This window comes from Hibiscus syriacus, unplaced genomic scaffold, assembly GCF_006381635.1.
Source record: "Hibiscus syriacus cultivar Baekdansim isolate YM2019G1 unplaced genomic scaffold, ASM638163v2 tig00111005_pilon, whole genome shotgun sequence".
NCBI lineage: Eukaryota > Viridiplantae > Streptophyta > Magnoliopsida > Malvales > Malvaceae > Hibiscus > Hibiscus syriacus.
This window is the reverse complement of record NW_024062949.1, coordinates 733281-801877: the sequence shown is the minus strand read 5'-3', so window position 1 is coordinate 801877 and position 68597 is coordinate 733281. Positions and strand designations below refer to the sequence as shown.

The 68597-nt window shown below is 37.2% G+C and overlaps 3 protein-coding genes across 6 annotated transcripts; 2 read left to right on the top strand and 1 right to left on the bottom strand.

Annotated features, from left to right (window-relative positions):
• The first annotated feature begins 19989 nt into the window (after nucleotides 1-19989).
• LOC120149469 (endoribonuclease Dicer homolog 2-like) lies at nucleotides 19990-30296 on the top strand. 2 transcript variants are annotated; one of them, XM_039162243.1, is made up of 23 exons: nucleotides 19990-20143; nucleotides 20644-20743; nucleotides 20905-21082; nucleotides 21387-21500; nucleotides 22296-22430; nucleotides 22882-22966; nucleotides 23054-23118; nucleotides 23965-24100; nucleotides 24840-24985; nucleotides 25063-25192; nucleotides 25283-25382; nucleotides 25710-25905; nucleotides 25987-26147; nucleotides 26372-26590; nucleotides 26702-26928; nucleotides 27054-27325; nucleotides 27452-27864; nucleotides 27959-28062; nucleotides 28355-28551; nucleotides 28634-28843; nucleotides 28962-29369; nucleotides 29512-29790; nucleotides 29892-30296. In XM_039162243.1, the coding sequence occupies exons 2-23, from the start codon at nucleotides 20658-20660 to the stop codon at nucleotides 30237-30239; spliced, it is 4209 nt and encodes a 1402-aa protein (XP_039018174.1). In that variant the 5' UTR covers nucleotides 19990-20143; nucleotides 20644-20657; the 3' UTR covers nucleotides 30240-30296. The 2 variants fall into 2 exon arrangements, with proteins under 2 accessions (XP_039018174.1, XP_039018173.1); XM_039162242.1 differs by lacking the exons at nucleotides 19990-20143; nucleotides 20644-20743; nucleotides 20905-21082; nucleotides 21387-21500; nucleotides 22296-22430 and having other exon boundaries at nucleotides 22894-22966; nucleotides 23965-24106; nucleotides 24857-24985.
• Nucleotides 30297-36353: 6057 nt separating this feature from the next.
• On the top strand, nucleotides 36354-41278 carry LOC120149470 (pyruvate dehydrogenase E1 component subunit alpha-1, mitochondrial). 2 transcript variants are annotated; one of them, XM_039162245.1, is made up of 8 exons: nucleotides 36354-37137; nucleotides 37226-37305; nucleotides 37874-37951; nucleotides 39760-39855; nucleotides 39959-40030; nucleotides 40128-40181; nucleotides 40325-40390; nucleotides 41048-41278. In XM_039162245.1, the coding sequence occupies exons 1-8, from the start codon at nucleotides 36444-36446 to the stop codon at nucleotides 41090-41092; spliced, it is 1185 nt and encodes a 394-aa protein (XP_039018176.1). In that variant the 5' UTR covers nucleotides 36354-36443; the 3' UTR covers nucleotides 41093-41278. The 2 variants fall into 2 exon arrangements, with proteins under 2 accessions (XP_039018176.1, XP_039018175.1); XM_039162244.1 differs by having other exon boundaries at nucleotides 40116-40181.
• Nucleotides 41279-50385: 9107 nt separating this feature from the next.
• LOC120149471 (two-component response regulator ARR5-like) lies at nucleotides 50386-51534 on the bottom strand. Of its 2 annotated transcripts, XM_039162247.1 has the most exons (4): nucleotides 51195-51534; nucleotides 51022-51098; nucleotides 50792-50940; nucleotides 50389-50701 (listed from the first exon to the last, which is right to left on the bottom strand). In XM_039162247.1, the coding sequence occupies exons 1-4, from the start codon at nucleotides 51313-51315 to the stop codon at nucleotides 50389-50391; spliced, it is 660 nt and encodes a 219-aa protein (XP_039018178.1). In that variant the 5' UTR covers nucleotides 51316-51534. The 2 variants fall into 2 exon arrangements, with proteins under 2 accessions (XP_039018177.1, XP_039018178.1); XM_039162246.1 differs by having other exon boundaries at nucleotides 50386-50701; nucleotides 50792-51098.
• Between the last annotated feature and the right edge of the window lie 17063 nt (nucleotides 51535-68597).

Genomic DNA, 68597 nt, shown 5'->3' with positions numbered 1-68597 from the left:
CACGAAAAGATTCGCGCGTATAAATCTCAGAAGCATGACTTTCAAATTCAACCAATTTTGTGATCTGGAAGAGCTTCATCTGGGAACTTAAGTAATCCGCTTTCAACTCGTTCAGACGCATTCTACTAATTCCATTTTCAATTGCACGAACAACATCTAAATATGTCTTCTTGTGTTTCGGTGCAATTGCGAGTGAATCATTCATAGACTCGCACCTTTGTGTTGAGCAAATATTAGCAAAGAAATGACCGGATAGATATGATTGTGCCCATAAGTGCCGAGTATTTCCCTTCTCAATCACCCATGGATGTTTTTCGACGTTGAACTCTGAAACAACTGAACGCCATTGAATATCAAATTCGTCGGTTGTCCACCAGGAAACCATGCATTATGAGAATGCTACTGTAAATTTTGGATCACTAATGTTAGCTTGTTCATTGCGAGAAAGATGCCAAGAACATAATATGTGCTTAGCATTATGGATAACATATATGATAGCCCTCTGCATTGCCCTATCCCCATCGGTGACAACTGAAATAGGCGATTTGTTCATCATGGCTTCTAAAAAATTCTATAGCACCCACTCGAAAGATTGGGACGTCTCATCAGCGATTATGATAGTAGAAAACACAATTGTGTTATGGTGATAATTGACACCAACAATAGGCATAATTGGTAGACCATATAAATTATCTTTGTACGTTGTGTCGAACGCAATTACATCACCGAAGCATATGTAATCTGATCTAGATGTAGAATTCAACCAAATTAGATTATGCAACGCCCCTGATTCGTCTACCAAGTATGTCACAAAAAACTCGGGATCATCATGTTTCTTATAATCAAAGTAAGCAATAAGCGCATTCACATCCCCATTGATGATTTCTTTTGCTTTGCCTCTTTGAAGTGCATTGTAGAGGTCTTTATATGTAAATCCAACATTATGATAGCCCCTTGCCTGCTGCGTTAAATAGTTCATTACTTGTGACATGTCAACACCGATCTCTTTCAATGTTGTTGCCTCATCGATATCAGCCTTACTTACAGCTCTATTAGAACGCATAAATGGTGTCATAGCAGGTGTGCACAATGCATGATTATATTTCTGATAAGACTTACTTATAACCCACTGATCGTTTGTATTTGTTGTTGTAACTACGATTCTAGCCTTGCATCCTGTTCTTGTGATTGGTGTATGAGCACGTTGACGATCAACGGTATTGACTTTTGATCCTCGAAACCTTTCTTTGGAACAACAAAATTCTTGTGTCTTCACATTCCCTTCCATGTCAAGCCGTGTTGTTCCCCGACATGCACTAAACCCATGTTCCCGTGTGAATTCCTTGTAAAAGTACCAAGCTTGATCACGTGAAGAGAAGAGCTTACCAACCAATATGTCAGATTCATCAACATTATGTACTTTATGACATTCCTCGGTTGGCTTAACATTGTTTGCATCAGTATGATCTATGGCAAAAATTTTGTTGTGCAATTTCAGTGGTCCCAACAGGAGTTGATGGAGATGTATGTAAGTAAAGGTTCATTGAACAACATGTTTCAGTGGTACTTTCAATAGGATGTGGTATTTGTAGTGGTGGTAGTTGAAGGGTGGGTACAACATTAAATTTGCAGGACATATTCAGGTATGTATAATAACCACAGAATTCAATAACTTTAAAGTAATAGGTAAAATTACAATGTATGTGGTAAAATTAGAATATTTTAATGACAAATAATTATAATGTAATAGGTAAATTGACAATGTAACCAGTATACATATATCGTTTAATTATAAAATAGGTTAACATAAAGTATCGACACTGTTAGATTTTGTGTCGATACATTTATAACAATTATCGATCCTAAAATCAAAGAGACCGATAATTATAATGTAATAGGTAAATTTCCAATGTAACCAGTAGAAATATACCGGGTTCATGAGAGAATAGGTCAACATAAAGTATCGACACTTTTTTAATTTGTGTCGATACTTTTTTCCAAAATAAAGTACAAACGAGTTGCACGCATAAAGTGTCGATACATTTAAAATTGTATCGATCCCGAAAACATCGAAACTGATATTTATAATGTAATAGGTCAATTTATAATGTAATCGGTTTAAATTTACCGGTTTTATGAGAAAATAGGTTAATATAAGTGATACCTATTACATTATATAAGCACTACCTAATTTGTTATTGTACTTGCTAATATTTCCGGTTAAATGCCTATTTTATTATATAAGCGCTACCTATTATATTATTGTCCGTTGTTTGTGAGTACTAAAATATGATGCGGATATGTGTGCAAGTATACACAATCGAACAAGTAATAAAGTGATAAGTAGAGTATCGTCTCCACAGGGAATTGGGGAAATCAAATAGGTTTGTCAAGGCACTTTACTTTGTCACCTAAGTAAAGTTAGTTATGGTATATACATATGAGAATGCAATGGCAAAATGGAATGGACGTAGTGGAAATGGAGTGGTGATAGTGTGGTAGCAGATGGATATGTCGTGGCAAATTAAATTGTGATACGTGAAAACAAATGGAAATGTCAAGGCAAAATAAAAATACAAATACTAGACTTAATATATGTAGGACTTTAGCTTTCTCACAAGACAAGCATCAATGGAAATGAGTGATGGGAGACACAAGGAAAACTTAAGTTTATTTCTCTGAATGGTGCTTCTTCTATGCTTACCTTGCCCGACAGAGTCTACTGATGTGCCCTATGCTATCTCTAGTAAGGGACTCGACAGACTAAAGATGCCCTGGCAAAACCGATTGGCGTAAGCCCAAGCAGTGATCCTATTGACTCAGCTAATAGAATATGTCTCGGCAATACCTTTTTGCGGCAGCATTAACATCTAACCTATCGTTTATACACAACTCCTTTTAGTCGAATGAAATCTTATTCTTATCTCTAAGGTGGATTAGGCCTAGTTACTATCTAGAACCCATTGTTTATGTAGTTCCTCCCTAGCTTCTCTCGAAGACTAAAGATAAATTGCCAAGGCATTCTCTCGAACCTCATGAACCCTCCTAAGGAAAGGCTACTCTCGTAGCTCCTACAACCTCAAGGCTTTAAGCATCATAAACAAAACATAATAGAGCATGAAACAACAACCATTCATTAAAATAACAACTTAAATAACCATGCGAACTCCCACCAAATAGGATTAGTTCATGGTGGGGTTCGAAATCAACAAGCACAAAGCAAGATTCATTCGTTCCTTACAACCCAACAACAAAATATAAAAGCAAGTACTAAGGGGAGGAGAAAAAGCCTTCAACGTGCACTGCCAAATGCCTTCCTCGGCTACCAAGTACTGCTCCCAGCGGACTAGCTCCTCTCGGATGCTCAGAACGTCACTCCCTTCTGCTAGTCAAGGAGAAATGCCACGACAACTGGGATTGACGGAGAAAGATGAGACTTTCTCTCTCTAACTTTTTAAGATCAAATGTGGCTGGAACTAAAGTCCTCTTCAATATGGCTTCCTCCTCTATTTATAGGGGAAAAGAAATCCTAAGGTTTGGTGTTAACCATCCTAGGAAACCCCAAAACCATGGTTGAGTTACTTGGGAGTCGAGCAGACTAGGCAATGATACAGCCTAGGTAGCTGGCTAGAGACCGGCATAATCCCGCTACAGGTGCCCTAGGACCGACAGGATCTGCAGGGTCAGACTAGGCAACGTCATCAACAGAACCGGTGGTTGAAGCGCCAAAATGCTGCGGTGGGTATCTCGGGCAGAGCATGCGTAAAATCTGGGACAGCTGGCTATAAAATATCTTCTCTCTCCTTGTACGCTCCTGAAATTCCATTTGAACCTGGCATTTTTATTTAGCTCAGCAATATCCTTATGTCACGGCATTTTAAATCCTCTTTTCCTTGCTTTCAACACCTGTATATCATCAGACAAGTACCTTTCCCATAAAGCAGCACCGCTGTAAAAATAAAATGCCACGACAAACTGAAATCCACCACATGCAACTATATGCATCTAAATGGTCCTAAATGGGCTCTTAGACATTCAATAACTTAAGTGAAAAGGTCCCAAAATATGACCTTTTCAAGGAGTTATCACACCCCCAAACTTAAGCTATTGTTTGTCCTCAAGCAATGGATAGTGATAAGCAAAACAAAAATACCATGACAAGTTCAGAAGTAGAATAGTTATACGGGATAAAATTTCAACCCTCAGCTCATATGGCTTCAACATGCTAGACTAGTTTGAGAAATCAAGTACCGTCCCCTAGGGCAAGATTCTTTATGTGGGTGTGTGTGTGTTTGTATCCAGTCCATGCTTAACAAACCTAAAAATTTTCTACTCAAGCTTTCTCAATTTACCATGACATTTTCAAACTACTACTCCCCTTTGTTTTCTTTGATTACTTCTTCTACGAGGAGAGTCAGCCCATCACTCTACTATCCCACACTTTAGATGAAAGGGAGCATACTTTTCACCCCCGAGCTAGTCAGGTAGAGTCATCCTGTGACTACTTTCATTCACTCATATGCCAAGATATAGCGGAGTGTTCCTCTACAGATATGCCAAGGCATTTATTTATAATTTATATTTCTTTTTTTTTCTTTTTTTTATGCGGGGTTTTCATCATTCACAGTTTTATGCCACGACATTTAAGAATTCTCTTATAAAAAATTTCTAAGTTTCTCAAGCATGGAAAACATACACTCGTGTTCAAGGGTTTCAAAGAAGCAAGTCCTAGAGTTGGTTCTATCATCCTCAACCAGTCATATACATTCTATCCTAGCCATCAAGAATTCTTCATCATCGGGCATCCTCAATTAATTCCAGAAAACTAATTCTATATTTACTAATGTCATGGCATATTCATTTTACTAATACTATCATACAATGATGCGAGAACCCTACTTCCCCTAAACTTGAGAGAAGCATTGTCCCCAATGCTTACTAAATCTAAGAAAAATGAAAACTACATGCTATGAATGCAATGCAATACAAGGTACCTTGGCTTCATGGTGGTGGTGCAGCAGTCGCACGGCGAGTGCGCTTGCGGAGCTTAGCGGGGCTGGAATGTTTGGAGTCAGACGCGGGTTCGACTGGAGGAGTGCTAGGACCTTCTGGGGCGGCTGGGAGCGGGGTCTCCTTACGCTGAGATGCCTTCCTAAGGCGACGTCGGCTCCTTCGCAAAGGAACTTGTCGTGGCATCTCATATTGTTTCTCCTCCATTGACTCAGTGGGCTACATGGGATGGACCTTGCAAAGAAAAATAAGCACTTAAAAGAAAATAAACTAAAATGATAGCATAATAAAATATTATTTATGCACAAGAGTAAATCTGAAATGTCACGGCATCTTCAAGATGCTTGGCCGGTATCGACATCGTCCAATAAAAGTGCAGATTTGTCACGCTCGATCGGAGCACCAGTGTAGACCAAAATTCCCCACACATATAACAGTTCTGCCTTAAAAATAAATTGCCTTGGCATTTCGGGTCTTTCACATCTAAATTTTAGGACCTTTGCAGTAGTTCTCTCTCCTTCAAATTGCTCTATGCATGAAGTTGAATGGTAGTGGAATGGGATCTCTTTTCGCTCCTTTTTGCTGTGGCAACTTGAAATCACTTGGGCAGCAAATTCGTTGGAGAGGTCGAGGTCATCCCTATGCCAGTAGCCACCATCGTGTATGACCTTGTTCTTTCCTAGGCCAGTCAAGTAAGGAAGCAAAACAACAATAACGAGAAATTTGACAATGTCAGCATACCACGAAATTACCGCGGCAAATAATAATTTCTCATTAGTGAAATTTTTTTTAATCTCCATTTCATTCCTTAGTTCTTTCACAATTTCTAGCCTAAAAAAATGAGCAGCTAGTTGAGGTTTAGGATGAGTAAATTCAATAGGATTCAAAGGTTCAAATTTCATACCCGGTCTAGCTATGGGTGAGCTAGACTTACTCATCTCCTTTGGAATATCCTCGAGCTCCTATTCGTCTTCTTCATCAAGATTGAAGTGATTATCACTGCATAAAAATTTGTTGCGGCAAAATTCTGCAGCTTTCTTTTGGTCATCAACTCCTACTGATGGGGTTTTTTCTTTTGCCGTGGCAAAATTTTTCTTCTCTTCATTGGTTGTATTCTTCGAACCCTCATCCTTATTTTCCAGCGAATGTGAATCTTCTTGCACCTTCGGATCTTCGTGCATAATCTCATGATCGGGCTCTCCGAGTGTCTTCCCCCCAAACTTAGCATCTTTATAGATTTTGATGCCACTCCTTGAGCTGAATGTACCACAATGCTCCATGTCTTGATCCTTAGTGACTTCAGTATCACTAGGTAGACTGCCATGTGGGCAAAAATGTAATGCCGTGGCAATTTGGCCAACCTGACCCTCCAAAGCCCTCAACGACGAACTGTGGCTCTGAAGCAGAGCTTCTTGACTTTGTATAGAGGTCGCATGGTCTTGCAGCATGGACTTCATTGTTGCGATAAAATCTTGCATCGTGGCCTCCAAAGAGCTTGTGTTAGATGAATATGGTACTCCCTCGTTAGAATTATGCCATGGCATATTCGTTTGAAAACCCTGGGAGTCACTGAAGTTCTGCTGCCTAGCGAGCTGACTAGAGTTGCTGGTTCCTTGATTTCCCCACAAAATGTTTAGATGTTGACACCATCCAAGATCGTTAGAATAGGGGTTGTTGTTACCTCGATTGTAGTTCTCTACAAAGTTGATGGACTCTAGATTGGTCGGGCAGTCACTCTCATTGTGATTGTCGTGGCATAATAGAAATGCTGAGTTGGATGCCCGAACATGTTGCCTTGCATCCTCATGAGGAGCACCACCAAACTGTCCAATAAAGTCCAACATGTCGAACATAACCGGTTTGAGCTCAAAGTGGGCTGTCTGAATCATGGGTGCCAAAATTCCAGGATTTAGTTCATCCATGATAATATTTAAATGATCTCGAATACTACGAGGCCTAGCTGCATTCCCAGCATTCGGAATTGCCTCGGCATGTTGATATTCCTCTTGACATATTCCTTGATTTCCAATTTGATACATCTTTGCTGGAGCACTTTGAGTACGTAAAATAAAAACCTGGAAAAGACAAGGAAAATAACAAGTAAAACTATACAAAAAAATTGAACAAGTAAAATAAAAATGCTATGACAAAACTAATTAACTTCTAGTTGCCAATTCCCCGGCAAAGGCGCCAAAAACTTGTCCGCTGTTTGTGAGTACTAAAATATGATGCGGATATGTGTGCAAGTATACACAATCGAACAAGTAATAAAGTGATAAGTAGAGTATCGTCTCCACAGGGAATTGGGGAAATCAAATAGGTTTGTCAAGGCACTTTACTTTGTCACCTAAGTAAAGTTAGTTATGGTATATACATATGAGAATGCAGTGGCAAAATGGAATGGACGTAGTGGAAATGGAGTGGTGATAGTGTGGTAGTAGATGGATATGTCGTGGCAAATTAAATTGTGATACGTGAAAACAAATGGAAATGTCAAGGCAAAATAAAAATGCAAATACTAGATTTAATATATGTAGGACTTTAGCTTTCTCACAAGATAAGCAGCAATGGAAATGAGTGATGGGAGACACAAGGAAAACTTAAGTTTATTTCTCTGAATGGTGCTTCTTCTATGCTTACCCTGCCCGACAGAGTCTACTGATGTGCCCTATGCTATCTCTAGTAAGGGACTCGACAGACTAATGATTCCCTGGCAAAACCGATTGGCGTAAGCCCAAGCAGTGATCCTATTGACTCAGCTAATAGAATATATCTCGGCAATACCTTTTTGCGGCAGCATTAACATCTAACCTATCGTTTATACACAACTCCTTTTAGTCGAATGAAATCTTATTCTTATCTCTAAGGTGGATTAGGCCTAGTTACTATCTAGAACCCGTTGTTTATGTAGTTCCTCCCTAGCTTCTCTCGAAGACTAAAGATAAATTGCCAAGGCATTCTCTCGAACCTCATGAACCCTCCTAAGGAAAGGCTACTCTTGTAGCTCCTATAATCTCAAGGCTTTAAGCATCATAAACAAAACAGAATAGAGCATGAAACAACAACCATTCATTAAAATAACAACTTAAATAACCATGCGAACTCCCACCAAATAGGATTAGTTCATGGTGGGGTTCGAAATCAACAAGCACAAAGCAAGATTCATTCGTTCCTTACAACCCAACAACAAAATATAAAAGCAAGTACTAAGGGGAGGAGAAAAAGCCTTCAACGTGCACTGCCAAATGCCTTCCTCGGCCACCAAGGACTGCTCCCAGCGGACTAGCTCCTCTCGGATGCTCAGAACGCCACTCCCTTCTGCTAGTCAAGGAGAAATGCCACGGCAAGTGGGATTAACGGAGAAAGATGAGACTTTCTCTCTCTAACTTTTTAAGATTAAATGTGGCTGGAACTAAAGTCCTCTTCAATATGGCTTCCTCCTCTATTTATAGGGGAAAAGAAATCCTAAGGTTTGGTGTTAACCATCCTAGGAAACCCCAAAACCATGGTTGAGTTGCTTGGGAGTCGAGCAGACTAGGCAATGATACAACCTAGGTAGCTGGCTAGAGACTGGCATAATCCCGCTACAGGCGCCCTAGGACCGACAGGATCTGCAGGGTCAGACTAGGCAACGTCATCAACAGAACCGGTGGTTGAAGCGCCAAAATGCTGCGGTGGGTATCTCGGGCAGAGCATGCGTAAAATCCGGGACAGCTGGTTAGAAAATATCTTCTCTCTCCTTGTACGCTCCTGAAATGCCATTTGAACCTGGCATTTTTATTTAGCTCAGTAATATCCTTATGTCACGGCATTTTAAATCCTCTTTTCCTTGCTTTCAACACCTGCATATCATCAGACAAGTATATTTCCCATAAAGCAGCACCGTTGTAAAAATAAAATGCCACGGCAAACTGAAATCCACCACATGCAACTATATGCTCCTAAATGCATCTAAATGGGCTCTTAGACATTCAATAACTTAAATGAAAAGGTCTCAAAATATGACCTTTTCAAGGAGTTATCAATTATATAAGCGCTACCTAATATGTTATTGTGCTTAATAATATTTCCGGTTAAATGATATAACATAACCGGTCTAAATTTTAACCGACCACGCCGTTTTTTAGCCGTTTTTTAGGCGCCACATAACAGAACTTCCCATACCAATGGAAGAAATCTACATCAAAAGTTTAAAGACACCAATAGTTATGACGGCCTTTATTAGAAAAAGAGCAAGAAAAAATATTATTATAAATACTATTATTTAAATTTATAAAAAATTATTTTTTAAAATTATAACTTTTATAAACTATGTCATTTTAATAAAACTCCTAATCTTTTCGTACATTTTAATCTCAAAATTATATAAAAAAAAAGATTAAGAGTAAAATTATAACAAATTATTAATAATTTTATCAAAATAGTCCTCATACAATTTTATTATAATTTTCATCCTATTTCTTTAATTAATTATCCATAATTTTTTCCTGTATTTTTTTCAACATCAATATTTATTTCAAAATAAAGGTTATTTTCCCAATGCCTTCCTCTCTAAGTTTACTTTATGAAGCACTCAGGCAACTTTGTTTTCTCGTCTTTTTCACCTTACTACAAAAGCAAGATCACAAACAAATCCCTTCTATAGGCACTGACATTTCTCAACTCCTTCGTTAATAATCGGGCTAAATTATGTAGTTAGTCGCCGGGTGTTCATAATTCGGTTAAAATCAAATTAATTGATCGAATCGAAATTTCAATCGGTTGATAGTTAATGATTTATTTAAAATTTTAATTTTGGTTAATTTGGTTCGAGATCGGTTATTTAATTAAATTAACCAAAATTATTAAAATTTTAATATTATATATATATATATATTATTTAGTTTTAGGGACGTTTAAACTTCGGTTTTAACCGAATTAATGGATAGAATTAACCAAATAAACCAAAAAATATTAATATATATAATATATATTATTTCTATATTATTTTATGAATTTCAGTTAATTCGGTTAACCGGTCAATTAACCAGACTTAGTTCAGTTCAGTTAAATTTTTTGAAAAAAAATCAATTCGATTAACGGTTAAAGGGAAAATCGATTAATAAAATTTGGGTAATTTGGTTCGATCGATTAACTATATTACCCGTTTGAACACCCCTATCAATAGTCATTGTCATTTCTCAACTCTTTGCTAATAATCAGGCTAAATTATGTATTTAATCACTCATCTATTCCTACGATTTTATTTTGAGTATTCCATTGTATTTTAATGATTATATCTAACGTTATATCTTTATTTTGTTTTAGATCCTTTGTCTTTAAAAAATAATCAAAACCATTGAAGTAACAATCTTTTTATTTTTTTCAATGATGATATGTCATTACAAGGGACGGACCAAAGTGAATACTAGTGGGGTCATGGTCCCTTAAAATTTGAAAATTTATAATTTCTACTCTTAAATGTTTTAAAAAATTTAATTTGACCCCACAAAATTCTAGAAATTCAGATTAAGTTTTTAATTTTTTTTTAATGTTCTTAATTAAACCACTCTCATAATTTTTAAAAATCCTCATTAAACCTCTCAAAATTTCAAAAATTTTAGTTAGACTCCATTTTTTTTGAAAAAATGTAAATTGAATCATTAATATTTTTTGAAAAATTTAATTTTAACCTCAAAAGTTTTTAAAGTTTTAAGTTGCCCCTAAAATCTATCGCCATGTTCCCCCATTGGTCATTACCATATACTGACACGTCAATATCACCGTTAATTTTTTAATAACAGATGACTAAAATGTAACATCACCGGTAAAAATTAGGTGATCAAAGGATAAAAAAGCATACATGTATTAACATAAATATTTAATCATAAGAAAAAGTTAATATCCCATTAATTTAATAATACTTTTTTTAATCCCACGTTAGTTAAAATTTAGAAATATTTAAATATATTTTTAGCTTAAATTAATTGAATGAATAAAGGTAATATTACCACGTATATCCTTAATTTTTGCCTTTAACATATAATACATGCATTTTTATGCCTTCGACATGTATTACACGTGTTTCTTTTTTAATAAAATAAGTTTAATTTTATTTTTATTTTTTCATTTAATTTAGTTTATGTCTATTTTTATTTGTTCAGTTTAATTTCTATTAAAAAATTTGTTCAAGCACCCTAAAATTAAAGACTTTTTTTTTATTAATTTGGGATAAGTATAAGAGAATATATGTTTAAAGATAATTCTCAATTATTTGACATTGAACGCTCGCACCCTTAATATTCTAGTGCTCGAACTCGAGATCTCAAAGAATAACAATAATTCATTTCTCACTAAGATCGTTCGGTTCGTGCTCCAAAATTAAAGATTGATAGAGGGGATGAGGGAGACCACCCTAAATTTTTTAAATTTTCATATAATTTAATATTTACTTATAATTTTATTAATGACTGAATTTTATAATCTAAAATTCTATAATTCGTTTTATAAAATAAAAGTATACATCTATTTTAATTTAAAATTATTAAAAAAATTGTGTATGATTTTAAATTTTTAATTTTTTGAAAACTATATAAGATAATGATTTTATTAAAATTATTGAAATCTAAAAAAAGAATTTGATACCTACTATAAAAAACCATCTTAAATTCTTAAATAATTCCAATTAAACAACATTTTTCTATTTTTATCATAATATTTTCCTAAATTAACCATGAAGTACATAATTCCTCATTTAGCTACTTTCACAGTATCTCTTAATGAGAAACAAACAAAATTAATTTAGAGAAACAAACAAAATTAATTTAGAAAAACAATAGAAGACAAATTAAATAAGTTAATATATCATGAATAAATTATACATGCTAAAATCTCATGTACATAAATTTAAAAGCTATACACACATAAATTATGTTACATAACAAATTATATATAATTATATAATATTAAACCTAAAAAATTAAGATTATTCTTTTAATTTATTTTAAAGTGATTCTAAGTATAATCAACGTTGGTAAATATAAATATTTATTTTATTATATTCATTATTTTTTAATAAATTTTAAAATCGAGGAAAGGAAAAAGGATGTTTTTCCCGAAAAATCACCAGTGATCGGTATATTTATCGATCTAACACCGGTCAGACTATATTTCCCGATCTAACACCCTTAGCAGTAAAGTGCGCCCCTTGCACCGCACTATATGCTGATTTGGCGTCACATGGGGTAAGACGTGCCCCCTGAAGCACGCCTTATGCTGACATGGATACACGTGGATAAAGCGCAGGGTAGGTGTGTAATTACACCTAAGGCACGGGGCAGGCGCCGCGCCTTCCCTGTGAATCTGACACGCGTCAGGAAGGTGCGCCCCCTGCGGCGCGCCTTAGGTGTAATTACACAACTACCCCGACTTTAATACCCCGAAACCTCCTTATAAATACCTCCATCCTCAATCACTTTCATCACACAAAATTCTCTCAACTTCTCTCAAATACTCTTATAATCTTTTCTAAGGTATATTTTATTATATTTTTAATATTTTGTATTTAATTTATTTAAGTATTTAATTTATTTAAAATTTTACTTATTTAATTTTTTTACAGATATAAAATGGCAGACGATCTACTTCGCTTGGATGCAAATCATGTATCTCGACACTTTGTTGATACGGTAACATTTTAACGTTTTAATTTAATTTAAATTATTAGTAATAATTTGTTGATTTATTTAATGCATGATTATTAGATTAAGAATTAATTTTTGTAATTATTTAATTTTAGGAGAAGGACCGTGTATTAGATCTTTTTATTAGGAATCTTAAGTTAGTGAAACCTAGTTGTGTCTTGCCGTATTTAGTAGAGGTTGGATTCGGTTACATAGGTAGATATCAGGGTCACTGTAAGATAAAGTCAGACCTGATTTCTGCCTTAGTAGAGCGGTGGAGGCCGGAGACTCACACATTCCATCTTCCGTGCGGAGAGTGCATGATTACACTTGAGGATGTTTCTATGCACCTGGAGCTTTCGGTGGATGGAGATGTGATATCGGGGATCGCGCATGGTTCCTGGACTGCTTTGTGTCGGGATAATCTAGGACGTGTCAAAAAATTTTAACGGTGGTTGGATACCGTTAAATTGGTTAGATGCCAATTTTCGTGATTTGAGTGAGGACGCGTCTGAGGATGAAGTTAAAATGTATGCACGGGCATGCATACTGCAGCTGATAGGAGGGTTGTTGATGTCGGACAAATTGCGCAGCCAAGTTCACTGTATGTGGTTGCAACACCTTGGCGACTTTCATCTGGCCGGATCACTCAGTTGGGGCTCGGCAGTTTTGGCTTTCATGTACAAAGAGATGTGTCGAGCCACTGACTACAGGCGTAATGCTATCGGTAGATGTCTCCTGCTGCTGCAGTCTTGGGCATGGTATCGATTGCCCTTTTTATGTCCTGTTGTCAAGAACCAATTTGTATTTCCACTACTATTGAGGTAATTGTAAAACTGATTTCGTATATTAATCATTTTATACAACGTATAATAATTTTTTTCCTCGAATAGGTGGTTTACTGATAGGAAAAATCATCAGGAGCTACCTGATGATTTAGAAAAAATTAGGGTGCTCATCGATCAGCAGGCTGTCACACATGTATGAATTTTAATGTTTAAAAATCAATTTTAGATTATAGTTATATAATTAGATTATTATTTTGATAAAAATTATATATATTTGTTTTAGTTTGAATGGGTGCCATATTCTACTGATGATGTGAGGGCGGTGATCTCACCTGAGTTGAGGGGCTCATCAGATGTTTGGATGGCGATGGTCCCCTTGATCTGTTATGCGACCGTCGTCGAGTGGCCCTCCACTGATCGCGTGCTCCGGTAATTTGGTTGTTTTCAACCAATTCCGGAAGCACCTCGCAATATGAATGCGTTGCATAGCACAAATAGACGCGACAAGACAAATACAGATTGGTTGGTGAGGCATCATGCGTGGGTCGTGTTGTGGGAGGATCGACATCGGCGCCTTCCCCGTAGAGAGCCCATTTTTGATGACCTCTTGATGGTTGTTGAGGGTTATTACGAGTGGTTCAACAGTAACGGGAAATCGTTTCTATTTCCCTAGGATCCACGAGGGCAGACCTTTCCGCGACATTGACAGAGACGTTCACCGACATAGCACCATCGTCCCCCGACTCGTGGACGGAGAGCAGGTGTTTTCGGTTCATCCTCAGCTTCACCAGCATGACCTTCACAGCAACCACCACAACCATATATATGATGCCGCCACCGCCTTTTCATTACCAGATGTCGCCGCCACCATTCCCTTACCTGATGCCGCCGCCACCACCATCACCTGGTTTTATGACCCCGTCACCGCCACCGTCACAGATGACCCCTCCTGGAGGCTATTATGGGTCTATGTTTGCATATCCAACTTGGGGTTCATATACTAGATATTTGGCGGGTTCAGCCTCATCACCCATGCCCGCATCACAGACACCTCATGTACAGTTTTCACACTCAGTGATGTCTGGGTTTTATGAGTTTTCCCAGTTTTCGCAGGCCGGTGGGATAGTCAGTCATACACCTCCAGGGTCCTTATTCTATGGAGGTGCTTCATCGTCATCAGCTCCTCATGTACCTACTCAAGACGACGACGACGACGACGATGGTGATGATGATGACAGTGAGGAGTCACAACCAGTGATACGAAGAAATCCTCCTCGAGATCGACAACCATCGCCCTGCGGAACACATTCGCGTCTCAGGCATCGATAGATTTTGTTTTTTATTATATTTGTATTTAGTTTATTGGACTTTTTAATTGTAATTTTTTTATTATTTCTCATTTAATATTTACTTTATTTTGTTAAATTTGTTGGACTTTTTTAATGTATTTCAGTTAATTTTGTTTATTATCATTTAATATCAGTTATTGTAATTTGGTTATCATTTACCATTTAATACTTATTGTAAGTTTGTTGTATTTAAAATTATTTTGAAATACCAAATTGTTATCAGTTTGATAAAATTTAATGATTGTGTTCGATAACTTTCTTAAGTTTGTCACTTATTATCTCTTTTATTATAATCACATATAACGCAAATGTTCAATCTCGTATTATTGTATCATTTTTTTAATCTTCATCAGTCGAATGACATTAACTTGAAGTACATACAAATTGAAGTACAAGAATTATTATTTGATAAACAAATACATCATTTCCTCATCAATTGTTACTTGATGGCAACAGAAGTGGACATGTTTTTTTAGTGTGTCCTGGGTTTCTACAATGCCCAAATCTTCTGTCTTGTCTAGATCTTTCTCAAATATCCATATCGCAATGAATTCGATTGGATTTTGGATGACCACGCTCCCTCAATAAACTAGGATTTGGTACAATCGGAAGCCAATCTTGAACCTCATCAGGGTCTTTGTCAGTACCTATAGGGGGAAACTCAAATTCTTATACCTTAAAAACTTCAGATAGTAGGTATACATGATCCACAAAATGGTTATAGTCTTGACGTGTATGCGAGCAAGCTGCTATCACATGAGAGAATGGATACTTCAGAGCTTGAAAAAACTCGCAGTCACACGTTCTATCCCTTAGATTTACTCTTAACGACACAACTTCAATCCCTTGAAGAGGTCGCGGCAACTCTGTGACATGAAACATTTCATGCCTTCTAGAGAAGATTGTTACAGACATTCCATTTTATGCAGAAATTTTTTTTCTGTAAATCTGCAACTAATCTAGGATGATAGACATTACCGCCTTGCATCCAGGTTTGAGCTTGTCCCCCGAGCTTCGCAAAAAGCACCCCTAAACAAAAATATGTAGTCTTTACCAAAGCCGCTACTGGTAAGTGACGTGCACCCTTTAAGGTCGAATTGATTGCCTCTGTCAAGTTGGTCATCATGTGTCCATATCGATATCCACTATCATATGTGTTCATCCACATTTCTTTATCGATGAGGCTGATGTAATTGTATCCTTCCTCGTTCTTCGCCCGCAAATCTTGAAGCATTGATTCAAACGTTCGAGGAAGTAGTTCGTAACCTGATCAAAAAATGTATAACTTACTAACTTACTTTCTTTGCAAAATTATCGAAAAGAAAACATACTACATCAGTTTCACTTACCCATGCGCACAATTAATTGACGCTCATCATTCTTCTTGTACCTTCCATGGTAGTTCGCAGCAATGTGTCGGAGACAATACCTATGTTGGACAAAGGGTGGTTGCCACATTGGACCCAAAGACTCCATTGATGCTTTGATCCCAGCTCCACAATCTGAAATGACACAGATGTTTTCCCCTGTGATAACATGTGCACTTAAATTTCGGAGGAAAAAAACCCAAGAATCTGTATCTTCTCCTTTGACAAGAGTCAAAGCAATTGGAAGAATGTTGCGATTGCCATATTGGACAACTGCCAATAATAAAACTTGCTTGTATTTACCATACAAGAAAGTCCCGTCGATCTGGACCACAGGATTGTAATATTTGACAGCATTAACGCACTGTGGGTAAGTCCAAAAAACCCGGTAGAATTGGCATCGATCGCGGAGAACTTGATCATTATGGTATGCATAGGAGGTTTCGAAGTCCACAATTATCCTAGGATTCAACCTCCGCACCAGCCTAAACCAGCCTGGAAGTTCGTTGTAAGATGCATCCCATTCGCCATGAAGTTTGATAGTGGCATTTTGTTTTGCCAACCAAGCTTTTTTATAAGAGACAGTGTACCCATACTGCGATTGTATAGCTGAAATCAACACAACAACATCTATATGAGAGCTTGCTTTTACCATGGGCATGATGGCTTGGCATATCACTTCAGAGTCCAAGTTGGGATGATCTTGGTTGACCCCTCCAGCACAACATGTGTGAGGACCGTTGTATACTGTTAGTTCCCATATGTTGTTTTCCCTCTTCCTTTTCGATACGTGAACCATCAAATTGCATCCGTTTTCGCGTCGGGCACAGTAGCATACATATTTTTTGGTCGTGGATCGGTTAACTCTGGACTGAACATAATTACGCATATTGTAATTTTTTATAGTCATCACCGCTTCTTCTTTGCTTGAAAACTCCATGCCTAAAGATAACTCACCATTATTTATTGATGAGTAATATCCATAGTCACCGAGATGAGGCATATCCGCAAATTCTGGCTCGTACATTGCACCATAGTCAGCTTCATACATGTGTGCAGGAGGGTCAGTTTGTGCCATATTTCCTGGAACTTCATCATCATCGGAGTTGAATTGCGATGATTCTGGGTGAATGAATATTCCAGTCTCAGCACCATCCGCACCAGGCTCACGAAGCAGTTCTTCTGGTGGAGATGATGGTTCCTCCACGCGCTCCACATTTAGGTCGAAGAACCTATTAGTTGCACGTCTTCCCCTTGAACTAGAAGGCATATTGATATTGAGATAAAAAAAGCTCGCAGTCGAATGTCTCCCCCTAGAGTTTGAAGCAATCGTGTCAAATGGAAACTCCACAGATGGTTACGTCAATGGCATCTCCATATTAAGGTCAAACGAATTTGCATATGAATGTTTTCCCCTTGAACTGGACGCGATGTTGCCATACAGATTGTTCGTCGACCCACCTCGGTACATATCGTAAGGAGTTGCTGATGAATGTCTCCCCATTATGGCATTAAAATCATTACACATTACTGTCGTCGGACTGTCAACTTGTTCAGCTAACCCATAGTGGGAGCTTAATGATTGACCCCGAACGACATGCACTTTAATAAAATTTACATACATCTCATTATCGGCGTCTGAATAATTACTTTGAGCTTCAACCATCATTTCAACATCATCATTGTTCAAAACTTCGAACGCTATATAAGTTAATGACAACAATGATGTTGGAAATCTGTACTGCAACGACGACATTCTTATACTACTTCCAACATGAATCTTCCTCGAAATCTTCGTTATCAGCTCCTTAAGAGTTATGTTTCTCTTCAATGATATTTTAACACGCTCATTTGATGCGAAAACAATGTCGGTTTCATCTTCTCGAATTTCACCATCATAATAAACAATAACTGAAAGTCGCGTCATTCTTTGAGTTTAAAAGTGCGACAATATTATATCTGCAAAAAAACAACTGAAACAATGCTGATTAAATAAATAATATATGAACGAAAATATAACAGAATAATTTTTTTACACATAAACGTAAATAATTTAAATAATATAATTTTATATTATTACCTGTACCGCAAAACTATTTCGACGTATATTCCCGCTTTCTAATTTTACAAACACATAAATTAATTGACAATAATTAGTATAATATTTTTCAAATAATAATAATAAACAATAAATATAATAAAAAATTATCACAAAATTACCTTATAACGAAATATCGAACGAACTTCTGAATAAAATATGAGAAAATTGTCAGAATTATTGACTCGTTGACGGAATTGTTGTATTAATTTATAAGTTGAGAGGAGAAATGTGAGGAGATGTGAGGAACTTAATCGGGGAGAAGAATATTTATAGCTGGGAAAAGTTACAAGGCGCGGTACCTGCACCGCGCCTTATATAATTATATCAGTTAAAGGTATGGCGCGGCCCCTGCCCCGCGCTATATATAAATCAGAATTAAAGGTAAGGCGTAGTCCATGCCCCGCGCTATACCCCTACGTGGCGTAAGGCGCGCCCTAGGGGCCGCGCTTTACACAAGTGTATCTATGTCAGAATAAGGCACGCCTTACCTCACGTGGCACTAAATCAGCATATAGCGCGGCGCAGAGGTCACGTTTTACTGCTAAGGGTGTTAGATCGGAAAATATAGTCTTACCGATATTAGATCGGTAAATATACTAGTCACTGATGATTTTTCGAGAAAAACGCCAGAAAAAAGATAACTCTAAAAAAGAAAAGAGAGTATTTCTATTAGATATATAACTCATAACCTAAAAAAATATTAAAATATAATGATGAACAGTTTAACCGAACTATCAAATAAGCTTACTCTGTGCTAATTCATTTTTACATTATTATCATTCATCTTCACTATGTTATTATATATCTTCATTGTGTTACTTTAAATTAAATTTAAAATGTTTTTTTTAATATATTTGATTATAAAATTAGTAATTAATTCTTTATAAAGATCCAGGATAATTTAGACAAAAGCACCCTTTGCAAATATAATTTATCATATGGAATTAAAAAAATAATTCAAATAAATATTTATATATAAAAATAAAGGTTTAATCAAATAAATATTTATATATAAAAATAAAGGTTTAAGTATAAAATAAATATCTAAATTATACATTTTTTCACGAATATGTGTCTAAATAATTTTTTTACTTATCTCGATGTCAAACGTTGTAAGCATTATTGTTTTAGGTGTTCGAGCTGTCAACAATGTTAATTTACTATGTTAATTGATACAATGACATAATCTAGTAATTTTAAAATTTATTTATAAAAACTTTAAAATATTATATTTTCAAAAATGCCCCAATTTTTTTTCTAAAATATCAAAAAAATTAAAATCGTTTTTTTTAATCTCATTTACTCCAATCACTAATCATTTTCGACCATCCATATGTCGCCTACCACTCATATATCAACGACCATCAAATGATCGATCATAATCTTTAATATCGTCCCAAAACCCAAAATTCTTCAAATTCGTAAATTTCAATCATAATCCCAAAAGTCCCAAGTATTCAATCCATTAAATTCTTTTGATAGATCGTAATAACTGGCTGTTTAGCCGACTGTGGCAGCCGACCGTTTGGCCATGGAAATGCCATGTTAGCAGGGGTGGGACACGAGTAGGGAAAAAGTTTTTAAATAAACTCAAAACCTTCGTCTGCAAGTTTACGAAGGGGTAAAGGACGAATCCTTTCAAAAGTTTTTAAAAAAACTCAAAACCTTCGTCTGCAAGTTTACGAAGGGGTAAAGGACGAATCCTTTCTCAGGACGCAGTTGCTTTGATTGTTTATCGTGTTATTATTAATACAGGTGCTCTCTGCTGTCTCAGAAAGTACCATTCCAAAAGCATACAAAAAACAAAAAAGAGAGCGTCCGCCATTGATACCTTGAGTTTCTCATTGCCTTTTCAACTTCTTTAGGAGTATGTATCTTCTACATTGCTTCATTCTTTCTTTGTGTTGATTAATTTGTTCTCCTCTTTTTGGGTTTGTTCTTTGATTCTCTCTCTTTCTTTTTTGTCATGCCATTGGTGTTGTTTTAATGGGAGAGATATAAGTTGGGTTTTGTTTGTGATGTATGTATTTTCTGGGTTCTCGGGCCTCAGCGGTGAGTCTGGAGAACTAGCCAAATAAAGAGCCGGCGAGGTGTCTCAAGCATAGAACGGGAGTGAAAGTATTTCTTGTTCTGATATTTAAGTCCGTTCAAAATATTAAAAAACAGTATAAGAGAATGATAAAAGTGGTATAATATCGGTGATTGTATATGTCATATTTAATCGGTGGCTGTGAAAAATTCTTGGAATTCTCTCAAGTGAGATAATGGGCATAAGTTTGATTTCCTCTCGAATGTGATTTTGTTAGAGAAAAAAATGGGTTTTTATTGATTTCTGTGTTATGGTAATGTGTTCACTTTTACTGGCAGAAAATATTAAATTGATGAATTTGGCAGCCATGGAAGCAGTTGACATGAAGGTGGACATTTCCCAACAGCACTCTACCGATCCTCTTTCGTTTGCCAGAAGGTGATTCATTCTCATTTTTTCTTTTGATGGTTTAGTTGATGATGTGGGATAAAATTTCTTCTTTTTCTTTTTGTGTTCTGTACTATTGTTACCTTTTGTTTATGTCAAGAACTAATGTCGGAAGCTGTGATGTTTTCTGCATTTGTTTGTTGATGCAACAGCTACCAGATTGAAGCATTGGAGAAAGCTATCAAGCAAAACACGATAGCTTACTTGGAAACTGGCTCCGGCAAGACACTGATTGCCATCATGCTTCTCCGCAGCTATGCCTACCTCATTCGCAAGCCTTCGCCCTTTTTTGCTGTCTTCTTGGTTCCCAAAGTAGTCCTGGTTAAACAAGTATGTCAGATTACATACCCTCCTTTTTAATTCATACCGTTACTAGAAGATTAGGAAAACACTTCAGTTTTGTTGCTGAGACTTTTTGAATAGTATCTATCCCGTGTATATTTGTAGCATGCTGGAAAGCTGAGTTCAAAGAGACATTCATGGTCTAAATAGCATTTTTATATGTAATAAGTACAAAATACTGAAACAAGATTGAATTTGAGTATGATATAAAATCTTTGAGTTATTTATGTATTGATATTAGTGTTTTCTTCTTGGTTCCCAAAGTTCTCTTATTGTTTTACATGATGATTAGCAAGCTGATGCTGTGGAAATGCATACGGACTTGAAAGTGGGCAAGTATTGGGGAGATATGGAGGTCGACTTTTGGGACGATACGAAATGGAACCAAGAAATCGAGAAATATGAGGTGGATTTTTTTTCCTATATGTAACGTTTAGTTGATATGGAAGTGATGCAGAACAACTGCTTTCTTTTCCTCATCATGCCGATGATGTAGGTGCTATGTGATGTGCTGGCTTCTTCACTGACATTTTTTAACTATTATTTCAATTGTGAAATATTTCCAATTTTAAATTTATTATCTTTTTCCTTGATCTGCTTTTACATTTTAGTTTACATAATTTCAAGTTTCTGAAAACTTTTCTTTGAAGTGTTAGCTGATAAATTATACAATAAACTTTTGCTTCATGTTTATTAAGCAGTTAAAGTTGGTGTTGATCAACAGAATATTGTAGTATGTTTCTTAAGCTTAAGATACTGATTGGTCATTGGTCTGCACTCCTGAGTCCTGATACTTATAAAATGGAGCTTCTTGTGTTCCATGTATCTCTTCCTATTGATCATCGATACCAAGGTAGAGTGTGCAAAATAGTTTATTGCATACAGAGGTCTATCCTCCATGATTCAGGCCTCTAGTTTTTCACACTTCTTTGGCAGTTCAGTCATTTGCCCTTAATATATACATTGGAATAGTTTGGGTACTTGTACTTTTTCAATGAGAAATAGTGAGGCTTGTGGTTTAGAAGTATTCTACATGTCACTATTGGCTCATTGCAAAATCTGTGAATTGCAAACCATTATTGTCTTTATACCTACTCATTCACTGGCACAGGCTTCTTTTGTTGACTGGTATTGTGCATCTTTCTTTCTTTCTTACATATGGTGTATGCAGCTAGCAATAACACGTCTTTCTTACTGACAGGTGCTTGTGATGACACCTCAAATTTTACTCAATGGATTGAGGCATAGCTTCTTCAAAATAAGCATGATAAAGGTTCTGATAATGGATGAATGTCATCATACCAAAAGAAAGCACCCTTATGCATCCATTATGGCCGTGAGTTCTCTTTCTATTCATACTTATATATATATATATATTCTAATTTTGCTTACTGTATGCATTGTTGTGATGCTTATCAAATAGAAATGGCAATGAAATCAAATAGGGGGGATTTTCTTTTAATAATATAAATGTCTCCTGTAGTCAATCCTCTCAACCTGGCGTTGGGGGCAGCCTACTACCCTACCTCCCCCTTACCCCTTTGCATATGGGAATAGGGTTTTGTTGTTGTCTCCTGTAGTCAATCATACTTGTATGAGAAAAAATCATTGCATGATTTTTGTGTTGTAATAATGTCGTTTGCTAGGGAAATCAGAATTATGTTATTTTCGTAGTTCAGTTTAATTATAAATCATCAATCTACTGGAGTATTTCAGATGTAGCAATATATATATATGTGTGTGTGTGTATTAAAATCAGTTTTGCTTGAGGATTTGTTTCATTACAGGAATTCTATCATCGTCAATTGTCAGCTGGTGCGTCTAACCTTCCTAGGATTTTTGGGATGACTGCTTCCCCTATAAGCACAAAAGGTGATTCATTTAAGATTTTCATGTTTATTGGTTATTTGTTTATAGTATTTGTCTACTTGAACGTCTTACCCCTCTCTATTACCCTAGGGGCAAACTCGGTTGATGGCTATTGGCCGAAGATCCATGAGCTGGAGACCATTATGAATGCAAAGGTTAGATTTTTCATTTTTCTATGGGACTATTCTAATTCAATTCTCATTTTACATGTTCATCTTGGAGTGGAGTTATACAAGTTTACTAAGGGTCTGTTGAAATCAGTGTTTGTTAATTGGAAGGGGGAAAAGGAAGGAAAAGCATTGAGTCAAAGTATTGATTGAAGGGAAATTGAAAGGAAACTTGTCCAAAATGTATAAAAAAACTGATTTGCCTTGAGACCTTGAGCTTTTGCAAAAATGGTTACATTCCCGGTTCCCCGCCTCTGAGATGGGATTAAGCCTCAAATCCTTCTGAAACTATGGTTTATCCCCTATCATGAAATCCCTGAAACTTGTTATCATTCTTGCTGTTACATGTTTAGGTTTAGGGTTGTTTTCTACTGTATTATCTGTTGATCGTCATTTATACAACTTTCTTTTGCTTCCAAGCTTTGCTTGTTTGGAATCTCATCTACAGTTATGGGGAATGTTTAGATGGTTATTCTTCTCTCTAACAGGACTTGCACGTCAAGTCTTGACCTTTTCTTTTTGTACCTTCATGAAAATGAAATTATCTTCCTAGACAGACCTTATTAATTTTCTTTTTTATGCAATTATTCCTTTGTGTCTTAATTGTAAAATTTAAAATGAACTGCCTAGATGTGATAAGTGTTCTTCAATTCTTTCTCCTTTGCCTTTTGTCTTTTATACTGTTATGCACATGATATTTTGATGCATATAACTTTTTAAAAGATATTTTTTTCATTTCTTGCCTCTGCTTATGATTTGTTTCTTTGAGACATAATTGCGTTGTAAGGAAAATTTCATTTTAGTATTTACATGGTATATTTTCCTCCATTGAAGGTGTATACATGTGCTAGTGAATCAGTGCTTGCTCGGTTTGTTCCATTTTCGACTCCAAAATTCAAATTTTACCATCATACGGAAATACCAAATAACGTATATGCACACTTGGAAAAGGAATTGGATGTTTTTGAAAGTAAAGGTACATCTATTCTTTGTTGAAACTTTTTGATATGTTGCCCAGTTTATTGTGAGAAATTTCTTCTCTTTTGAGTCGTGTAGGAGTAAGACTTTTTTTCTAGTTAAATAAATTTGGATTTTCTTTTGACTGGTGTATCTATATTTAACTCAACTTGCACTAAGCACTACATATTTTCTTTTGGGGTGGATTTGTATCTAGAAAATATCAGGAAAAATAATTGTTTGTTATTCTTTTTCTTTATTTTTCTTTTGTTTTAATTGGGCCTGAGTCATTTGGGAGTTAGAATGTAAGGATGTTGGATGTGTGAAGACTGATTGGTGGAGTTGCTTGCAGCATCGTAATGTTAATGATTCGTTAGTGAAATTGGTTAGACCAGTGGCTACAATACAATCATCAGTATGAAAATTTTCTTTTAAAGACTATGTTTCTGACATGCTAATTTATCAAAAATATTTTTACACAGAATATGTGTGTATGTAGTATGGGAGATGCATCAGTATTTATGATGGTTCTGTTTAGCTAGTTTTAGGAATCCTAATTGCTAAGCACATTCTTGGGGTACTGTCTTGGGATGCAAACAAGCGGAATGAAAATTTTTATTCTCGTGGATTATCATTGTCTTTGGGTGTTTGTTGAAATTTAAAGGTGTGAATGGGATCCTCCTGTCCCTTGGGGCTTGGTTCATACTTTAATATGCATTCTGTACCTTTTCCCATTAGGACACTGACATTAGATGTACTGCTTTTTCAGCATGAGCATTCGTTGGACAATTTGGATCTTGAACCTTCTGCATCATTGTCTACAAGGAAAAAAATATCCAAGATACATTCAACTTTAATGTATTGTTTAGACAAGCTCGGTGTCTGGTTGGCTTTAAAGGTACCTCTTTAGACAGTAGATTTTTGCTGCTGCCAAAGTGCCATATATGTATCATTGAGTCTGTTCATTTGTAATAGGCTGCAGAATACTTATCGTGTAATGAAAATGAGTTTCTTTTGTGGGAGAAATTGGATGTGCGTGGAGAGAAAATTGTTAGGAGCTTCAGTTCGGATGCTTTCCATGCAATTCAAACATGCATAGCATCTGGTACTTTTATATTCCTCTTATTGTGAGTTAAGAATCAGTTGTTTCATCATTTTTCTTCTTATTTTTGTTGTTTTTTATTTCACCACATAGGTCCAGATTGGAGTATTGCTGATGATGTTAAAGCCAGTGTGGATGCTGGGTTTCTTACCACAAAAGTTTTATGCCTTATTGAATCTCTTTCTGAATACAGGTAACAAGGTTAACATACATTTTGATCCGTTTTTCTATTGGTTAACTAAGTGCTAAGAGAGTATTGCTGCCCTCAAGTGTTATCCTTTATGCTCTCCTATTATTTAAGATTTGTTTTTGGAGGAGTGTCAGCTGCAATAATATCTTTAATAATACAAAAGGGAAGGGCTTTTGTTTTCTTTTCACTGTTGTGCCCACTGTCGTCTCAAAAAAGGTCTAAAGGATTTTGTCAGATTTGAAAAACTTTATCTACAAACCCTCTTAATTCCATCTCCCTCATTTTTCTTCTGTTTTGCATTATTTCTTCTTGTTATGTTCTATAATGCAGGGTGTTGAAGGACATAAGGTGTATAATTTTTGTAGAGCGGGTTATGACAGCCATTGTACTTCAGTCACTATTCAGTGAATTGCTTCCAAAGAACAGTATTTGGAAGTCCAAATATGTTGCAGGAAATAGCTCTAAAATGCTGAACCAGACTAGGAATAAACAGAATGAAATTGTAGAAGAATTTCGCAGAGGGATGGTATGTTTTCATGTCATGTATAATAGGAAAATATGATTTTGTTAGCAGCTGCATTTGAATGATGGTATTCCATTCCTGCAGGTTAACATTATTGTTGCTACTTCTATTCTTGAAGAAGGATTGGATGTCCAATCATGCAACTTAATCATCAGATTTGATCCTTCATCAAACATTTGTAGTTTCATACAGTCTCGAGGACGTGCTAGAATGGAAAATTCAGACTATCTGTTAATGGTGAAGAGGTAATAATCTATATTTCTATTCCTTCCCATATATTATTTCTCAAATTTTAAAAATCTTTATTGCTAGTGCTACCATAGTTAACTTGTTAATACCTTTAAATTAATATGCAATCATATTTGGTAAAAAAAAACTGTTATTAATTTGCTTATTTTTGTATTTTTGAGTAAACTATATCACGGATCTTCTTATGTTCTTAACAAGTGCTTCTGGTTTAATTACTTAGTGGGGATTTTAAAACACAATCTCGACTGAAGGAGTATCTTACTAGTGGAGATGTAATGAGAAAGGAATCGTTATGCCATGCATCCGATCCTTGTTCTCCTCTTAGTAATGATTTATACAATGAAGAGTTCTACCAGGTTGCAAGTACAGAGGCATGTATGACTCTTAGTTCTAGTGTTGGTTTGGTATACTTCTATTGCTCACGTCTCCCTGCAGATGGGTTAGTAATTCTTAGTATTTACTTATAGTACATTCTAGTTATAGTGTTATTATCATTGTGCACATGGGTTAATGTTTTTGCTTCTTTCTCGTGTTTGTTTGTTCTCTTTACGTATTTTAAACCTAGTCCAAGGTGTATCAAAGACAAGCAATTGGGGATTTGCACCATCCATCTACCCAAGAGTTCCCCTATTCAATCTGTTTCTGTCCAGGGAAACATTAAAAACCTAAAGCAAAAGGCATGCTTTGAAGCATGCAAGCAGCTCCATCAAGTTGGTGCTTTAACGGATAATCTTGTGCCTGATATTGTAGTGGAGGAAAATGATGGAGAAGAAACTGGTAACAATAATGCATGCCTATGTTTTCTTTATCTTCAACAATCTTTTATGCGATTTCAATATACTTAAAGATGTTAGAAGTAGTATCTAACATTCCCCCATTTTATGTAATTATTTGATTTGTAGGAAAAGAACCCTATCACGACGTTCAACCGATTTTCATTCCACCTGAACTGGTTACTCGGGGTTTACAGGAGTCCCTGACAAAGTATTACTGCCACTTAATAGAGTTGAAGCAGAACTATGACTATGAGTTTCCAGTTCATAACATCATGCTTCTTTTGAGAAGTCAGCTTGAAATGGATAAAAAAAGTGTGGGTATCAAATTGGAAGTTGATAGGGGTACTTTAGCAGTTGATTTGAAATATGTTGGACCAATAAGTCTTGATTCTGACCAGGTACTATTTCTTGTTTTATTTAATTTTTTAAAATATTATTGTTCTAATGTGGTAAAAATAAAAAATATTTAGTAAGCCATTCGGATTTTAACATTTTCCCCTCTTTGCACCTGTCCGTTCTGATAGGTTAACTTGTGTAGAAGGTTTCAGATTTCCATTTTTCGAGTTCTTATGGATCGTAAAGTAGAAAAGTTGACAGAGATGTTATGTGACCTTACGTCAGGAAGTTCTGACATTGATTACCTTCTTCTGCCATCCAATTACGTTGGCCGAAATCCTGCAATTGATTGGTTATCAGTTTCTTCTGTCTTATTTTCTTATGAAAAGGTATGGAATTATCACAAGAATTGTAATGCTGGTATGATACAGACCAAAAGTGGTCCACTCTGTACTTGCATGATTCAGAATTCGTTGGTCTCTACCCCGCACAATGGCCATGCCTATATTATCACTGGTTTTCTAAATGATTTAAATGCGAATTCACTTTTGAGTCTGAGTGATGGAAGCAAAATGACCTATAAGCAGTATTATGAACAACGGTAAGCACCTGTTCAGTATTTTTATGAAGAATTAATGTGGAATACGTGATACTTATTTTATTGTTAGTAACCCAATTCTCATGTGACATTACAGCCATGGTGTCAATTTGCATTTTACTCGAGTCTCTTTCCTTTCTGGGCGACACATTTTCCCTTTACAAAATCACCTTACAAGGTGCAGAAGACAGAAAAAGAAAGGCATGTTTTCACTTATCATCTTGTTTTCTAGAGACTAGAAAGATAGCTGCATATGATTTTGGCGATTGAATTCAGCATTTTAGCATAAGTTTGATATCGAAGGTGTTCTGTAGAAATAACAAATCTTGTTCAGAATGTCCAGTACAAAATCGGTTGTCCTTTGAATTTTTCAATTGGTGAAAGAGAATGCACTTTTTCTCTTTTTCTCATCATTTAGAGTATTCATATCAATTCAGTATAGTTTGTTCAGATTTGTTTTGATCTTTTAAATTTTGTTTTATTTATTTTGCAGAATCAAGTAATGCATTCGTTGAATTGCCTCCTGAACTTTGTGACGTCATTATGTCTCGCATATCGATTAGCACGTTTTATACTTTCACATTTCTTCCATCCATAATGCATAGGATAGAGTCTTTGCTCCTTGCTACCAGCTTAAAAAAGATGCATCTCGATCACCCCGTGCAAAATGTTGCTATTCCAACCATGAAGGTAAGCATATCTTTGTCAGCTATGTATAATCTGAAAGTTAAGCATTGTAATGCAATTCACTTGGTTCAACTATGCTCTGTAGATTTTGGAGGCAATTACCACGAAGAAGTGCCTAGAATGTTTTCATTTGGAATCATTGGAGACTCTTGGTGACTCTTTTCTGAAGTACATCGTTTGCCAGGAGCTATTCAAAAGATATCGGAATCATCATGAGGGCCTTCTTAGTATCAAGAAGGAGAAAATCATTTCAAATAAATCTCTTTGCATGCTAGGATGTGACAAGAAGCTTCCGGTAAATTTTCCTCTAGATATTTGTTTAATTTATTCGATCATGTTATCATCGAGGTGTTTTTATCCCTTTTTGGATCAGTTCTCTCTTTAATATGCTCTTGAAACTCCCAAAACTGCAGGGATTTATCCGTGATGAACCTTTCGATCCCAAAAAATGGATGATTCCTGGTTGTCGTTCAGGAATCTATACTTTCAATGAGGAGACACTGTCTAATGAAAAAATATATGTTCGCGGGAGAAGAAAGATGAAAAGTAAAAGGGTTGCCGATGCTGTTGAGGCACTTATCGGTGCATACCTTAGCACTGGTGGCGAAGCTGCTGCCTTATTATTTATGGATTGGCTTGGTATTACTATCGATTTTACAAATAAACCGTATGAAAGGCAGTTTCAAGTACAAGCTGAGAAACATGTTAACGTCCAGTATATGGAGACGCTCCTTAATTATTCGTTCAAAGACTCTTCTTTGTTAGTGGAAGCACTAACCCATGGTTCTTATATGCTTCCTACAATTCCAGGATGTTATCAGGTTAGTTCAGGGATAGTCGGGCTATACGAATGACATTAAAATTGTGTCATTTCATTTGTATCTTGATGTTTTATGATTCCACGTCGTCAATTCCGTTTCTCTTCCGTTTAACTTGACCATAATTAAATTCTTTTCCGTGCAGCGGCTGGAATTTCTTGGGGATTCCGTTTTAGATTACCTTATTACGCTGCATTTTTATGATAAATATCCTGGGATCACGCCAGGATTGTTAACCGATTTGAGGTCGGCATCCGTTAACAACAATTGCTATGCATTATCAGCTGTCAAGTCCGAGTTGCATAAGCACATTCTCCACGGTTCACAGAAGCTACACAAGGACATAAAAGAAACTGTCCAAAGTTTCCGGGATTCGTCGTTGGAGTATACTTTTGGTTGGGAATCCGAAAAATCTTTCCCCAAGGTGTGTTATCAGATTACATTTACTGTTAACATAAATCATTGCTGTAAACTCTTTTGAATGTTTCTGTAATTTATCTAAATGTTATTCTTAAACTTTGGCAGGTATTTGGGGATGTGATGGAATCACTTGCCGGGGCCATATTTGTCGATTCAGGATACAACAAGGAAGCCGTGTTCCGGAGTATAAGGCCGCTGTTGGAGCCCATGATTACTCCCGAAACAATGACGGTTCACCCTGTGAAAGAGTTGCATGACCTCTGTCAAAAGGAACAATATGAGCTGAGAAAACCCGTTGTTTCGAGCGACAACGGCGTTTCTTCTATTACTGTCGAGGTCGAAGCGAATGGCAGGGTGTTCAAGCACACATCGACGGCATCAGATAAGAAGATGGCAAAGAAACTGGCTTCAAAAGAAGTTTTGAAGTCGCTCAAGGAGGCCAATTTTAGATAAAGCCTGCTTTAGACTTTGTGCGCTCTTCTTGAAAAATTCTCCAAAGCTTGTTATTTATTCATTCATTTATAATTATAATGGTATGAAATCCTTCATCATCATTTATGGTATGAAAATCCTCCGTTGCCTATTCTATTGATTTGAAACCATATTCTAAAATTGAAAAAAATGGTTAGGGTAAAATACACAAATGGTCCTTGACTATAGGGTATTTTTTATTAAATTTCTCAACTATTAAAAATTACAAAATGATTCTTCTACTATAGAATGTTGTTTTGTTAAGTCCATCAACCATAAAAAGTAACAATGGTTATTCAATTATTTATTATGTTTCAAATTCATCTTTTTCTATTAAAAAATTGGAGATTGTTTAAATGGACGATAACATTTTAAGTGAGATAAGATAGTCATTTGTGATTCTGAGATCAGATTTTTATCATATCACAGTCATTATGTTAACGTCTAGTTCAGAATACCATCAATCTTTTTAGCAAAAAAATGATAAGTTTTGAATATAATAAATAGTTGAGTGACTGTTTTGTAACTTTTAATAGTCGAATGACTCAACAAAGCAAAACTCTACAATCAAATGATTATTTTGTATATTTTAACAATTGAGGGATTTAATAAAGCAGTACTATCTTGTTTGTTACATGAACTCTAGCTCCGTATTATGTCACGTGTCTGATTCTCGGTAAAGACGCGCTTCATGATCTGCGCTTTACCATCGTGACACTAGCTCGGATAGAATCTTACGAAGACGCAGATTATGATCTATGCTTTTTCACTATTTTTCACTGTGACGCCAGTTCAAACAAAACCCTACGAAGGCACGCCTCATTCTAGCCCACGTTTCGATGCGAGAAGCTTTTTGTGGGTTTAAGTAAGTCGAGGTTCATCGGCGACACGATTCGTTCTTTAAATCGGAGTTTGTTAATTTGCATAAGAATCCCATAGCCAGTACTGATGAAGCCTCTTGTCTTTCTTATTACACAACAAGCGAGGGAAGCAGCAATAACATGTTATATCTCTGCGTTACTGTAGTTTTGCACTCTCCAGCATAGGCAATAGATTATTACTTCTTTCGTATGTTGCCCACAAAGCTAATTGTGTTTGTTATGTTAAATTAATTAGTTACTATTTGTCTATGTTCATGCTATTTTTTTTGATTAAATAGAGCTTTTTTATCATTCGGATTGACTATGATTGTTTTATTCATTAAAAAAAATTTAAAGAAAAAAAGGACTTTTGTTGTCGTTATCGATAGAAATCATTAATTTTATTCAAAATATGAAATATCTCAATTATAATCGTAAATTAAGCATTTAGTAAGGATAATTTTTTATTATCAATGAAATAAATTAACAAGTTAATATTACATAAGAACCATACAACGAAAAATTAAAATTCAACCAAGAAATTCGAACAAAGATATACACAAATAGATTTGATCACATCGATAAATGAAACACAAAAGAGATTGAAGCTACTGAAAGATCACTGACAAATTGTAAATCAAATTCAGTAAATCAAACTTGAGTGACGTGAAAAGATATTCACGAACGTATAACATGTATCCAAATCCAATCCAATAGTCTAAAGAAGGAAGATCAACAATATAAATGTCATCTTAATCAATCGTAATGGAAAAGGATTCAAAGTGATATAATACAAAAAAAGAACCGAGTTCTTTTTTTTAGTCTATCTAAAATAAAATAGAAGATCATATGAAAAATGTGACTGATTCTTTCGTTTCCTTGGGTCACTGGTCATCTGATGGGAGTTTCGGGTTAATATTGATATTTAGCAATAAATCTAATAAATCTGAGTTTAGCCCTTGGTGTATTGATCTTTTTTTGGAAAAGGAGTGTGTGCGAGTTGTTTATTTTAATAATAGGCTAGATTTACCCGGTTGTACTTTTTTTCATTATAACTAGGAAAACAAAAAGTGCATGACCCCGCGAATAACTTCTGAATAAATTTTTAAAATTATATTTAAGAACCGTAGCATTTTGTGATTCATTGGTACATCGACTTTAATTCTCTATTAATCAATAATCTATGACCATTAACATGGTTAAGGTCAAACCGTTTGAAGTTCTGATGTAACAGGGTACTCTTTTTACTATTTACTAAATATAGAAAGATTTTCAAAACAAAAATATTTTTTTGATAAAAAATACTCATGTCAAATCAATCTTTAAAAAATATAAGTGAGAACAACGCTCAAATGACTAAAAAGCGTGTCAAAAGATAGAAAAAATATGCTATAAATAAAAATGTATCATATAAATATATTTATTGAAAATGAAAAATTAAAAAAATAATAAATAATAAAGAATATCAACGGTTCACAACTAACAATAAAATTAATATCGGTGCGGATTAAATAAATTAAAAATTGAAGGATAAATACGTACTAACGAGGGAAAACTAGAAAACTATCAGAAAAAGATTAAGAGAAAAACTTGGGGGCACAGACATGGGCGATTTTCCCCAAAAATCACTGGTGATCGGTATATATATCGATCTAACACCGGTCATATTATATTTCCTGATCTAACACCCGTAGCAGTAAAGTTTGCCCCCTGAACCGCGCTATATGCTGATTTGGCGCCGCGTGGAGTATAGCTTGCTCCCTGTACCGCGCTATATGCTGATTGGGTTACACATGGGGTATAGCGCGCCCCCTGCTCCGCGCTGTACACCACATAGGGGTATAGCGCGGATCAGGGGCCGCGCTATACACCGTACCAAAATTATATTTAACACGGTCCCTGATCCGCGCCTTATATGTTTATAAATACCTCCGGTTCTCGCATCTCTCCTCACATCTCCTCGCATCTCTCATCTCTTATAAATTAATACAACAATTACATCAACGAATAATAATTCTGGCAATCTTCTTATATTTGATTTAGAAGTTCGTGCGATTTTTCGTTATAAGGTAATTTTGTTATAATTTTTTAATTATACTTATTGTTTATTATCATTATTTGAAAAAAATATTATACTAATTATTTTTAATTAATTTTTATGTTTGTAAAATTGAAAAGCAGGAGCATACGTCGAAATAGTTTTGCGGTGCAGGTAATAATATAAAATTATATTATTTAAATTATTTACGTTGATGTGTAAAAAAAATTTGTGTTATATTTTCGTTCATATATAATTTATTTAATCAGGTTTGTTTAAGTTATTTTTTTGCAGATATAATATTGTCGCACTTTTAAACTCAAAGAATGGCGCGACTTTCAGCTATTGTTTATTATAATGGTGAAATTCGAGAAGATGAAACCGTCGTTGTTTTCGTATCAAATGAGCATGTTAAAATATCATTCAAGAGAAACATAACTCTTGAGGAGTTGATAACGAAGATTTCGAGGAAGATTCATGTTGGAAGTAACAGAAGAATGTCGTTGCAGTACAGATTTCCAACATCATTGTTGCCATTAACTTATACAGCGTTCGAACTTTCGAACAATGATGATGTTCAAATGATGGTTGAAGCTCAAAGTAATTATTCAGACGTCGCTATTGAGATGTATGCACATTTTGTTCAAGTGTGTGTTGTTCGGGGTCAATCTTTAAGCTCACACTATGGGCTGGCTGAACAAGTTGATCAAGTTAACAGCCCGACTACAGTAATGTGTAATGATTTTAATGCCATAATGGGGAGACATTCATCCGCAACTCCTTATGATATGTATCGAGGTGGGTCCACGAACAATCCGTATGGCAACACCGCGTCCAGTTCAAGGGGAAGGCATTCATCTGCAAATTTCTTTGACCATATGGAGATGCCATCGACGCAACCATCTGTGCAGTTTCCATTTGACATGATGGCTTCAAGCTCCAGGGGGAGGCATTCGACTGCGAGCTTTTTCGATCTCAATGTCGATATGTCTTCTAGTTCAAGGGGAATGCATGCAAGTAGTAGGTTCTTCGACTTAAATGTGGAGAGCATGGAGGAACCATCATCTCCACCAGAAGAACCGCTTCGTGAGCCTGGTGCGGATGGTGCTGAGACTGGACTATTCATTCACCCAGAATCACCGCAATTCAACTCCGATGATGATGAAGTTCCAGGAAATGTGGCACAAACTGACCCTCCTGCACATATGTATGAAGCTGATTATGGTGCAATGTACGGGCCAGAATTTGCTGATATGCCTCATCTCGGTGACTATGGATATTACTCATCAATAAATAATGGTGAGTTATCTTTAGGCATGGAGTTTTCAAGCAAAGAAGAAGCGATGATGGCTATCAAAAATTACAATATCCGTAATTCTGTTCAGTCCAGAGTCAACCGATCGACGACCAAAAATTATGTATGCTACTGTGCCCGACGCAAAAATGGATGCAATTGGATGGTTCGCTTATCGAAAATGAAGAGGAAAAATAACATATGGGAACTAATAGTATACAATGGTCCTCACACATGTTGTACTGGAGGGGTCAACCAAGATCATCCCAACTTGGACTCTGAAGTGATATACCAAGCCATTATGCCCATGGTAAAAGCAAGCTCTCATATAGCTATTGCAGTGTTGATTTCAGCTATACAATCGCAGTATGGGTACACCGTCTCTTATAAAAAAGCTTGGTTGGCAAAACAAAATGCCATTGTCAAACTTCATGGCGAATGGGATGCATCTTACAACGAACTTCCAGGTTGGTTTAGGCTGGTGCGGACGTTGAATCCTGGGACAATTGTGAACTTCGAAACCTCCTATGCATACCATAATGATCGAGTTCTTCGCGATCGATGCCAATTCTACCGGGTTTTTTGGAGTTACCCACAGTGCGTTAATGCTGCTAAATGCTACAAGCCTGTGGTCCAGATCGACGGGACTTTCTTGTATGGAAAATACAAGCAAGTTTTATTATTGGCAGTTTTCCAAGATGGCAATCGCAACATTCTTCCAGTTGCTTTTGCTCTTGTCGAAGGAGAAGATACAGATTCTTGGGCTTTTTTCCTTCGAAATTTACGTGAACATGTTATCACGAGGGAAAAAATCTGTGTCATTTCAGATCGCGGAGCTGTGATCAAAGCAGCAATGGAGTCTTTGGGTCCAATGTGGCAACCACCCTTTGTCCAACATAGGTATTGTCTCCGACACATTGCTGCGAACTATCATGGAAGGTACAAGAAGAATGATGAATGTCAATTAATTGTGTGCATGGGTAAGTGAAAGCAAGTTAGTAAGTTATACATTTTTTGATCATTTTAATTTTGCAAAGAAAGCAAGTTAGTAAGTTATACATTTTTTGATCAGGCTACGAACTACTTCCTCGAACGTTTGAATCAATGCTTCAAGATTTGCGGGCGAAGAACGAGGAAGAATACGATTACATCAGCCTCATCAATAAAGAAATGTGGACGAACACATATGATGGTGGATATCGATATGGACACATGACGACCAACTTGGCTGAGGCAATCAATTCAACCTTAAAGGGTGCACGTCACTTACCTGTAGCGGCTTTGGTAAAAACTACATATTTTCGTTTGGGGGCGCTTTTTGTGAAGCTCGGGGGACAAGCTCAAACCTGGATACAAGACGGTCATGTCTATCACCCTAGCTTAGTTGCAGATCTACAGAAAAAAATTGTTGCATCAAATGGAATGTCTGTAACCGCGCTATACCCCACGTGTCAGATACCAGGTATAGCGCGGATCAGGGGGCGCGCTATATCCACGTGGCTCCATATCACCGTATATCGCAGGGCAGGGGGCGCTATACCCACATGGTGCCAAATCAGCGTATAGCGCGATTCAGGGGGGCGCTTTACTGCTACGGGTGTTAGATCAAGAAATATAATCTGACCGGTGTTAGATCGATAAATATACCGATCACCGGTGATTTATTGGGAAAATTGCCCACATACATGTCTTGATATTATGATTTTTTTTTAGAAAAATACTTTAACATGTGAGATCAACATTGATTAACAAGTAACAGTAGTGATGATAATAGAAATAAATCTAAAATTATAGTGACTAGAATGTATATTTTAAAAGATTTATGAATAAAGTAAAATATAGAAAACGTTTAGTGACTACCAGTGTAGTTTACCCTGTGTTATAAGCAGAAAAAAATTTCGCTGCTCTTTACTTTCCTTCGCTTTCATATCCTCTGCGCTCTCTTCCGCATCTTTGGATCGGAGCAGCATCCGTTTCGTAATCCGACAGTCGAGATGGCTCTATCGTACCTGCGCTCTTCTTCTTCCCGCTCCGCCAATTTACTAAAGCCACTTTCCTCCGGCTTATCCCTCCGCAGCCCTATCTCCACCGACACCACTCCCATAACCGTCGAGACCTCCGTCCCTTTCACCTCTCATCGGTGCGATGCTCCCTCACGCTCCGTCGAGACCAATCCTAAGGAACTCCTCACCTTCTTCCGAGACATGGCGTTGATGCGTCGGATGGAGATCGCCGCCGACTCACTCTACAAGGCCAAACTCATTCGCGGTTTCTGCCACCTGTACGACGGCCAAGAAGCATTCGCCGTCGGAATGGAAGCCGCCATAACCAAAAAGGATTGCATCATAACCGCCTATCGTGATCACTGCACATTCATGGGCCGCGGTGGTACCCTGCTGGAAGTTTTCGCTGAGCTAATGGGACGCCAGGCTGGATGTTCTAAGGGAAAAGGAGGTTCGATGCATTTTTACAAGAAGGATTCGAATTTTTACGGCGGTCACGGGATTGTTGGGGCTCAGGTTCCGCTGGGATGTGGCTTGGCGTTTGCGCAAAAGTATTCTAAAGATGAAACTGTGACATTTGCTATGTACGGTGATGGAGCAGCTAATCAAGGGCAGTTGTTCGAGGCCCTGAATATCTCTGCACTATGGGATCTGCCTGCAATTTTGGTCTGCGAGAATAATCACTGTGAGGAATATGAATTTGGAAGAATTTTATAGGTTTATAAATCAACGTATTTGTGGATTTTTTAAAATATTTATCTGATGCTATGCAGATGGTATGGGGACAGCTGAGTGGAGAGCCGCGAAGAGTCCAGCGTATTACAAACGTGGGGATTATGTTCCTGGTTTGAAGGTGAGAATTAATTCCTTTGGGAGCTTGACACAATAATTGTGGTATTGGAGTTATAGTTTTTCTTTTTTATAGAAATGTTATTGTGATTCTTGAAAGAAATTAAGGTTTTTGATGTTTAGTATTTGAATTAACTGACCAGCAGATGTCATGATACTGAATGCTAAAAAACTGCAATTGTTGGGATTTTCAGTTATGTTAAAGTGCTTCTTATGCTAATTCAAATTGGATATTTATGTTCTTGTTGTAATAATCCTTTTAAATTAGAACCTAAATGATTGAATGAAGTTCTACAAAAGCAGAATCCCAAGGGCTTTTTACTGCTTATACTGTTGGGTTATCGGTATTTAAGTTTGTTTTCTTCTAAGGTTTGAGAGTTTGATACAAAAGAATGTGTTCGTTTAGATCTATAAAGTGAAAACTTCTTATTCAGCCTTAGAGATGTAAGGATTGCTATCATGTCTAGGTTTGAGATATTGCATGTTAATTTCCCTTTTTTTCCAAAAGATAGACAACAGTGTGCTTGTTTACCATGAGTGGTTCTATTTTTCTTATACTTCACATCTTCTAGGTGGATGGCATGGATGCCCTCGCTGTGAAGCAAGCTTGCAAGTTTGCCAAAGAACATGCCTTGAAGAGTGGACCAATAGTAAGTTTATTCATCCAGCTCTTGAAATTTTTACTGTGTCCATTTTATTAGGCATACCATTTTTCTTATACTAGTTTTTACTTATTGAAGGTTTGAATCAACATATTCTGCTTGATAAGACTTTGATTTTCTTTGTTGTTCTTTGACTTCGTTATATCTTAATACTAGTTTCATTTGTATTATCTTAATTTTAGTTACTCCTTTAGACTGTGATGGGAAGAGTGTTAAAGTACAAGAGCACGTAGTAAGATAGACCAATGCAGGAAACTTGTTACCTTGGGATTGGTAGAGTGCCTTGCTAACTAGTGTCTAGATCTCTGAACCGCTGGTACTGTCCCATTTTGACAATATCATGTTTGGATAAAAGAAGAGTATAAAAGGGAAGTGAAGCAAAATTATATTTTTCTATTTATTTGTAGAGAATAAGAGAAATGGAAAAGTGATCCAATTAAATTTCTATTTGCCTTTAGTTACTTGGATATTGGGTGAAGTAATACGTGAAAAATCGAGATGAAATCAAAATTGAAGAAATATGTCGGGAGTATCCTCGTAGGGATTTAAAAAGTGGTTGGATGATAAGTTGGCACTGCTTGGAGGAATTTATCGTGCTACCTGAGATACAGCCTTGGAAGGTTAATCTTATCTACATAAATTGAATCATTTATCCTTGCAACAGGGTATGTTTTCTATTTAGACACTTTGTATAAATCACGTCCATATATAGGCTTACAGCAAATTTCTGAAGCGCCTTTAACTTATGAATCTCGATTTTGGCACTCAAATTCCAAGTCATCTGATTCATAACTGCATGTTGAGTTATCATATCTGGTTCAAAATGAATAGCACCATAAACTAGCTGAAACATAGTAGAGCATATTCCGAACAAACATTGGAAAAAATTCTTGAGAAGTCTTCACGGCTGTATCGATGCTTGAGAAGTCTTCATGGCTGTATCAATGCTCGTATCGATGCTTGAGAAGTCTTCATGACGTGAAAAGTTAGGTGTAAAATTTATTAAGGTCTAGTGTAAACATATCTTCCAAACATTATAGAAAAGAGGAGCATTTATGCTCTTTTACTCGTGTTTTATGAGATTCATGAATCTTCAATTTCAGATGCTTGTGATCAACCGCTTCTCTTAGGCTCCGAGGATGTTTTGTATGGCTATCATATAATTCCTTCTTTTTTGCTGATATCTGATCCTTCAGCTTCTCTAATTAAGCATTCCTTTTGAGTTTCCATTGCTGTTTATGACGCAAAACTAGCATACTGTTCTAAAATAAGTTGGGCCTTATAGGATGATCCCTGCAACTCCCAGGATGCTTTCCATGGGATTATGGGAAAGTATGTTTGGTGTTTGCTATGGGAAAGTATTCTAAAGCTCTCTAATGCATGATTGTGTGGTATCAATACCTTGTTATGTGTTGGTACTAGATTTTTTGTTTCAGATGCTTTGCCCCTGTAATTTTTTTTAATTAACTAAATAAATATGAGTATATTATAATTTCGAAGCCAGAAGATGCTATAAACTGAAGAATGAAGTAAAAGGATTTTGTCTTTAATCCTGTAACTTACATCAGTTTAAAGGTGTGAAAACTGTATTCTCTTTGATGCCTAAATATGTGTGATTCTGCATGTTGTGGGTCTTTAGATAATGATGCATTTTTATCAAAGGAATTATTGTACCTTTGCATTCTATCTGTTTATCTGAGGATACCTTTTTATTTGCTGCTACTTCCCTTTTGAAATCTCCTACTATTTTTATATCTTGTAGCACTATTGATTTTGATTCCTGTGCTTCTATGCAGATTCTTGAAATGGACACCTATAGGTATCATGGTCACTCCATGTCTGATCCTGGAAGTACCTATAGAACACGTGATGAGATTAGTGGTGTTAGACAGGTTGACAATTCGCACCACTAGGACTCGTTCATTAAATGTTGGATATTTCATGTATTTTAATCAAGTTACTAGAAAACTCACTTTCTAGATGTTATGTTTCTAGGAGCGTGATCCAATTGAAAGAATTAGGAAGCTGATATTATCCCATGACCTGGCTTCTGAGAAAGAGTTGAAGGTACTTAAGTTTTCATTTATGAAACTTCCTCATTGAAATGTTAATAGGGGCTTGTTTGTGGCAACACAATTCTCAAAATATTGGGGAAAAATTTCAGGACATTGAGAAGGAAGTGAGAAAAGAGGTGGACGATGCAATCACTCGAGCAAAGGTAATGTGCTTTTTTTTTGCTGCTCTCATTTTAATTGATTTGAATAAAGTTATTTGCATGTGATTTTATTTTAAAGTTTCTTCTAGTTTTCTGATACCAGATGGGTTTACACATCATTGATTCTTTCTCCTTCCTTTTCCCAGGAAAGTCCAATGCCTGAGCCTTCAAAACTCTTCACAAATGTGTATGCCAAAGGTTTGGGTGTTGAGGTATGAATCCTTTTTGGAGCTTTATATTTATTATTTGCTTGTCATTTATCTTTGGAATGTTCGTCCACTCAGGTAAATTTTGAAGTCTGCAGTGAATGATTGGCTTGCTTTTTATTTGCTCGAGTAACATTGCTCAAAGATTAAAGGTTACTGTGAGATGAGTAGTCCTTGAAATGTAGAGCTTTGCTGAAACTTCTCTTCCATCATGAATCTGTTTTGAAGAGTTAGTTAATAACACAAATTATATCTGTTAGTTTATTATTCCCAAGTTTTTCATGGAAAATGTTATGATGATCCTTTAGCTGGTGTATACAGTTAGGCATAGACTATCCAATTTAGGGCTTCCGTGATTATCTAGCATGATCCTTAGCCTGCTTGGATGGGTAGAGTTGAAGATCATTGGTCAGAAGGAACTGATTCAAAGTACTTCAGTTTCTTAACCAAAGCATTAATTTTTTTCTGGGGGATTTGTCTCTAGATTAGAAAAACTCGCCTGGTTTAATGACCCATGAGAAGCTCAATGCAATTCCTTGTGTGTGTTTGGGCACACCCATGATCCTTATCCTGTTTGTTCATGATACGGTTAAAAATACAACTATTGTACATTTTTCTCTGTTTATCGGATTTAATGATCTCTATTTTGGTTTTAAACTGCAGTCATTTGGAGCAGATAGGAAAGAAGTAAGAGCTACACTTCCATAAATCAAGTTTCGTTTAGAACATTTTAAGCTCTTAACTTGTTTTTGGACGAACAATAAAGTAGGCAAGGGAAAGGTGTTTGAATCCATCAATTTGATATTGCACTTGGTTCTATTTGTATAGAATACTTGATTTAATTATTTCCGGTTGAGCTGATGCCCCTACGGCCACGGTTTCAGATTCTTTGCCTATGAACCGATTAAATTTATGAATAGGTTGCTGTTGGCCTAGCAGTAATGTATGAATAACCCTCTAGTTTTGGTTTTGGTTAACGGCGGAGGTGCTGTTAAACTGGAATTGCTAATGGTATCCATGTATGAAAAATCAGCAAATGCAGGAGGTTTAATTGTAGCATACAAATAATCATAATAGACGGCCAAAATTTTCACGGTTAAACTGTGACACCCGCGGCAAGTTTAAGCAGAGCAAGAAACTCGCCGCTTTCACGGGCTGCCAATGTCATAATTCTAAAAGGAGGAGATCATGATTGTTAGAATTCCTAAGATTCAAGGACAGAATACTTACCTTAGTCCTAGGAGTTACCTTGTATAGTAGGATCTAATCTTAGTCTCTAATTCTTAGGAAGTTACTGATTTTTAGGGATTGTTTCTTTATTTGTACTTAGTTCTCCATATAAAGGCTGTAAATTAATTAATAAAAAAGAACAATCTTCTTTTTAAGTTTGTTCATGGCATCAAAGCTTTAAGAATTTTTTGATCATGTCATCTATAATCTCTCGTCCTAAATGTCCCTTCTATTTAATCTCTCTTGCCTCCTGTTTTATTCCTTCCCATGGGTGACATTGTCGAAACTTTATCTGAGACTGAAACCTCACAAATGATTCCAAATAGCAATCAATGAACCCCTCAAGGGGACCTTAATTCCTCTCTTGTAATCACTAACCATCGACTAGATGGGAAAAATTTTCTGCATTGGTCTGAATCGATCATGGTGATTTGTAGTCGTGGCAAATTAGGATATATCAATAGACATCCCACGACCAGCCACAATAAACCCAACTTATAGCACTTGAGAACTCAACAACTAGATTGTAATGGCTTGGTTAATTAATTCAATGGAATGTCATATTAGTCGCACCTACCTCTTCTTCAAAACTGCAAAAGATATATGGGATGCAATCAAAGAAAATTACTTAAATCTTAAATGCCTCCCAAGTATTTGAGATCAAACTGAAGTTGAAGGATATCCGACAAGGAACACTTAAAGTAACTTACTATTACAATAAGCTGAAGTAACTTACTACTACAATAATCTGAAAACTACTCGGATCTTAAAATGCCTCCCAAGTATTTGAGATCAACTGAAGTTGAAAGACATCCACTACTGCAGATGAAGCTCTCAATGTTCGCCTAACCAAAACTCGACTTGAGACCCTCCATAGGATACTTGGTACTTATATTTCTCATGGATACCTAGGTAAACCAATGTTCCTTTGGAAGAACTTACATGGAGCGATAGCTGATGACTTTAGGAGTAAGATTTTGTCTCATACAGGTTTTGGAATTAGAAACTCAAATAATGCAGATATGTTATGAAAAAATATGGCAAATTCCATCAGAGAGGTGGGCAAAAACACCCTTGGGTTGTCGACAGGGAGGGTCAAAGAACATAAAGAATCGTGGTGGTGGAAAGACGAAGTCCAAACTAAGGTGAAGACAAAGCAAACTTTCTTCAATGAGTTCCTACAATGCAATGACGATGAAGAAAGATTGAGAGCTAAACAAAGATACAAGGAGGCAAAGCGGGAAGCCAAGAAAACAGTGGCTAAAGCAAAGGATAAGGCATGCGAGGAAATGTAAAAGAGATTAGACACCAAGGAAGGACAAAACGGCATCTTCAGGCTTGCAAAATCCAAGGAGAATAGGAAAAAGGATCTAGGTAGCATTAGGTTTATTAAGGACAACAATGGTGTTCTTTTAGTGAAAGATCATGATATTCAAAGGGTTTGGGGTAGTTACTTCATTCGGATTATTTAATGATGGTGCTTCTCCCTGTAGAGATAATATCGTTGATGGATCAGCCGACTATCACCTATGACCAATGACTACCCTACTAGTAGGATTGGGATTGAGGAAGTCAAAATGGCTCTTAGAAAGATGGGGAGGGACAAAGCTGTCGATACAGATCAAATTCTTATCACTGTGTGGTTGGCCCTAGGAGACGATGGAGTTAAGTGGTTGACCAACATCTTTAATATTATTTTAGAGACTGCCAAGATGTCAGAGGAGTGGAGAGAGTCTACAGTGATACCAATCTATAAGAATAAAGGAGATCCCCAACGTTGTGGTAACTACGGAGGTATTAAACTACTCAGTCATACCATGAAGCTATGGGAAAGGGTGATAGAGACTAGGTTGAGACAGATTACTAGGGTTTCAGAAAACCAATTTGGCTTTATGCCAGACATGTCTACTACGGAGGCGATTCATCTACTTCGATGGTTTATGGAGAAATATAGGGGAAAATAGAGACCTTCACATGACGTTCATTGACCTTGAGAAGGAGTATGATAGTGTTCCCCGCGATACGATCTGGAAGACCTTGGAAACGAGACGGATCTCAACTGCTTATATCCGGGCGATTCGTGATATGTACTGTAGATCTACTACTTACGTTATGACTACAGTTGGTGACACCGAGGCTTTCCCGGTGAAAATCGGACTCCACCAAGGGTCGGCTCTTAGCCCTTACATCTTCTCCTTGATTATGGACGACATCTATTGTGCGACACCAGATGATGTTCCATGGTGTATGCTTTTCGCTGACGACATTGTCCTAGTTGTTGAAACAAAAAATTAGCTAAATAGTATACTGGCTACCTGGAAGACTGCTTTGGAAGAAAAATGTTTAAGGATCAATATTGAAAAGATATAGTATTTATGTTCAAACTTCAGTGGGAACCAAAATGATGAAGATGTAGAAGTATGCATCGAAGGACACGTTCTCCCCTCAAAGGATTGTTTCAAATACCTAGGGTCTATGATACATAAAGATGGGGGTATAGATGATGACGTTACACATCGTATAAAGGTGGGATGGCTAAAGTGGAGGGCTGCAACTGGAGTTTTGTGTGACAAGAAGGTGCCTCTAAAACTTAAGGGAAAATTTTATAGAATGGCAATAAGACTAGCGCTGCTGTATGGATCAGAATGTTGGGCAATCAAGAAAGATCACATAAGGAGGATGGAGGCCGCAGAAATGAGAATGCTTCGATGGACATGTGGTAAGACGCTGAAGGACTTGACACCAAACTCTGCAATTAGGAAGTCCTTGGGGGTGGTGCATGTATCCAAAAAATTGAGGGAGGGAAGACTACAGTGGTTTGGGCATGTCCTTAGGCGACAACCATCGGATGCAATCAGAATGGTAGAGTCGATTATAGTCGACGGTGCCAGAAGGAGAGGACGACCAAGGAGGAAGTGGGTTGACTGCTTGATATCTGATTTGAAGGAATTAGCTCTTACCGAGGACATGACCTCTGATAGAAAAGTATGGAGACTCAAGACCAGGGTACCCGAGTAGTATAGCATCTCTGTTTTTTTTAATGCCTTTATAGTAATATCCATGACTTTTATTTTTTATATGTTTATGTCGTTGGAATTTATGAAGGCTTAGAACTAGGATAACGGAGTAGTGTTGTCTTAGTTTAGGATTTAACCCATTTGACTTTATTCCTACTTGTAGCTTGCTATCGCTGACTTCTGTGTATCATTCTCTTCATGGTTCCTATTTTTAAATTTAATCGGAACTTACATTTCTGTCTATAAGCAGAGATTTTTATGCAGGGATTACTTTCCATTACAGACGCGCATATGAAGACTGCATATGAAGACTGTTCAACTGTGTATTTATTGATTTATTTATGCATACATTGTATTTTATCTTTATTTTTAATTATCTTACTATTGGAGGTCTTCCACGGAAGTTGCTCTCAATCTGGCGTTGGGGACAACCTACTACCTCACCTCCCTCTTACCCCATTGTATATGGAAATAGGGTTTTGTTGTTGTTGTATTGCTTTTGAACCTAACAACCAATCCTCTTGGATACTCGATTCAGGGTGCCTCCGATCACATGACAGGTAAGTCCACCTTGTTTCACACCCACACACTCTGTTATAATCAATCCTGAATCCGCATTGTTGATGGCTCTTACTCACCTGTGGCTGGAGTTGGAAAAATACAATTAACAAAGAATCTTTCTCTTAATGATGTCCTACATGTCCCAAACTTGTCCTGCAATTTACTTTCAATCAGTAAACTAATTAAGGATGAAAGTGTTATTGCTAAACTTTCTGCAACTAGTTGTGTGGTACATGAACAAAAATCGGGGATGATGATTGGCACTGCTAAAGTTGATGATGGTCTTTATGTTTGGAATAAAGACAGTGGACAAGAAGGGTTGGCTCTTTCTACTTCGAAAGAGGACACAATCATGTTATGGCACCGTAGACTATGACATCCAAACTTCATGTACTTGAAGAAACACCTTCTATTGTTATTTCAAAATAAAAGTATTAATTCCTTGAAGTGTGAAATCTACCAATTGTCCAAACACACCTGTGTACCATACCCATTAAAACCCTATAACCAGTCCTAACTATTCTCTTTTATTCATAGTGACTTATGGGGAGCCAGTCGAGTAAAAAATATTACAGGAGCTAGGTAGTTCATAACTTTCATTGATGACCATAATAGGGTATATTAGGTCTATCATCTCAAAGAAAAATCAGAAACAACAATTTTTTTTCAAAACTTTCATTCAATGATTCGAACCCAGTTTAACTCTTCCATACTTACTCTCTACACTGAAAATGGGAGAAAATATTTTAATTATGTCTTAAGTCCTTATCTTGCTGACCAATGCATCATACTCCAAAGTTCTTGTCCTGACACCCCTCAACAAAACAAGATCTCCAATAGGAAAAATTGTCATCCCCTTGTTGTGGCTCAAGCACTAATGTTCACCATGGATGTCCCAAAATACTTGTGGGGAGAAGCTGTCCTCACAACATGCTATCTCATAAACCGACTACCATCAAAGGTTCTAAACTTCCAAACACCTATAATTATCCTTCAAAAGGTTTTTTCCTTATTTCTTGTTCCCAATCTTCCAACTAAGATCTTCGGTTGCAAAGCTTTTGTCCACAATCACCAACCAAATCAGTCCAAACTTGATCCTCTAGTCCACACTTGTGCTTTCATTGGCTATTCTCTAACACAAAAAGGCTATAAGTGTTATTCACCTACCTTACGCCGAATGTTTATCTCTCGGGATATCATATTTTTTTTAGAATGAATCATACTTTGCAGCAACTCATCTTCAGAGGGAGATTCTTAATGAAGATGAGACCCTTAACACCCTCCTCATTATACCTCCTGATCCTACCACCACTATCACCAACAAACCTACAAATAAGAGTGTCATTGTAGTTATAGATTTACATTGGTTCCCCTATGTAGCAAGAAATAAGCACGATCAATGAGAAATAGCCACCCAATTCAAAGAGACAGCAAGAACAAGCTCCAGAACTGCGGACTTTTGAATTCATCTGTCTAAAATTTATCTTTGAGGATCATTTTTTAAAGGTATAAATGTATTGCTCTTGCTAATAAAAGCAAATTGAAGTTTCAAAAAGGTGATATGTATGAGGTAATATTTGTAAAGAGAGTTGAATTCATCTTTTAAAATGTATATTGAGAATCAGTCTTGAAAGGTAGAAATGTATTCTTCTTACTAATAAAATATAACTCTCAACCAAAAAGGTATATATATTTTTAGTTTCTCTTTTTCTTTCTTTTTGGGCTTTTTCAATTTTTGACAAAACGGTGATGAAAGTCTATGAATGGCCTTCGATGCCATGGTTTTTAGATCCATCAATATTCATTTCGTGACTCATTTTGTCACTCTTGATACTAATTTTGGATCTTTGTTGAAAAAGTTGTGATAAATTGAAAATGTTTAGGCATATTTTCTAAGGGTAAAGATGGAGATTGAAATAATGAATTTGCTTATTCATATTCTATTTTATGATATCTTTAAAATGATATATGTGATGAATGAAAAATTGATACTCAAAGTAAGGTGCATGTGAATTATGATATGTAAGGAAAACAGAAAATTCATATCCCTCAATGGTAGGATAGCAAGCATAGAAATACTTTATATAGACCAACCCACTTGTTAGTTTTTCAATGACTTAGATTGAAATTTTGCATTATGCACAAGTGCTAAGGGTGTAAGCCCTAACTTCATTAAAAACCTAATCGGGATTGAGGGTGCACTTAATTATGTTATTGTTTAAATGTTTAATTTTTTTTATTTTTCTTTTCGTCTCGGATAGTTATATTTATAACAATCTCTGCTATAACAAGTGTTATTTTTTAGGGAGGTTATATTGTTTCGACATGACGACTACATACCTCCTCAAACGATCATTGTAAATGTTCATTCAATGATCATGACAATATTTTATATTAAGAGACGAGTTTATAAAGCTTCATAAGAATGGAAATAATTTTTCTATCGAAAATACAAAGAAAATTTTAACCAACGAACGTGTAGGTGTTTTGCATCGTATAGATATTGTATTTGATACAGTCGTATATGGCGATTTGCTACAGGTCTTCTAGAGTTGGTGGGTTGGAGAAAAAGAATGCTAAAGCACCTCCATCTTATGTTGGCTTGAAAAGTACTATTCTTGTTTAGACAAGAGTTAACGCAGAGAAAATATCAACAAACATAATCAGAGTTCGAGCATCTTTTAATGGTAAAGGAGAAGGTTATTCTTTTTAAAGAAATTGAGTTTGAGCATCTATGTCTGTAATATCTGTATATTATCAATCGGTTCAAAAAAATTAATATATATTATCTTATAATCATTTAAGCTATTAAAATAATAATTATGATGAAACATAGGTAGCGAAAGGTAAGGCCCTCATTGTCACGCCAAAGCAAAGTGGTTGTATGAATATAGGGATGGTCAAAAAGTCCGAACTCGACGGGTCCCGACTTGATCCGATCTTATAGGAGAATTTTTTTAATTTTCAAGGTTCAGGGTGGGGTGAGATAAGTTATATGACAAACAATTTCGGGGCGGGTTGGGGGCGGGTTTAAGGTGAAAAAACCGACGTGACTTGATACGGTTTAAATTATTAATTTTCTTTATATTTATATAATAAATTTAAGATTTTATGGATTTTTATTTTTATATTATTAAAAATATAAAAATTATTATATAATATATTATTTTAATAATTTAAAATATAATAAATAATTATAAATATATTATTATAAAATAATATTAATCTATTCCGATTAGATTAGATATGACATAATCAAGTTTAAATAATATAATTTCAAGTCGGATTCGGGAGGCCAAAAATCCTTAACCTCCGCGTGCCTATCCCTATATAAACAATCAAAGTCAGTTTTGCCCAATGGTTGCATGGCAGATATGGCCACTAGGTCCCCCCTTGACACCCAACCCCATGTGTTACCTTGCACTAATACCATTCCCCTTCTCAACTCGCAAGTAGGGATCGGCGTGTAATCTAAATTAACGAGTTTTGATTCGATTCAATTTAATTAGATTATAATAGAATCAACTTTAAATAATATAATTTCGAGTCGGAGTGATAGCCTATCCCCTATATGAACAATCAAAGTCATATTGTAAAAATTAGGGTCCAAACAATTTATTCAAAAATTGGACCCTTTCTTAAGTAAACAAAAATCTCAAGTTCTTTTAAATATCTTTTAAGGTTCAGTAATTATAAAAAAATCTCAAATGTATATTTTGGATAATGAATTTTTAATTATTTGGCAATAAACACTCAAACACTCATGTTACAGTTATTGATGTTCGAATCAAAGATTTCATAAAAATAATAGTTATTCTTTTAACCACTAAATTAATTTGATTCGTTATACTCACTCTCTTCGAGGGGTTTTTCGACAAGCAATAATGACATTAGATGATGGGACTTCGATGGCATGGTTGTTCGAATCAAAGATTTTATTATTCCGACAAAAGCACTGCATGTTTTCTCAAACGACTATTGTATCATCACCCTTTGTTGTTTTGCTTTATATCGAAGATAATTATTAGTAATTTTTGAATAAATTACATGTTTAGTATTTAAATTATTAATTTTGATATATTTTAGTATCTAAATTTTATTTTTTTTAAATCATACATAATGTTTAATTTTTGTTTCATTTTAGTACTCCGTCATTAAAAACTTAACGGGTTAGTATCTAAACTATCATTTTTTGTCCGTTTCAGTACTTGAACTTCTAGTTTTTTCAAAACTTAACGTTAAATTTTTAACTTGTACTAAAATAAAACAAAAACTAAATATTATGTATGATTTTGAAAAAACTAAAAATTTAGATATTAAAACGGACTAAAAATTATAGTTTAAGTGCTACGTCTTCTACGTTAATTATAGTTTTTGAAAAAAATAAAAATTTAGATATTAAAACGGACTAAAAATAAAACAAAAACTAAATAAAACAAAAACTAAATATTATGTATGATTTTGAAAAAAATAAAAATTTAGATATTAAAAAAAACTAAAAATTATAGTTTTTTTGCATGTTTTAGACTTAATATAAAAATAAGTATATAAACTATACATTTTTCTTCATTTAAGTACCTAAACCTTTTTTCGATCAATCCAGATGTCCTACGTCTTTTACGTTAAATTTTTAGGTGTTTCGACTGTAACAAACGTTTTCTATATTATATTTTTAAGTGTCTCGACCGTAACAAACATTAAATCCCACCGTCAAATTCTAAATGTTTTCTTTTTCTAATAAAATTAGCGAATTTTATTAAAAGAAATTAGTTCGTGTTAAGATACATCGTAATTCAAAAGAAAGACTGAAAACACAAATTTCATAGACTTGGATGACATGAAGGTGGCAAAGACAGAGAGACAAAGTGGCACTGTCCAATCTTCTTCCAAATATTCCCTCCTCGACAACAAATATCATATACCGTGTCCCCTTCCTTCATTATTGTTTCCAAATTCATATAATCCCACCTGTCTTCTCCATCTCAAAACATCATTGATTTAAGCAATAATCACAATTAGCAGGGATTCGTAAGTGGTTTATTAACAAGAATAGTACAAGCAAATAATGAAGGGTGGTGAAAAACCGCAACCAAAAACCGTTAAAAAACAGTATTAACGGTGAAATTGCAAGAGAAAATTATAAAAATCCTGCGAGTAAATTAAATTAGCTTTCTTTTCTTTTCTTTTTTTTGGGTTCTATTTGGAGCTTGCCATCTTGACACGTCTGGTGGGAGAATCTAACGGTGATGGAGAACTCGGTGCTGATGCTGATTGGACTGACGGCGGCGATGGAGATGACGATGAAGATGATGAGATCGGTGATGGTGATGACAGGATGGACGGTGGAGATGAGGAGAGATCATCGAAGCTGTCTCTTTGCTTTCTCTTGTTGATTCCTTTGCTTGATCTTTCTTTTTCTCCTTCTCCGGTCATGTAATCTTTTATGCGTTTAACGTCTGATAATTTCACCGGCTTTACTATGAAATCCTCTGCTCCTTCTTCCAAGCATCTGTTCATGAAATTCCCAGATCAATTACAAATTACTTTGGACTAATAATATGAACTCTTTAAAAAAAAACTGGGATTTCTGTAAAAATACCTGTCGATTCGAGCTAAAACGTTCTCCGACGACATGATTACAACTGGGATTTCTCTGAAAGCGGAGGATTCCTTCACTTTCTTGAGTAATTCATAGCCAGTCATCTCCGGCATACAATAATCGGTGATGATCAGATCGACTTTCAAATCCTGAAATAACAGACGAAGATGAGAATCAGATGGAAGGGAAACACTAATTCGTGAGAAAGAGGAAGATGAACTTAGACTCACATTAAGACCATTACTGCTTTTCTCTTCATCTAATCCCAGGAACTGCAAAGCTCTGAGTCCACTATCCACTGCAGTCACTGCATAAGCCAAACCCAGATTTTGAATGAGAAAATCAAACAACTTTTGAAGGGAAAATTCAAGAAAAATGAAGGGAAAAAATGAGGAAAACCAACCTTTGCAAGAGGAAATTCTGAGCAACCTTTCGATGACTTTCCGATCAACGAGACTATCATCAACGGCGAGGACATGAACTTCTTCAGTCCTCCGCCACGTAACGCCGCCGTTGCTCGCCATCTCGAAATAAACCCAGAAATTATGAACGTTGGGTATGTGGTCTTGCTTTAATTTATACGCTGTAACATACAAACCAAACGCCTATCTGTCTCTGTCTCCATCCCTTCCTCTTTCGTTATCAGTTTCATTGTTATTTTCTTCTTCTTTATTTTATTACTTATTATTTGTTTTTATTTTTCTCTCTCTCAAAATCAAATCTTTCTTTCTCCAACAAATCCCCGCAATCTACTTTTCTTTAATACAAAGGCTTTCAGTGGTTCCACTTTGGTGTCTTCAATATCTCGAACATTTTCTCGCGGGAAAGAGAGAAATTACTCATTTGTCGCGGGATATGGAAGTTGACCGGAGGTCAATGGTGGACACCGTCGGCTCTCCAACCGGCGACACCGTGAAACAATTTTTTTATTGGGTAAATTATGTATTTTAGTACCTAAACTTTTAATTTTTTTTTAAAATCATACCTAATGTTTAGTACCCATTGTAAAAATTTAATGCATTTAATATCTAAACTATCAATTTTGGTCTGTTTTAGTATTTAAATTTTTCATTTTTTTTAAATTATACCTAACATTTAGTACCCCGCCATTTAAAATTTAATGCGTTTACTACCTAAACTATCAATTTTGATCCATTTTAGTACATAAACTTTATTTTTTTTCAAAACATAACGTAAACTTTGAACAGGGTATTAAAATGAAACAAAACTAAATTTTAGGTATGATTTTAAAATAATTGAAAATTTAGGTACTAAAGTAGGCCAAAACTAATAGCTTAGGTACTAAATGTGTAATTTATCCATTTATGTTTAGAGATTTATTGCATTTGTAAAGAAAATTAAAGAGATAGTGATGTAAAAAATATTTATTGATTTAAGATGACTTGTACTATTGTATAGTAAAAAAATAAGGACTTAAAAAATCTGAATTTTTATTTTGACCCTTGTAATTTCTTTTTTTTTTATTTTGATCCATGCTATAAGAAAAAATGAAACCAAATCAAAATGGATGTCCCTTGTTCCCATATATAATGGGGTAAGGGGAGGTAAGATAGTAGGTTGCCCCCAACACTAGGTTAAAAGCAGCTTCCGTATAAGACCTCCAAATTATAAAATATCTCCATAGAACTTGATCCCACGACCTCAAGGTTAAGAACTAAATTACTAATAAAAAATAATAAATTTAATTAAACCATTAAAAAATTAAAAGAAAATAAAGGGCCATCGTCTGTCAATGCCTTCGATCTCCTCTCAACTCTCTCGGTCTATACTTGATTGACAATTGTCACCGTATAAGGATGACTTTAATAATGATTATAAAATTTATTTTAAATCTCTAAATAAATTTTTCACATCTATATTTATCTGTTTTTTAATGTAATAAATCTATAAAAAAAATATTGTTTTTCACTTTAACTGTGTCGGTAAAAAAGCAGACAGCATTGGGGGAACACAAATTTTTACTAATTCCGGTAAGGGTTTCATTTCCCTAATCCCAATGCCTCCTCGCAAGTGCCACCTCGTGGTTAATCTTATTTTTCCATTGGGTAAATTACTCATTTAGTACATAAACTATCAGTTTTGATCATTTTAGTACCTAAACATTCTATTTTTCTCAAAACCATAACTAAAGTTCAGTATTTGTTTCATTTTAGTACCATGCCGTTAAAAACTTTAGTTTTTGTTTTATTTTAATATCATCGTTCAAAATGTAACGCTGAGTTTTGAAAAAAATTGAAAATTTAAGTACTAAAACATACAAAAAATGATAGTTTATGTATTAAACGCATTAAGTTTTTAACGACATATATTAAAATGAGATAAAAACTAGATGTTAGTCATAACTTTGAAAATTATTAAAAGTTTAAGTATAAAAATAAATCAAAACTGATAATTTAAGTACTAAGTTATTAGTTTATCCTTTTTTATTTTGTTTCTTTGTTTCGTGGTAGATTCTGATATTTGAAAGATGCGTGTGCCCTTTCAAGCTGATGCGTGTGGACTGTGGGTGATTGATTGGTCTTCAAGAAGCTTGTGTTCATTGGTGCATAATGTAAAATGAAATCCGATGAATTTCAAAGTAATGAGATAATGAAATCTTGGTAGAGATTTTCCTTTGAATGAAATCAAGATGAAGTCGTAACTTCTAAGTTGTTATAATTACATCATTTAATTTTTATATTTTAATAGAATAAATGGTTTATACTAATACCATTGAATCATTTTAGTATAAAAGTTGACTCGAACCCAATAATCAGTTGATCTAGTGTGATAAGACACTAGATTTCTTAAGCAATGTAAGGGGTTCGAATCTTAACGACTGTGAATCCCTTAAGCAAGGTCAGGGGTTCGAATTCTAACGACTACTGTAAACACATGATTTGCGTCCTTATAATGTTAATATTATTAATTTCGTTTTTTTACAGGCCTGAACATGCAACCCAACAAACGAACCAAGCCCAGTTCAACAGCCGTGAGGAACCCTAACCCTGGCAGTGTTCTGTTCTACGCCACAAGCTCCCTCGCCTCCCTTTCCGAGTTTCACGGCCACCCGTCTCACATCCCCCACAACTCCGATTCCTCCGGCGCAAGGATTTCATGAAGATAACAAGCCAACAAACATTGGAGTTAGAGTTCTAATAGGGGTCAAACACTTAGATTCTAGGCTATAAATAAGACATATAATCCATTTATGAAGAGGGGGAAGACAAAAAAAAAACACACGAAAGTCCTACGGAAATACCAGAGAAATATAGAAGTACTCGAAGCTATTGTAATCAGTTTGAAAGGAAATAAAGAGGTAGTGTTTCCTTACCTTGTTTGTCGTTTTTACCTTGTATGCGTATCTCTTTCATTGTTGTGGTTCGAATAAAACTCAAAAGAAACGTTTTTGGTTGATAAACGAAGTGAGGCCTTTTTTTTCCGAAATATTTTTAGATCTACGCTCCTCCGGGTTGATTTTTGAAAAACAGATTCGATTGGTGAAAAAGAAATTTGAAAAGCTTTCGAAAAAAAACAAAAAAATATAAATTTTGCCGCCGATGAACGGTGGCCGTCACCGTTCAACGGCGACGACGAGGCGGCGCGAGGCGGTGTTTTCTGGAAAACGAGGCCTGTGTTCTTCACTTGGAAGAATGGCCCAGAGAACTTAGAAAGGGGGAGGGTCTCGGCTTATGAAAAGGGAAAATGAGAATTGTCAAAATAGTTTTAACCTAAATATATGGCCTGTTCTGCTCCATGCAATGGATCCACGTGTATCCTTTCAAAAGAGGGTTAATACCTGTTTCAGTCCCTCTTTCTACCTAATCTTTTATTTCACTCCTAATTTCTTCTAAATCAATCCCAAATTCAATTTTCCGTTCAATTTGGTCCCTTCACGTTTTTCCCCCTCTTATTTTTATTTAAATAGTGCACTTATTATATATAGTCAACCATATATTTTTATCATTTATCATTCTTAATTTTTCATTATTCATTATTATTGTCACTTCTTTCAATATTTTAGTTTAAATGTATATGTATACATCACTATTATATTTCATAAGTATGTACGTATATGCTTTTATTATATTATACTTCTTTTTTCTTACTTTTATTTATTTAGTTAGTATGTATATATTTATTTTATTATTTTTTTTATCTAATATTTTATATGTATATTTTTATTATTTTTACTTTATTACATATATATATATATATATATATATATATATTATATATATATATATATATATATATTCTACACACATTTATTATATTCTTTTTTTCCAACCTTTTTTTATACATTTCTTTTCTTTATTATATATTACTTCCTTTATTCCATTCATTTTTGTACTTTCTCCATTATTTATTTCCATTTTATCTAACACATTACATGACCTTTTTAAGGATGATTTCACATAAATCAAAGGTAAGCAGTTTGGATTGTAATTTTACCTTTACATTTAAACTTTCGACTTTCGTACTTAAAGACAACTGGAAATTACGTAGTACCAAAAGGGCAGTTCAAGGGTGCTAATCCTTCCTTGACCGTAACCGACTCACGAGCCCGACATATTTCTGGTAAGACGCAGATCATGTAAGGAATAAGGTATCCGGTTAACCTATTTATTCTTAAATAAATAATCGGTGGCGACTCCTAACCCAATCAATCCACATTTTCAAGTCGAAGCCCAATCCCGGGGCCCAACCGAAAGACGGTTCCGACAGCTTGGCGACTCCGCTGGGGAACTTTGAGGTAAGCGAGTCAGGCTAAGGTAATTTCCAGTTGTCTTTTTACGAAAATGGTAAGTTTAAATTTTAAGGTAATATTTCGATCCTTTTTACTTACTTTTGATTATATTTTCGAGTAAATAGTTGGACTAATCGTTTTCTCATGATTTCAGACTTCAAAGTTTTTTTCATTTAAGGCTCTATACCCGAGCTCCAATTCCTATTTTAAGTGGGGGTGAAAGCGACGCCTTCGTGTGAATTTATTCACCGTGCGGGCCTAGCAAGTAGCCTTCGGGATTCATATACCTTATGTCTTCGTGTGAATTTATTCACCGTGCGGGCATAAGGGAATGTGTCCCCTCGAGTTTAACTTAGTCCACACAAGCCTGTGATGGGTTTAGGACTAAGGGTCTGGCAAGCCCAAGGGGGCACCGACAAGGAGGACTCGGGTACCGTTTTTTAAAACCTAAACCGGGAGACCATGAAGAATTAGAGCCTACCCCGAAACCACGTTCCAAAACCTAGGATATTTTTACCCTAACCATGTTTTTTTGCGCTTTTTTCTTCCGTCATTTCTTATTTGTATTTTTTATTTTACTAACGTTTTTTGCCTTTGTGTTTGTTTTCTAGCATTTGCATCATTACAAGAGGCTATTGATCCCTAAAAAGTGTTTGTTATACACAAAATAATTCGAATTAATGGACAAAGGTGTTGTAATACAAGAGATTGAAAACGCTGAGGCACGACTATGGTCCGAGAAGGCTCAGAAAGAGAAGGGAGACAGTCTTCAGGGAAACTATGTGTCAGAACTGGTTAGTTATGCCGCTGTCAGCCTGAAACAGAATAATGTCCAAGAGCTGCGAAACATTTGGGACAGTTGGAAAAATGACAGAAAGCAGAAGTTCAGCCAACGATATGGTGATATCGCCCTCTTGCTCCATGTCAAGACTGATGAGCCCTTACTCCGAGCATTAATTCAATTCTGGAACCCTGGATATAGTTGTTTCACCTTTAACCAGGAAGACATGGTGCCTACTATCGAAGAGTATACTACTCTACTACACTGCGAAAGCATCAAACTAGAGAGGGCATATATTAAACATATCAAGAGTCAGCCCTTCAAGAACGGACTGGCCAAGATTGCAGGGGTTGATGAAAAGTGGGTGACTGATCGACTCCGGCACAAAGGTAGCGGGGAAGGAATCGAGTGGATCCATATAAAGCAACTAATGAAAAACCACCCTGATGAGTGGAAGACTATAGACCTGTTTGCACTGGGTCTGTACGGTTTGATCATATTTCCGAAGGCTTTGGGGTGCATTGACGCTGCCGTGGTGGAACTATTTGAGCAACTTTCTAAACGAGTTAACCCAGCACCAGCCATCTTGGCTGAGACCTTTCGATCGCTCAACCATTGCCGAAGAACTGGCGGAGGAAGATTCACCGGGTGCATTCAGCTCCTTCAGGTCTGGATTCACAGCCACTTCTGGAAGACTGACGGGGTTGCCTACCGCCGTTTCAGCACCACCTATTCACCTCTAGGTGAATTTATTACCTTAAAATGGTATGAAGGCGCTTCAAAAGAAAAATGGATGAAGGTCTTTACGCATCTTCAAGACCAAGATATTGTCTGGAGAGCCCCTTGGTTATTCCTCAGTGATGTTCTTTTTCGATGTGGTGACTCCGACACTGTGACCTTACTTGGACTTTGGGGAGCAGTCGGGTATGCTCCGCTATTAGCACTTAGACAATATGGAGCACGTCAGTTTGTCCCAGCAACGTGCGGGTTGGTTAGGTCAGAGTTTGAGTATCACGGCGACAGCTATAAAAAGATGATCAAAGAAGCAGCCGATTCGTGGAGGAAAGTATTCCGGATGGATGTTGTAGCTGCCAGAAGCATGCTCACTCCGGATTATGTGGAGTGGCGAAGATTAAGAAAGAATGACAACATCCCTGTGCCAGACTGTGATGACACCCGGACCATGGAAGAACATCTCAGGCATGTCCCTTCTGAACTCGAGATAGCCAAGACCGAGTTTGAAGCCGTGAATAATGAGCTGAAGCAAAGGATAAAGGAACTTGAAGCTGAACGTTATCAGTGGAAGCTCGATGCTGACTCTCAGAAAGATCGGGCAGAAAAACTGGAAAAAGAACAAAAAAGAGTCCGTTTTGAGCTTGAAGACTTGAGAAAGGGGTATCAAGACAAAGTCAAGGATAACTCCAAGTTGAAGGTAACCTCTGAATACTGGAAAGACGAGGCTCATAGCCTGAAAAGGAAGTTTGAAGGGCCTGATGAGAAAGCTTGGAAGGAACAGATGAAGACTGCCCAAAGACGCTTGGCAGATAGTCAATATCAGAACCAGCGCTTGAGAGTTCGGATAGCTGACTTAGAAGAACGACATGAGAAAGATGGCAAGACAATAGCTGAGTTAGAAGCTATTGTAGAGGGGTTCAAGAGGCAAGCAAACGAGCTTCAGATGGTGCCTTTCGACGGAGGATTACAATGGCGTTTCCGTTGGGAACAAGCACAGCGAAGGGTGAGGGCCCGAGACGCAACCATCCGAGATTTCCTGGATCAAGTGCAAAAAGCAGCCCGTCATCTTCACGGCCTAGCAAGGGAAGCGGGTGTGGTTCGACAAGGCATTCAACCAGTGACAGATGAAGGCAGAAGACTTGTCAACCTACTGGAAGCTGTTCGGGGTCTAGAGGATTTAGTCCAAATGTACCTTTAATCTGTTTTTATGTCTCTTAAAAGATAAGACATTTTTGTCTGAACAAGGGTTATTTATAATAATGAACACTTTTCTGGATCAATGCCTCCAATTGCATACATCATGCATTGCATTTCTTGCATTTTATATTTCATGTCTGTTTATTTTATATTTTTTTTCCATGTTTTTACATTCGTATTAACTAACAGAACATGTCTCAGACACCGAGCTTACCACCACAAGCATCAGATACACATCACCCGCACAATACTCGAACAAAAAAGAGACAAATGGAAGCCAGAATGGAGAAAATCGAAGAGCACATGGCAAGACTTCAAAAGGAACTAGAAGATAAGATGGCTCAGAACAGTGAAAGTACTCTTGAGTCCATCAAGAAAAATCAGGAGTCCTTGGTCGACCAAATCGTAGCCAAGTTGTCAGGTCTACAGCAAGCTAGTGCATCAGGGGGCATCTCTTCCGAGGGGGTGGCCATACCACCAACCCCGCAAGTGGTTCTCTCACCCGGAATATTACCCGGGGACGCATCTGCTACTAAAGGGAAAGCAGCACTACCCGGGGACTCATCCGCTACCAAAGCGAAAGTTGCACCTGCTGTGAAGATACAAACTTCTACAATCATCCCTGATGATCATCCGGATGATTATAATGTCCCAGACTTTGACGAGGAAGATAAAGCCAAAAAGATGGAAGAAAAGATAAAAATATTAGAAGATCAAATAAAGATGGTCCAGGGAGACCATGATTATTATGGAGTGGACGCAATGGAGCTAAGCCTAGTTCCAGACTTGGTGCTTCCACCAAAGTTTAAAATTCCTGAGTTTGAGAAGTTCGACGGGAACAGCTGCCCTTCAGCCCATATCACTATGTTCTGTCGAAAGATGACAGGATATGGAGGGAATGATCAACTCCTGATCCATTGTTTTCAGGAGAGCCTGTCCGGTTCAGCTATTCGGTGGTACAACCAGCTTAGCCGAACTCATATCAAGACATGGAAAGACTTAGCCAAGTCTTTCCTGGAGCAATATAAGCATATCAACGATATGAGACCAGACCGGGTCATGTTACAAAGCCTGGAGAAGAAACACAATGAGAGTTTCCGACAGTACGCACAGAGATGGAGGGATTTATCTGTGCAAGTTCATCCACCTTTGGATGAAAAGGAAACTAGAAAGCTGTTTGTACAGACCCTGAGGGCACCTTACTTCGGGCATTTGGTAGCAATCACGTCGGGGAGTTTTTCAGATTTAGTCATGGCCGGCGAAATGATCGAGTTGGCCATTAAACAAGGAAAGATTGAGGGAGGAGACTCCAGTAAAAAGCCTCCCACGAAAAACAAGGAGCGAGAGATCAACAATGTGAACACCTACAACGTCAACAAGGGGGTTACGATCTCAAGCTCAAATTCCACAGCAGCTGTACCATCCGGTACTTCTAGACAGAACCAGAGAGAACCGAGAAGAGAAAGGGAAAGGGAGCAGTTTGACCCCATTCCCATGACGTATAAAGAATTATACCAACAGCTCTTCGACACTCATGCAGTGTCGCCTTATCCTATGAATCCAATAAATCCCCCTTACCCGAAATGGTATGACGAGAGCGCTCATTGCGAATACCATGGCGGTGTGCAGGGGCATTCGATTGAAAGTTGTCTCGCATTCAAGAGACTTGTGCAAAGAATGAGAAACAAGAATTGGATCACTTTCAACTCCGGAGCACCAAACGTCGCTCAGAATCCCTTGCCCAATCATCAGGAGACAGGAATCAATGCCATTACTACTGAAAGGGGAAGGAGAATTAAATCGAGTGTTTCGGAAATAAAATCTCCTTTGGCTTGGGTATGGAGCCAAATGGTAAAGGCAGGATTTCTTGCACCATATCCAGATACGACAGAAAATGAAGATGGTAACCATTGTTGTTACCACAACAAAGAAGGGCATAAAGTGCAAGATTGCCCAGAGTTCAGATTGTTAGTCCAGCTCATGATGGATCGAAAGGAGCTGGAGTTTTACGAAGAAATTCAAGATTCTTTGGAAGCAGATGTTTGTGCCACCGGAGAATCATCAGATAGAAAATTTGGTAGGGGTAGTCCTTTGATAATTACCCCTAAGGCAAGCATGACAGTGACAACACCAGCCAAGGTGGTAATCTCCGCACCGAGGCCTTTTCAATATAAGGACAATCGGCAAGTGCCATGGAAGTACGAGTGTCAGGTGAGCACTTCCGGAGGAGGTAATAGTAAAGTGGGGCAAAGACCACTGGAGCCATTCAAAGAAGATGTGCTAGTCGTCAATGAACCTATAAAGGAGGAAGAAGCTAAAGAGTTCCTCAAGATCTTGAAGCACAGCGAGTACAACATTGTAGAACAGCTCCACAACTTACCTACACGTACTTCAATGCTAGCACTACTTTTAAGCTCGGAAGCACACCGAGAAGCGTTGTTGAATGTCCTTAATCAAACGTTCGTACCACAAGACATACCAGTCAGCAAGATGGATCGACTGGTAAACAATATTCAAGCTGATAATCTCATCTCATTTTCAGATGATGAGATTCCATCAGGAGGAAGAGGCCGAACGAAGGCGTTACACATTACTACCTACTGTAAGGGGCACGCTTTACCAAGTGTCTTAATAGATAATGGTTCAGCCTTGAACGTGATGCCTTTGATTACATTGAAGAGGCTACCAATAGATACCTCTCATATGAGAGCTTGTCAGAATGTGGTCCGAGCATTTGATGGGACCAAAAGAGAGGTAATCGGAAAGATTGAGGTACCATTGACCATCGGACCAGCCACCTATGATGTTGAGTTCCTTGTGATGGATATCATGCCGTCCTATAGCTGTCTTTTGGGAAGGCCGTGGATTCATCAAGCAGGTGCAGTACCCTCCACGTTGCACCAGAAAGTTAAATTTGTCATTGACGGGGCCTTGGTAATTATCAACGCTGAGGAAGATATCGTGGCAAGCGTGACCACGGAGGCTCCATACATCGAAGTAGACGAGGAAGCGGTAGAATGTTCGTTCCGTTCCTTGGAGTTTGTGAATGCCACATTCGTGGCAGAAGGAAAAAGAATCCCAAGACCTCGACTCTCCAAATGTACAAGGATGGAGATCAAGCAAACCCTAGGCCGAGGCGCAAGAACCGGGAGAGGTTTTGGGAAATATTTGCAAGGAATGATCAACCCTGTCCGTCCTATCCCAAAATTAGACCAGTTTGGGCTCGGTTTTCAGCCCGGTTATCATGAAAGAGAAAGGAAATTCAAAAGAACCGGGAGAAAAGGTTAGCCAGATTGACTGGAAACGAACTCCAATGGAAGCCTATGACATTCCCGCCGCTCTTCAGAACATTCAAGTCAGGTGGTTATGTGTTTGAGACCACCATGTCCGAGTTACAAACGGCTCTGGAAGATCTGAACGTTAATGCCGTGACCACAGAAGATGTTGACAACGAAGATAGATCCAGGATATGCCCTCTGTCGCATGGATTCGTACCTAGCAGTTGGTCGGTGGAAGAACTACCTGTGGTTTACAAGAATCTTTCAGAGTAATATTCGAACTATCCCTATTTGCCTATACCCGGGGCAATAGGTGATCTTTTGTAAGGGTGAATAAATGTTTTGTTTAAGTTTAATAAAGGATACATTTTTCTTTTCCATGGCAAACAAAGTTTTCTTTTATTCATTATCTATCTCCTTCAGTATTTCATTTCCAGTTACTCTCAAAGTTAGTTCTTGACCATTCCGTGTGGGATATTATCCTCTCACACATACACATCTTCCTCCTTTCAGGTTCCCAGATAACGATAATGTGGGCACTAATGACCCTGATCCGGAGGTGGATTTTGAATCAACCATTTGTCTTGGGGAATTTGAAGAATGCGATAATGAAGAAGAGTACAACTTACCTACCGAATTGTTGAGAATGATAGAAAAAGAAGAAAAGCAAATACTGCCACATGAGGAGGCGATCGAAATCTTAAATTTGGGCACTGAGGAAGATCGAAAGGAGGTTAAAATCGGCACAACTCTTTCGACTGAAGCAAGAAAAAACCTGATAGCCTTACTTCAGGAATACGAAGATGTGTTTGCTTGGTCGTATCAAGACATGCCGGGACTAGACACAGATATGGTAGTTCACAAACTACCAATCAAACCAGAATTCAAACCAGTGCAGCAAAAACTGAGAAGAATGCGACCAGAAATGCTCCTTAAGATAAAGGAGGAAGTCAAGAAGCAATTTGATGCCGGTTTTCTCCAAGTAGCCAAATACCCTGAATGGGTGGCCAACATAGTGCCTGTGCCGAAGAAGGACGGGAAAGTACGCATGTGTGTCGATTACCGGGACCTTAATAAGGCCAGTCCCAAGGACAACTTTCCTCTGCCACACATAGACACTCTGGTGGACAATACGGCCGGGAACGCCTACTTTTCATTCATGGATGGATTTTCGGGGTACAATCAGATCAAGATGCATCCCGAAGACATGGAAAAGACCACTTTCGTCACAATGTGGGGAACTTTCTGTTACAAAGTGATGCCTTTCGGATTAAAGAATGCTGGGGCAACATATCAGAGAGCTATGGTGACCCTGTTCCACGACATGATGCACAAAGAAATCGAGGTTTATGTCGATGACATGATTGTCAAGGCACAGACCGAGAGGGAACATGTCAAGAATCTGAGGAAGCTCTTCCAGAGATTGAGAAAGTTCCAACTGAGACTAAACCCTAGCAAGTGTACCTTCGGGGTAACATCTGGAAAACTACTAGGCTTTATAGTCAGTAGGAGAGGCATACAGGTCGATCCAGATAAGGTTAAGGCTATCCAGAATCTACATCCACCACGAACCCAAAAAGAAGTCCGAGGTTTTCTGGGCAGACTAAACTACATAGCTCGGTTCATCTCTCAGTTAACCGACAAATGTGACCCCATCTTTCGTCTCCTCCGGAAAAATAGCCCTGGAGCATGGGATAAAAATTGTCAGATTGCATTTGAGAAGGTAAAAGAGTACTTGTCTCACACTCCTGTCCTGATGTCCCCTATCCCAGGAAAACCTCTGTTTTTGTATCTCTCCATATTCGAGAACTCCATGGGGTGTGTTCTGGGTCAACACGATGAGTCTGGGAAGAAGGAAAGAGCCATCTACTACTTAAGCAAGAAGTTCACCGATGGCGAGGTCCGATATCCTCCTATTGAGAAGGTTTGTTGTGCCCTGGTATGGGCTACAAAAAGACTTCGACAATACATGTTGTATCACACCACTTGGCTGATTTCCAAGTTAGACCCACTAAAATACATGATGGGTGTACCTGCTCTATCCGGAAGGTTAGCTCGATGGCAGATGCTTTTGTCTGAATTTGACATCGAATACGTGAGCCAAAAAGCGGTAAAAGGCAGCGCCATATCCGATTTTTTGGCAAGCAGAACTGATGAGAGCTATGAGCCGCTGGACTTTGATTTCCCGGACGAGGACTTAATGGCCATATCTTTAGAGGAAACAAGCATTTTAACGGACGGTTCTTGGAGAATGTACTTCGATGGGGCATCAAATGCACTAGGACATGGCATCGGGGCAATTCTAGTCTCCCCAGAAGGGAGTCACTACCCATTTACGAGCAGACTGAACTTTGATTGTACCAATAACATGGCAGAATACGAAGCCTGTGTCTTGGGAATTCGGGCTGCACTGGGGCAAAATATAAAGACTTTACGGGTGTATGGAGACTCAGCCTTAGTAATCTATCAGCTCCGAGGAGAGTGGGAAACTAAGGATATAAAGCTGTTAGAGTACCGAAAATTAGTGTTGGATCTGCTCGAAGAGTTCGACAAAGTCACCTTCCACTACGTGCCTAGAGAAGAAAATCAGATGGCTGACGCTTTAGCTACATTGGCAGCCGCATTCAGGGTTGGTGGGGAGTCTGAAATGATGCCAATCAACATGCAATCGTATGAGTACCCAGCTCATTGTTACCAAATTGAAGAAGTGAAAGATACTAAGCCTTGGTACTTCGACATTCTGCAGTATATCAAGCATCAGAGTTATCCAGAGAAAGCCACCGAAACCGATAAGAGAACCCTTAGAAGGTTGGCAGCTGGATACGTCCTTGACAGAGAGGTTTTATACAAGAAAAGCCATAACCAAGTTCTATTAAGATGCGTCGATGCTGAAGAGGCAAAAATGATAGTGGAAGAAGTACATGATGGGGTTTGTGGAGCACATGCAAATGGGCATATGATGTCAAGACAAATAATGAGATGCGGATATTTTTGGTCCACACTGGAAAGTGATTGCATCAACTATGCTAGGAGATGTCATAAATGTCAGATTTATGGAGACAAGATAAATGTTCCACCCCATCCGCTTCATGTAATGACGTCACCATGGCCTTTTTCTGTGTGGGGCATGGACGTTATCGGGCAAATCCATCCGAAGGCTTCGAATGGTCACCGTTTCATTCTCGTAGCAATTGACTATTTCACGAAATGGGTAGAGGCTGCGTCATACGCCAGTGTCACTCAATCCACTATTTGCAAGTTTCTGAAGAAAGAAATTATATGTCGGTATGGTCTACCTGAAAGGATTATCACCGATAACGCAACAAACTTGAACAACAAGACGATGAGCGCTGCCTGCGAACAGTTCAACATAAAACATCATAATTCCACTGCTTATAGACCAAAGATGAACGGAGCAGTAGAAGCAGCAAACAAAAATATTAAGAAGATAGTGGAGAAAACAACTGAAACTTACAAAGACTGGCATGAGAAGTTGCCTTTTGCTTTGTTCGCTTATCGAACCTCGGTACGAACTTCGACTGGGGCAACTCCATTTTCACTAGCCTATGGAATGGAAGCAGTGCTACCCATTGAAGTCGAGATTCCGTCTCTTAGGGTCTTGTCAGAAGTCAAACTGGATGATGCAGAATGGGCACAATCCAGATATGATCAGCTTAATCTGATAGATGAAAAAAGACTGAAAGCCATTCATCATGGTCAAATCTATCAGAAACGAATGATCCGAGCACATGACAAAAAGGTGCGCCCGAGAATATTCCGCGAAGGGGATCTAGTGCTAAAAAGAATCTGGCCGGTCCATAAAGATGTCCGAGGAAAATGGACGCCAAATTGGGAAGGACCTTATGTCGTGAAAAAGGCTTTCTCCGGAGGAGCCCTCGTCCTAGCTGAAATGGACGGACCTGAACTGCCACATCCCATCAACTCGGACGCAGTCAAGAAATACTTCGCTTAGGATGAAAACCCGAGAGGGCGTCCTAAGTTGAAAAAAAAAAAAAAAAAAAACGTTTAGGGTGAAAACCCGAAAGGGCGTCCTAAATTGAAAAAAGAAAAAGAAAAAAGAAGAGAAAATAAGGTGGGTTCAAGATGAAAACCCGCAAAGGGCGTCTTGCAACTAAGGATGGGTCCAAGTTGAAAACCCGGAAAGGGCGATTTGGATATCAACGGTAGAAACATCCCGGCACATGAATCTTCTACGAACTCAACAAATCGGAGAAATGTTGCACCCTCCCAAACGTTGTCGCATTTTCAAAGATCCTTTGGCAAAGGCTGCATTCAAAGTCACCAAAAGACTTTTCAGCTCAGAAGTGCCCACGTTATCGAGATCTAAGACATTCATTTACACATCATTGTGTATTTGTCTTCTAGAATGTTTGCCATGTATTATTTGTTCTTCTCCTCCCTTATGAATAAAGACCATATTTCCTCCAACTCCTTTCGAGCATCTTGAATTAGATTTAAACCTAATGGTTTATTTATTTTTATGAAAAATAATCGTATATTACTGTACAAAGATTCATGGAAAAGTACAGGTACCCAGAAGCCGATCAAGGCTCATGCACATGCTTGAGATGGTTGAGGAGCATTTCCAAAAAAAAAAAAAAAAAAAAAAAACCAGAATGTGCACATCAGACTCAGACATTTGAAGAATTCAAGATCAGAGATCGGAACTTCAAGCCCTCAAAATCAAGAGTCAACAACGACAGGCCACCGGAAATCAAGATTTCTCTCCAGAGCCCAGAATAACATGTGTTGCCCATACATTTTTAGGCATACCTAAGAGCATGACATTCATACCATCGCATATATGCATATCTTTGCAGGATTTACCCAGAGCCAATTTCAACTTCACAACGAAGGATATTGGACTCCAGACAACGCAAGTTCAACTTCACGACGAAGGGACCACTGGTTGTCAACAAACATTTCTCAAATTCAGAGCCAATTTCAACTTCACAACGAAGGATATTGGACTCCAGACAACGCAAGTTCAACTTCACGACGAAGGGACCGCTGGTTGTCAACAAATATTTCTCAAATTCAGAGCCAATTTCAACTTCACAACGGAGGATATTGGACTCCAGACAACGCAAGTTCAACTTCACGACGAAGGGACCGCTGGTTGTCAATAAGCAACTTCTCAATTTCAGAACCAATTTCAACTTCACAACGAAGGATATTGGACTCTAGACAACGCAAGTTCAACTTCACGACGAAGGGACCGCTGGTTGTCAGTAAACAACTTCTCAATTTCAGAGCCAATTTCAACTTCACAACGAAGGATATTGGACTCTAGACAACGCAAGTTCAACTTCACGACGAAGGGACCGCTGGTTGTCAATAAGCAACTTCTCAATTTCGGAGCCAATTTCAACTTCACAACGAAGGACATTGGACTCCAGACAACACAAGTTCAACTTCACGACGAAGGGACCGCTGGTTGTCAATAAACAATTTCCCAGTTCCAGAACCAATATCAACTCCACGGTGGAGGATATTGGACTCGGAACAATACTACTCACTTGGATTTCAACTTCACGATGAAGGATATCCAGTTCCCAGGCTCAACTTCAAGACGAAGAGGGCATACACAACTTCACAACGAAGGGTATCATGCCCTAACAGATGAACCCAACCTCACGACGAATGAGTCATCTGTAACACCACAACACCAAAGTCTTCAAGTCAAGTTTCAGCTTCACGACGAAGTACCTTGAGCCAGAAGACGATTCAGAGGCCACTTGTCAAAAAAACTTTGAGCTCGGTTTCAACTTCACGACGAAGGATTTCGTGCTCAAAATTTTCCGGTTTTGACCCAACTTCACGACGAGTGAGTCGTTTCGTGATCGACAAACCAATTTCAACATCGGATTTCAACTCTACGACAGAGGATATTCGATATGGACGAAATATGTGTCTTTTAATCTTTGCTCTATTTTCGTTACACGACAATAAGCAAAGAGGGGCAGCTGTAAACACATGATTTGCGTCCTTATAATGTTAATATTATTAATTTCGTTTTTTTTACAGGCCTGAACATGCAACCCAACAAACGAACCAAGCCCAGTTCAACAGCCGTGAGGAACCCTAACCCTGGCAGTGTTCTGTTCTACGCCACAAGCTCCCTCGCCTCCCTTTCCGAGTTTCACGGCCACCCGTCTCACATCCCCCACAACTCCGATTCCTCCGGCGCAAGGATTTCATGAAGATAACAAGCCAACAAACATTGGAGTTAGAGTTCTAATAGGGGTCAAACACTTAGATTCTAGGCTATAAATAAGACATATAATCCATTTATGAAGAGGGGGAAGACAAAAAAAAAAAACACACGAAAGTCCTACGGAAATACCAGAGAAATATAGAAGTACTCGAAGCTATTGTAATCAGTTTGAAAGGAAATAAAGAGGTAGTGTTTCCTTACCTTGTTTGTCGTTTTTACCTTGTATGCGTATCTCTTTCATTGTTGTGGTTCGAATAAAACTCAAAAGAAACGTTTTTGGTTGATGAACGAAGTGAGGCCTTTTTTTTCCGAAATATTTTTAGATCTACGCTCCTCCGGGTTGATTTTTGAAAAACAGATTCGATTGGTGAAAAAGAAATTTGAAAAGCTTTCGAAAAAAAACAAAAAAATATAAATTTTGCCGCCGATGAACGGTGGCCGTCACCGTTCAACGGCGACGACGAGGCGGCGCGAGGCGGTGTTTTCTGGAAAACGAGGCCTGTGTTCTTCACTTGGAAGAATGGCCCAGAGAACTTAGAAAGGGGGAGGGTCTCGGCTTATGAAAAGGGAAAATGAGAATTGTCAAAATAGTTTTAACCTAAATATATGGCCTGTTCTGCTCCATGCAATGGATCCACGTGTATCCTTTCAAAAGAGGGTTAATACCTGTTTCAGTCCCTCTTTCTTCCTAATCTTTTATTTCACTCCTAATTTCTTCTAAATCAATCCCAAATTCAATTTTCCGTTCAATTTGGTCCCTTCACGTTTTTCCCCCTCTTATTTTTATTTAAATAGTGCACTTATTATATATAGTCAACCATATATTT

Bases quoted from the DNA above. Each gene is read 5' to 3' on its own strand.
- LOC120149471 (XM_039162246.1), bottom strand. From the start codon at position 51,315: ATGGCGAGCAACGGCGGCGTTACGTGGCGGAGGACTGAAGAAGTTCAT. The intron at 51,099-51,194 runs GTTGGTTTTCCT...TGGCTTATGCAG, and splicing joins CAGAATTTCCTCTTGCAAAG to TGACTGCAGTGGATAGTGGA. The intron at 50,702-50,791 runs GTATTTTTACAG...TTTCATGAACAG, and splicing joins GTTTTAGCTCGAATCGACAG to ATGCTTGGAAGAAGGAGCAG.
- LOC120149470 (XM_039162244.1), top strand. From the start codon at position 36,444: ATGGCTCTATCGTACCTGCGCTCTTCTTCTTCCCGCTCCGCCAATTTA. The intron at 40,182-40,324 runs GTAATGTGCTTT...TCCTTTTCCCAG, and splicing joins ATGCAATCACTCGAGCAAAG to GAAAGTCCAATGCCTGAGCC. The intron at 40,391-41,047 runs GTATGAATCCTT...TTTAAACTGCAG, and splicing joins CCAAAGGTTTGGGTGTTGAG to TCATTTGGAGCAGATAGGAA.
- LOC120149469 (XM_039162243.1), top strand. From the start codon at position 20,658: ATGAATTTGGCAGCCATGGAAGCAGTTGACATGAAGGTGGACATTTCC. The intron at 26,929-27,053 runs GTAACAATAATG...TTTGATTTGTAG, and splicing joins AAATGATGGAGAAGAAACTG to GAAAAGAACCCTATCACGAC. The intron at 29,791-29,891 runs GTGTGTTATCAG...AAACTTTGGCAG, and splicing joins CCGAAAAATCTTTCCCCAAG to GTATTTGGGGATGTGATGGA.